We start from the raw sequence: 69,751 nt of genomic DNA, 5'->3' as shown, positions 1-69,751 counted from the left end.
GATTTGCAGAGGGTGAGTGTTGGCAGGCTAGCAGGGACTTCACCTTTCTTGGTCTTTCAGGATATAATATTTAACTTTTTGTGTTTGACAAACTGGTTCATGTTAAAGCCTGATTTCTTGTTAGTACCTTAGTGGGTAAGTGGGCCAGGGGTTGGGTGGATAACCCTCCAACCCCTTTGTGGAAGGCTGCAGTGTAAAAAAGCACATATTTTGGGGTGTGGTTAGATGGATTTTTGGAGGCAAATGAAGCAATGGTGGTGATGAGAAGTAGAGGGAAATCAATAGCCAGTCACAGAGAAAGAAAATTGACAAGAACATTAGAAGCCGGGCAACTTCCAAAACAACATGAATCACCGGGTGGCCAGAGCGCTAAGGCCAGGAGCGGGCCTAAGCCTATATAAGCAAACACTGCCACCTGCTGGCCATGGAGAATACAACCACTGAGGGATCATTTGCAAAACCACACGCTTGAAAAACATAGAACTGGGGTGAATGAAGAGGAAAAGAAGAAAATACTTAAGACATAGTGCTTTACCATGCACGTGTAAACTTGTGGTTTGTATACCAGAGCCATACAGCAGAGGCAATGGAATTAACAGGTAATTTTTGAGTGCGCATACATTTTTTTTTCTGTAGTGGTGATTATTTAAGACAGGGTCTGGTTACTTTGTCCAGGCTGGCCTTAAACTCCAGTTACAGAATGATTCTCACACCTCAGCTTCTGAGGGAAATTTGGGTCACAAACATGTGCCACCGCATCCAGCAAATACATCAACCTTGCTATTTTAGTCTTCTTTGCCGCTCCATCCCATAGTAGCTTTTAAATAATCACTCAGAAGCTTATATTAATTATAAATGCTTGGCTGATGGCTCGGGCTATTACTAGCTAACTCTTGCATTTAAATTAGCCCATATTTCGTATCTATGCTTTGCCACATGGTTCATGGCTTGTTACCTCATTTTCTACATGTCTTGCTTTCTCACAGCTGGCTGTCTGGCTTGCATCTGCCCCAACTCTACCCTTCTTCATCTCTGCCCTCAGTTTGATTGTACCACCTAACTTTATCTTGCCTCGCCATTGGCCAAAACTGCTTTATTATCAACCAATGAGAGACACACATTCACAGCATACAGAAGGACATCCCATTGCACCCTTCTGCTAGTGACTCTTTAATAGATTCTTCTCTGCCCCCTCCAGATCCTAAATTTTCAGGAAGGAAGGTAAGTCAGCCAGCCGTTTAGAGGGACCACACGGGCTCCCGAAGCCCAGCATTACCTGGGGAGGACAGGATGTAACACCTCAGGCTGAAAATCTTTTGTGGTACCCTCTTCTTGGAGGAGTTGAGTCCATGGGCCAGAAGAGGGGGTGGCCAATACCATGGTCTACACAGAGCAAATGAGAGAAGACTAAGAAAGCAGATCAGTGAGGCCTCATCAGTGGCTGACTTTAGGACCAGCTGCCAGCAGGATTGGGGGGAGGGAAGGAAGGAGGAATGGAGAAGAGAGGGAAAAGGGGGGCAGGGGGAAGAGAAAATGTGTGTATATTTGTGTGTGAGAGAGAGGGAGGGGAGGAGAGAGGGAAGGAGGAGAGGGGGAGGGAGGGAAGGATGGAGGGAGGAGGAGGGAGGGAGGGAAAACTTGAACTTCCCTGCCCAAGAGGATTTAGTTGTTCTCTGCTGTGTGGTCAGGTGTCTTCTGTATTCAGTGAAAGCAGGGCTGGGAAGTCATTCAGAAAGGCCTGTTTTTAACCAAATGGACTTGGTTCTTTCTTTTTCCTTTAACTTTGTTTTTAAATTAGCTTACAAAGTATCAGGTTTCCTCAAAGCTTTTTCATGAGCACTAAATTTTGATTGGTGCTCCCGCAGCCTGCTCTCTACTTCCCCGGCCCCCATCCTTGGCTATATTCTCCTCCACCAGCATTTCCCTCCCACTTCTATGTCACGTGTATATTATAATCCTCTGTTTTGTGCCTCTCGGGAGCCTCTTCCTGTTTTCCTGGCCTCTATGCCCACTCACTGTCATATACACTTATATAAACTTAGAAGCAAGGATCCTCTCATTAAAGAGAACGTGTGGTGTTGGTCTTTCTGGGCCCGTACTACCTCATTTAAGTATAAATTTTTCAGCTCTGTCCATTTTCCTTCAAACTCTATTATTTCATTTTTCTTTACAGTATAATAAAATTCCACTGTATATAGGTACCATATTTTCATTATCCAGTCACTAATTGATGGCCGTCTAGACTGTTTCCATTACAACAGAGCAGTAACAAATATGAAGGAGCAGGTATCTCTGTAGTAGGAAATAGAGTCCTTTAGGTACATGGCCAGAACTTGTACAACTAGATATTGTGGTTGATCTATTTATAGCTTCCAGAAAAATGTCTCCCTTGACTTCCACGGCAGCTTCCCTAGTTAACACTCCCACCAGCACCCCAGCCAGCACTGTCCTCAGCTGTCTTCCTGATCAAAGCAGTTTTGTGGACATTTCTCTGATAATTGAAATATTCATTGGCTATTTGTATTTTTATTTCTTCTTTTGAGAACTCCCTGTTCAGTTTATTAATCTATTTTAAAAATTGGGTTATGGGGTTAGGGATTTAGCTCAGTGGTAGAGCGCTTGCCTAGCAAGCGCAAGGCCCTGGGTTCGATCCTCAGCTCAAAAAAAAAATTGGGTTATGTGTCCTTTAATGGGCCAAGCAAGATGGCAGCTGAGTAAATCCTCAGGCAGTCTCTCTCCAGACACGCCAAGTAGAACATCTATTCACACATCAAACTAATTTCACAAGAGCTAAGGAAATCAGGAAAGGGAATGCCACATCTCCTTATAGTCTAACAAACTGAAAGACTTGCGGAAGAGAATAGGAAGAAAAATGTCTCCCCATCAGTCCCTTTGCAGCGGTTATGTTTCTGTTGCTCCATCAAATGGCATGGCCAAAGAAACTAAGAGAAGGAAGAGTTTAGTTGAGCTTATGGTTTGAGTCTGAAGAGTACATCATGGTGGGAACACATCGCAGCTAGCAGGCATGACAGCGGGAACAGGGAGCTGAGAGCTCACATCTTCAAACACAAGCATGAAGCAGGGAGAATGAACTGAAAATGCTTGAGGCTTTTCATTTCAAAGGCCGGCCCCAAGTGCCTAAGTGGCGTGCTTCCTCTGGAAAGGCTGCACCACTTAAACCTTAAACACAGCATGGACCAGGGGCTAAGTATCCAAACACTGAGGCCTATGTCGGACATTTCTCATTCAAACCCTTACAACTTACTCCCATCGCTAAGAAAACCCCAGAGAGAAACACTTCCCATTTAGAGAAAAGAGAAAATGAAGTCTAGGCCTTAGACTTGCCATCCAGGATTGGGCTCGTCACAGCAAAACTCTACTGGGAATAGTCCCAGGATGCCTGTCATTAGGTTAGTAGCTGAAAATTGAGCCACTGTAACTGTGTATGCAGGCAGTAGAGACTGCCCCCATTAACTAGGCTCCGCCAACCTCAGGCAGTAGAGTGTGGAGCAGACCCCCACCAGCTGAGGAACACGGTAGAGAATCTAAGACAGGATTTGTCTGAGAGTCCAGTCGCAAGCTCAATGTGAGACCAAGATGTAAGTTTAAAATGAAGGTTGCGTAGGTAGTCCAAAGTTCAGACAGCTTGTAAACAATCAGATGGAAATCTATGAACATGTAGGACAGGCCTGAGTTTAAACTCCATCAGTTCCATCCATAGAGTAGACTTGGGCACATGTCCTACACCTGAGAATATGTCCAAGCCCCTGTGGCTGATATACAGATGTGAACCGGCTTAGCACCAGCTTTTGTGGCCAGGGGACTGTCTCCACCACTCACCCTCAACTTTGGCCAGGACAGCTATTACCAGAACAGTACTCATATACAAGAATCTGCACTGCCCCAGGACTAATCCCAGAACCATCCTGTGTATGAAGTGGGACAGATTTGTGATTTGGCCTGCATCACTGCTACCTGTGATGGCCTTGCAGATCCTCACAACCCATGAAATTCAGGTACAATCCAGCTTAATACAAAGTACAAGCCAAGGTGACCCATGTTCTGCCTTCTCCAACAATATACCAAGTTTAGGCAACATGGTATTGTGCAGACTTCATTCACTGAGGAGTAGTAGCACCGAGTAATAAAGCATACAAGTCTTTGTCCTGGAACTGGCTCAGCTGCTGAAGCCAAACACCAAACATGGGCAGGTCTTACATCCCCCACCCACAGTTTGCCTAAGGGTAGAGCCTCCAGTGCAGTTCCTGTGCTAGGGGAAGCTATGCAGCCTGTGACCATTGGATTTCCATTCCATCACTTTGGGCTGGTTCCAGCAGTCCTGGGTTATGAGTCTATCTAAGTTTTGGCAACTCTTTGAAGCATAGCTCTTGTTCCTAACCCATTGTTGTATCAGCCTTGTTGGGCATTGGTCTCAGAGAGTGGCATGGCTTAGTGCCTTTGTGGCCACAGGAGCTCAGGGCTAGTCCATCCACAATGACTCTTAAAGTCTAACCACAAGCCAGTAACTGTAGACAAGGCTCCCGGACCATGGCTGTAAGGACAGACAACTCTCTCTAGGTACTCTACTGCATGTTTTTAATGGAAAATTTGGGGGAAGCTCAAATTTGCCTACAGTGCTGAAACAATGACAACACATACCATTAACAGATCTCTGCCAGGTCTGCATCTTGGCACTATAGAGTGCTAGGATAAAGCAAATGACTAAGACTCCTTGTAATTTATTGAAAGAGAAGCATACTTGATTCTTCAGAGCCAGATGATGTCATACACCAACAAGTATCATAAGATTTCAGAAAACCATGACCTCATATAGTATTCAAATAAGATGTCAGAAACCGATCAGGCAGTAATGAGTATGAGCGTAATCTCAGGGAATTTAAAACAGTTATTTTAAGGAAACTAACTCAATAAGCTTGAAGAAAACATAGAACTGTGTCAATATTGTAAAAAAAGAAACTTCAAAAGTAGAGGAACAATTTGAAAGTCGAATAGAAGGTATGGAATACTTTTAAGAAATATAAGTGCAGGTCATATATCCTTTTAAACACTGAAACTTCTTGAATCTTTGTACAATGTGTGGAAGAACCTTCCCACACGTGTCAAAGCAGCTAACTAGAGGTCCACATGGAGTTTAGAGGAAACAAACATTTTTGCCTCTCTCTTGCAATAGATTTTTGTTCTTAGGGACACTGAAGGGAGAGACTGGTGGTCTAGGTGGGTAGTGAATTATCTAGGGGCTTGTAAGCTGATACTAAAATACAGCCCCTTAACCAAACTGTGTTTCCACAGTGGGAGCTCTAGTAGACAGAAAAAACTAGCCCAACAGAGAAACTGCCTCATAAAATAGTAGTCCTGTAGTTTCAATCACAGTGAGTGTCTTTTTTAAATAATATTTTTATTTTATGTGCATTTTTAAATGTATTTTGCCTGCATGTACATCTGTAAAGGTGTCAGATCCCCTGGAACTGAAGTTACAGACAATGAGATCTGCCATGTAGGTATTGGTCCTCTGGAAGAGCAATCACTGCTCCCAACCGCTAAGCCATCTCTTACCTGACATGATAGCAGCTCCATTTTCAATGTTTAATTCTTGTTTGTGGTGTAGGCTGGGAGGACTATGATGGTTACTCTGACTACAGTGACTACTGTTACTCACAACAGCATCCCCATAGGTTTGAAAATAATTGTACAAGGGTATGCTAGATACTTCTAGTTACTAGAGAGGACAGCAGTTCTGCCACTCCATTTAAGAAAGTCCTCTTGGTAGGAGAAGGTAACAACAGAGTGTCCTTCTCAGTGCTGTGGTGATGGTAGTGGGGGGATGGTCTTGAAACATTGCTCTAAAATAGAAATCTTACTTCCTGTTTGTTTCTTGAGTGCTATCACTCCTAAAACGGACTCATTAACTGTAGACTTGAGGTAATTAAGATCAGAAGCAAACTGATAAGAAATTAAACCAGGATGCATAATGCAGATATATAAAGAGGATGGTATCACCAGGATTCTAGGAAGCAGGCTAATCAGGTTTCAATCAGAAACTCATCACTGGGAGAGAAAATTAATTCAGGACGGGAGGGAGGGAAGGAGGGAGGGAGGGAGGGAGGAAAAGCACACCAGAATTTTCAAATCTGTCTCCACAAATCTTTTCTTTGGAGGGCAGCAGCAAACCCTGAAATTCCTCCCCTGCACAAGGTGTTGCCTTGCTATAGTCACTGCTGAGAGTTTTCTCATCATCTGCTGCCAAGATGCTGTTGTACATGCCTCAAAGATGTTCCAAATGCTGCTCAAACCAACACTGCTGGGAACCTAACAATTCACATAGAAAACACAATGAGGTAATAAGTAAAGGCATTTCCCAGCAGGTGTGCCCAACCTCTTGACATAAAAGAACACTGTCATCTACAAAGTTCATGCTTGAGAGCCATGCAATTGATTGAAAAACACTGCAAAAAAAAAAACCCACCTCATAATGCTTTAAGGAAGTTGATGATTTTGTGTTGGGCCTCCTGCATGGGTATCTTTGCTATATGTGATGAGCAGACTGGACACACCTGTGGTCTAGAGCATGGCTTTGCAAAAACTTCACCACCTTAGCACAACAGGGTTTATTGAATACCAGGAAAGAAGGGGTTAAAAGTCTCTGGATGTGCACTTATATACCAAGTTTTGCTGCTATGAAGGATCTTTTCCTGAAAAAGAGAACTGCTGAGAATGTTATTCATTTAATTAAAACGTATAATTGGCATGTCTGAGTGCTTTTTCAGTTGCAAAGACATTCATAAAATATATATCCCCTTAATTTATAGTTAGATATGAAAAGTAAGATCTGGTATTCTATTGCACTACAGAGGGTTACATTGTATGGTGCATTACAAAATAGCTTGGGAAAAAAGATTATGAATGCTTTCCCCACAGGGAAAGGACAACTGTCTGAGGAGACAGAACTGCTTATTTCTGATATGAACATTACACAATGGATACATATATTAAAATGCCACACACCTCCCCATAAGTATGTATAAGATTTTGTCTCACTATGCATCCCTGGCTAGCCCAGGACTCACTATGTAGACCAGAGCTTGCCATTACCTCAAGTGCTGAGATTAAAAATGTGTCCCAACACATTCAGTGGTCTGTATAACTGTTGTTACTTAGAAAAAACTCATCTTCTGTAAGAGGGAGACAGAAATATGGTCATAGAGGAATATCTACTCCCATCACCTCATTCCTAGTCTTTTTATAAAAAATGGTATCTTTATTGAAAATAAATCTCTTTTCATACACCATATTCTGATCACAGATTCTTTTCCACAACTATCTCCCAGATGCTCCCCATCTCCCCAGCCTTCCAACTCCATTCCCTTTCTTTCTTTCTCTTTAGAAAAAAACAGGCAAATGAACAAAAACAGAATTTAAAAAAGAACATAAGAAACACACACACACACACACACACACACACACACACACACACACACAACCAGAACCTATAAAAACACAAACTTGGAAGCCATAATATGCAAGCAAAAAACAGTAAGACAAAAACAAAAAACAAAACAAAACAAAATACCCAAACAAAGCAATATAAGACAAAAAAATCTCAAAAAATGCCACTGAGCTTGTTTTGCATTGGTCATATAGAGAGCAGAGGTGGGGGTTACTGAGAGGGTGTGGCCACTCCTCCCTCACCCTGCTGCACTTGGAAGGCCTTACCCAGAACAGATGAGGGTTTCCCCTTAACTGCATATATGGAGCCCTGCTTTAGTCTCCTCCCAAACACATACACAATGTGTGAGTATAGCTAGAGATATATACACCTATACTCTAGTCCCTCTCCCAGGCCACAAGCTAAGTTGCCAGTTGGTAGGGAGCAGTTGCATACTCAGCTGGTGCTGGAGGTGGGGGTGCAAACTGTCAACAAACCCAGCTTGTTTTTCCAAGGGGCACAGCTGAATGTGCCAAGATGGTAGCTTCTTGGCATAGAGGACAGTCAGTCACCCTAGGCCCCAAAATTTAAAACAAAACAAAACAAAACAAAACCAAACAACCCTATATGATCCTTCTGGGAATGTAGCCAAAATAAATAAAATCAAGATGTTCAAAAGATAAGTGCACTTTTATGTTCATTATTTCCACCAGCCACAACAGGGACAGTGTCCAAATGAATAAAGAAAACATAGGGTATACGCGCAATGGAATATTAAACAACTTCTAAAGAAGGAAGCTGCTATTTCTATCAACACAAATAAATCTGGAGGACATTATATTAATCAAAATAAGCCAGACACAGAAGAACAAATACTTTGTATCTACATTTACATGAGGTATCTAAAATAATCAAATTCATAGACACAGATAGACAGTGGTCGTCAATGGCTAGGGGGCAAACCATTGTTGCTAGCTGGGTATGAAAGTTCAACTTTATACTGTGTAAATTCTAGAGATCTGCTACACGACAGTGCATAAATTTGCTAAAAGAGTATTATGAACTTTAAGAGGGTAGTTTTCATGTTGTGTTCTTCCGAAAAAGAAAAGTAATACAAATGAAACACAATGAAGCTTTTTGAGGTGTGACATCTTGCTTGTGGTGATAATATCATGAAAGTTTGCAAATGTCTAAACTCATGAAACTGTACACATTTAATATATGTGTTTTGTGCATCAATTATACTTCAATAAAGCTATTTTTCAAAAGAAAGACACCCCATAGCTAGATCTTTGCAAATTGAAAAGACACTTTCAGAAGCAAAGGAATTATTTAAAAACAACCCATAATCTAGCTCATGTTCTCCAAAGACCCCTATCGACATGTGGTTTTTTTCCAACCACAGAAGCAATTCATTTTGATTATATAAACATACAATGTTTAGATAATGTTCACAAAAAGCTAAAGTCATCTTCATATTTTATATTTATGGATCACCATAACACTCATGTTTATCTAGAATTTATGTATATATATGATACATAAATGTCATATATTTATCATATATATATATATATATATATATATATATATATATATATATATCTCACATTCGTCTTTGTGTCATATATAACAGCTGAGACAATTTAGCAGAATCTTAGTAGCAGTACCCAGCAGCATGGCTTCAATAAACTGAGCAAATTCTTGCACAAAAAGCAGTGTTTACATGGACAGCTGTTATATTGTAAGGCTCAGTCTTAGCATTCTTAAATTTTTCATGCTATGGCAGGAATTTCAATCTTACATTAAAAATATATAATCACAATAAATCATTTTCAAATTTGTCTTTCAAATGGGACTTAAATTTTAAAAGAAGTCATTTGAGGACTATAGAAGAAATAAAATACAAGAAAAATTGAAAAAAAATAATTTATTATATGAAGAAACATAAACAATATTTGAGCCAGTGACTCAGAAAAGCACTCCACAAAAGTTCAAATCCACAATTCATTAGCTGAGATGTACTGGCACATACAACCATACTAAATGTTGTAAGAGAGATCCCAAGGAAATGCTGTGTTGTGAAGACAATTAATGCTAATGCTTATTTCCCCATTTACTGCAATGAACAGATTACATTCACATTTAATTAATGCTTTGAACAAGCCATTCAAGTTGTACTGTACAATCATCAAAAGATTCTTTATGAAATATAACAAGACAATAAACTTCTTTCCCATCAGAAGCACTTTCTCAGATCCACTGGGTCTTTTTTTTTTTTCTGCCAAGTACTAAGGGCTTGGGACAATTTTTAAAATATTTATTGCATTTATTTATTTATTTATTTATTTATTTATTTATTTATTTATTGTGTGTGTGTGTGTGTGTGTGTGTGTGTGTGTGTGTGTGTGTGTGTAAGAGAGAGAGAGAGAGATTCTGTGTGTGTACAATATGGTGTGCTTGTGGAAATCGGACAACAACTTGTAAAAACTGTTTCTCTCCTTCCACCGTGTAGATCCCAAGGATGGAACTCAGGGTGTTGCATTTGGCGGCAAGCAACTTTCCCTGCTGAGCCATCTCACATGCCCTGAGCACTAAATTATGTAATCAATTGATGGTAAGAGAGGGTAATTGTAGAGAAGACCAAAGTACCTATATGTTCACTCATGACACCGATGTGGATGAAACTACTTATTTCATTTCAGACAGTAAATAACAAAACAAAACACAAACAATGGACTTGCATACTATAACAACTCTTTAAAAGGTATTTTGAAAATATTTTTAAAATATTTTTGTACCTATTACTTAATGAAATCTTTCCAACAGGTTTGTGAGGTAAGTTGGTCAAGTATATCATCTTAATTTGGTGAGTGAGGAAGCTGAGACATAGAGCAGTTAAGTAAGCTTGTGGGAAAATGCCTATATACCAAGAGACTGAAATAATATCTAATTTGCTAAAAAAGAAAAATAAATCTTTATAAAGTTTGAATTGGGCCTTCCGTGTCTGACAGTTTATCACTGTTTTGTTTGAGGTCATTCAAGATGTTTACCAACTGTCTAAAGTAAAGGGGCTTACAATATATTTGAAAATTAAGAGTTTAAAAATATTTTTAGTCATGTTTCCAAAGCAGGCTGGGAAAATACAAGTGTCCTTACCCTTGTCTAATTCTGACCCTGCCTAGTAAGTGACAAGCTGGTAGGTGACTCTAGTCTTAGTCCCAAGGCAGAACCTGAAACTAGAAAACAGTATCACTACCTCTACCCCCGTCACTGTGAATCTTCAAGGAAAGATGTCCTTCATTTGAAAGAGTGAAAGCATGCGGTGTCTGTAAAGAGAATGAAGGGGCCTGACAGAGGAAAGCATTTTGGAATGACACAGGAACAGACTGCCTACTCTATTATTCATTCTGAACACTTTAAATTATGAAATAACCAAAACTAGAGTGCTTTAACATCTTAGCTTTGGTTTACCTGTAGTTGGTATATATTTTCAAAGACATTTCCCCCTGTATTACAGTTTTGTATCTCTTAATATTTTAATATACAAAGTACAGAGAAATATCTATTGTATAAAGTATCATTTTGATGATGTATGCTAACTCTATCTAGTCCTATTAAAAACAGGAAAAGTGGTACATGGATCAACAGAGAACAGACAACCTTGAGTTTCATTTTTATATGTTAAAAGTAGTCAAAATAGATGTACTGCCTGTGGATTCTCATAAAATGAAACTATACATACTGACAAACCAGGAGAATTACAAATGAGGAAAAATACCTCATGAAAGTAAAATGGACATTGTACAGTTTAGGACCTTACTGCGTATGCATAATAAAATGGTATAAATATCAACAGTGTGAGTGGCATGTCACAGAACATTTACTGTTTCATGAATCTTCTGGTAGAATAAAATTTACTTACCGAATTAATTTTCATTTTTATGAAATTACTCATCAATTTGATACCAAAATGTGTTAAAAAGCAAAATATTACTAGTATAATAGCCAGATGAATGAGTTTTACTAATTTATGTGGCCAGAAAAGTAAATGTCTGCTCTATTTTATAGAAGCCATAAACAGAGGTGCTTTGAAAATTTCTTAAATTTTGCTACAACTCTCGTTTTAAATTGGTGTAAACTGTATGGTCATCTGTTCCTAGACATTTCGTTATCCAAATTTTAGTGTTAGAAATAATAGCACTGGTTACAGGTATTTTCATCAGACTAGTTTAGTTGCAGATTAAAGAGAAATTACACAGCAGATAAAAATGAAGATCTTATTAAAATGAACTCATAATTACATCAAGTCAAAATGCATTTCATGAAGAACATCTGTTCATCTCACTACTTTCTATAACTTAAAACGTTTCTAACTACGGGTGGTAATGAGGGAAACACTTATTTCTTCAAATCATGAAAACTAAGATGTCCTATATGCTTGAATTGGAGAAAAGATTTCTATAGGACTTTGGAGAAACAACAGCAAATGAACTGAGGTCAATTTTATTAAAACAAACAAACAAACAAACAAGAAACTTCCTGGCAGATGAGGAAGGAGGTGATAGGAAAGAAAACTATTAATTTTATTTTCTTCTTCCTTAAAATATTAATTTTAGCAAATTCTACTAGAAATTTCCCAGAATTATAGGACAGGACTGAGTTAGGAGGAGAATTGAGTCTACCTTCTAACCAATTCATATCTTCAGACATTTGGAGAAGTTAACAGTTTTATCTGTATAAACTCTCATCATTTTGATGTTCTAACAACTGTCCCAGTCCATCCTGATCCCTAATTTCTTCAACATATGGAATGAAACTCAGCTTTCCTAAATAACTGTGCCAACGGCTCCTAGGGAATAAAGTCCCCACATCTAGGCCCTTGAAACCAATGAAGATTGCCTGCCAGAGCGGCTACAGCTGGTTATATACAAAAAGTCTTAATGAGGTGAAAATGAAACACACTGATAAACTCAAATAGCTCTCCTTGTAAGCTATGATAAGACTGAGGTTGTAAAATCCCTAGTAACCTATTCCAACTATCACGGTGACCTTTGTATAGAGCTATATTCAGTAGTAGTAAAGCCACCAGGCTACTGCGACAACAGTGTAGAAAACAAGCATTTCTCTTCATTACATCCGATGAATATGACCAGCTCAACTGAAACTTCAGGAATACTGTGTCAATGAAATGGCCAGTAAGGCCTCTGCAAGAACATAACACAGTCAACTGTGAAACAAACTGTGGCCTAGTAGGCGTCCCTAGTGCTCTCCACAGCTGGCTCAAATCAAAGACCTCTATAAAAGGCAGCAGTTCACAAGGAGCTGACAGCTAATTTCCTGCCTTATTCCCTGTGCAGGGCTCATTACTTGTATGAAGAATAGTTATTAACCCAGCACACACTATCCCTTTCTCGTAAGAAGCCCCAGGTTCCATTAAGCAGAACACAGATCAACAGCACTCCACGTCTCAGTGGGCTCAGGACTTAACATACTGGTAGAAGGTGTTACATCTTGATTATGATCTTGGTCTTGATCTGTGTGTGACTTTAAGTCCGTGTCTGCCTTTGCTACTATCTCAGTGGATTTTCTTCTCACGCGGGACCAGCAGACACACCTGAGACATGATCTAAAGCTCTCAGAAACACTGGAAGAGAAGAGCTTTTTGCAAGGGTGGAAAAACTGATAGAACACGAGCATGAAAAGAATGCCTGTGCAGTATGCAATCAATAGCTGCAGAATCAACAGAGGCGCACACACATACATGTATATGTCAGTTTTGAAAAAATACCACAGGAGCAGGAGGACAGAGTTCTCGATGAATCTCATCATGTAGTAAATCAGCAGCCTGTACCAGTTCTGAGATTTGCTGATGAGGTCAGGACTGTCGATTTTGAGCTGTACAGCTGACCAGCAGAACATGTTGATACCAGCATAGAGTAAAGTGAAGAAACATAGTACGATGGTGGTACCCACCCTACTCAGGGCCTTCTCAATGTTCTCGGGGAATGGGGAACCACTGTACCAGAAAAGGATCCAAGGGTATAAGAAGAAGCTGAAGAAGTTGACAAGTATGACTGCCACCACCCAGATCTTCAGGACAGAGGTAAAGAGGACCAGGACGATGACCCGAGTGGCAATCTCAAAGCTTCTCCATAGGAAGATACAGATATAGGCCAGGGGTTTGACTTTGACCTCATACTCATCGTACTTGATTTTGATGGCTAAGATGTTGCAACGTAAGGCTCCATACACGATGGACAACAGGGATAAGGTCATGATGACGCCTGAAGAGAGAAGAGAAAGCACAGTCAAATGTCACCTCCACCAGGAATCCTATGGCCATGTTCTGCCATCTCCCACTCACAGGAATGAATTCCTCTGTATTACATATGCAGGCTAACTTACACCTGTTGATATCGGAGACTGCCTGAGGACTTGTTCCAGAATTACAGAAAGCTGCTGTACACACATTCCTATTGGGCTGAAGCACAAGGGAATTAAGATCCATGGGTGAACCCCTCAATAATTCAGGTCTAGCCCCAGTAAGAGCTAGTTTCCTCACCTTCTCTGTAGAATAAGTGTGAAGAATGTGTTCTATGCTATTTCCCATAGGCTTTCACTTGCAGTCACCTCCTGTGATTTTTGTCTCATCACCTTCCAAGCCTCAGTTTCCTCTCATGCTTGTACACATTCCCTTCAGATGCATGCCTCAACTCCTCAGGATTTGCTTCAGAGGTGACTCAGACTTCAACTCATTCCTGATGCCGATCTCGGTCAATGAGAATTTGAAGAGTCCTCTACGTAATGTGTTTTGTTTTGTCAGATGGTCTACCAGATTCTGCAGAGTCAAGACTCTGTCTAGCATTTCTTCTTCCCATCTTAAAAATACTATTTTTTAAATTTATATGTATGCTTGTTTGGTGGTTCCAACAGAGGCCAGAAGGAGGCATCAGATCCTTTGAAGCAGGACTTACAGGTACTCAAAAGCCACCTGATGAGGGCGATAGGATCTGAACTCTGGTCCTCTACTAGAGCAGTGAGTGTTTTTAACTGCTGAGCCCTACCTCCAGCCCCCGGTATATCTTCTTGATGTCCCTCAGCACATGCCACTAGTAGGCACACAAACAGAAGGCTCTGAATAATAAATTACACAAGATGTTTGCTCTACCATAGACTGCTGACTATAGGAGTGCAGTTGGTTTCATTCTTAAAATGCTGAAAAAGGGCCAAATCTTGCTTTGTACTAAGAGTCAACCTGCCTTGAACTGTAAAGTTTTAACATTCAGAGATATCTTAATTCTAGGTGTTTATTTCTCAAAATGGCTTATGGAAAATGGGTGGATCCAGTACTTATAAACAGTGGCAGTTTGAAGACACAGCATGTGGCCCATTTCAATGGAGCATCAGATAATGTTTCAGATTAGTATACCGTCAGCCTTGAGTTCTATTATCTAATAAATATACAACCACTTAGGGTTATGGTTGCAGAGTGCGGTTAAAACAGAATACACTTATTAAAGGATGCTACCACCTTCACCCATTAGCATGAAGAGGAATAGAAGAAGAGCTATGAATTAGGAACCGTGAGTCTGGCTCTTGGTTTACTTTTGCCATATCACTTACACTGGGAAAATTGCAGCCTCCCTGTCTTCAGTTTTCTTATCCACAAAATAGGAATCACGATACCTTTCATGTTCTTTTTTAAAAACTATCTTAAGCTGGGTGGTGGTGCACACACTTTTAATCCCAGCACTCGGGAGGCAGAGGCAGGCGGATCTCTGTGAGTTTGAGGCCATCCTGGTCTACAAAGGGAGTTCCAGGAAAGGCGCAAAACTACACAGAGAAACCCTGTCTCGAAAAACAAAAAAGTAAAAAGTAAAAAGTAAAAAACTGTCATAACATGTTTTTATTTATTTTACAGCAGTTTTAGGTTCATAGCAAAATTGAACAGAATGCACACACATGCCCAGTCTCAATCATTAGCTTTATCATCCAGCAGAGTATTGTATACAGCATAAACGATAAGGCTATATAGACACATCACTATCACTGAAAGTGCAGTTTACATTGGGCTTTACTCTTGTACATCCTACAGATTTGGGTAAATATATAATACATGTGCCAGACTGTCCTAAAAATCATCAGTTCTCTGTACAGCCATCCTTCCATCCTCGGAACTGATCTTTTTACTGTCTTCAGAGTTTTCATGTTTTCCAGAAAAATCATAGGATTGCAATCACACATTATGTGGGCCTTTCAGATTAGTTTCTTTCACTAAATTTTAGTTACATTTTTACACTATATAGATATCAAGTGAGCTTGACAGCTCACTTATTTTTACTGAAGAATGGTATTTCATGCTAGTTTATTCACTTATCAACTGAAGCATATTTTGATTGTTTCTAAGTCATTGCAATTATGAATACTGCTGCTACAAATACCCACACGCAGGCTTTTATGTGGACATTAACTTTTCAACTCCTTGGGAAGGAATACAAATGTAGTGATTGCTGAGTCACATGGTAAAAATATTTTGAATTTGTATGAGACTGCAAAACTATCTTCCATGGTAGGGATCTCATTTTGCATTTCCACCAACAAAGAATGAGGATGCATCTCTTTCTCTGCATCCAGCATTTGGGGTTGTCAATGTTATGGATTTTAACTAGTATACTTAAAGTGTACCATATAGTATCTTGGCACATAAAATTTTAATTGAAAGAAAACTGAAATTATCAATTCTTTTTTGTGATATTACACATACAAACCCATCACCAAACCTCAGACCCTTGAGATTCTCCCATACTATCTTCCAGCACTTATACCATTTTGTTCTTTACATTTAGGTTTGTTATCGATTTTGAGTTCATCTTTATAGATAGTGAAAGGTCTGTGTTTAGTCACATTTTGCAGCTATTCTATGGGGGATATGCAGTTATTCTAGCACTAATCATTGAAAACATTTTCCTGTTGTATAGTCTTTGCTCTTTGGTTGAAGATCAAATAATGTAGACTCTAAGGGGATCTATTTCTGGATAATATATTCTGTTCAATTGATCTATTTTTCTACTTTTTTGCCAATACTATACCACCTGAAGTACAACTATCTAAATGATACATAAAGGAAGGTAGTGAGATTTCTCAATAGGTAAGGATGCATACCCCTAAGCTTGACAATGCGAATTTAATTCCTGGGACCCACATATCTGAAGGAAAGAACCAACTTTGTCCAAGTTGTCCTCTAACCTACATCACAGCATGCATGTGAATATACACATGCACACAGAAATTAATTAATTAAAATGATACATGAGAAGCAATTTTTCTCCTTAAAGTTTGAGTCAATTGAAAAACTTACATATTTGATGAACCTAAAGACTCATATGCCTTGGTTTTTAATTTGCCCGAGGGAAGCTTAATTTTACTGAAAGTTATCAACTTTACTGACAGTTTTTGACACTGATTTTAGTTATTATTATCATTCCCTGAAAAGCTGGCATCTACTAATAACATCTAAAAACTATAAACATCATAATCATGTCGACTAGGAAGTAATTAGACTGAGCTGTTTTTCTTGAGAGGCTAATTCAGTGAACACTGTAATGCAGAATATTCATGTGGTAGTTTTTAAATGTGTGATTATAGATGTTCACATACTAAGGATCTAGTTTTGAAGCCTTTTCTTTTAGTACTTACATTTTTTCTGTGGTGGTGTTGTGTTCCCCAAAATATTGTGCACCCTAATAATCTTATCTGGAGTCAGAGAACAGAACAGCCACTAGATATAGAGGCTAGAAAATGGTGGCACTCCCGCCTTTAATCCTAGCGTTCCAGAGGCAGAAATCCCTCTGGATCTCTGTGAGTTCAAGGCCACATTGGAAACAGTCAGGCATGGTGACACTCGCCTTTAATCCCAGGAAGATAGCCTTTAATCCCAGGAAGTGATGTCAGAAATCAGAAAGGTATATAAGGTGTGAAAACCAGGAACTAGAGCTGGTTAAGCTTTTAGGCTTTTGAGCAGCAGTTCAGCTGAGACTCATTCAAATGAGGGCGGAGAGACTTCCAGTCTGAGGAAACTGGATCAGCTGAGGAATTGGTGAGGTGAGGAAGCTGTGGCTTGTTCTGCTTCTCTGATCTTCCAGCATTCACCCCAATACCTGGCCCCAGGTTTGTTTTTATTAATAAGACCTTCTAAGATTCATGCTACATTTTTCCACTACAAAAAATACTATATATGCAAAAAACTAATCATGTGTAGTTAGAATGTAAATAATACAATCATGCATATAGTTATTTATATTAAATTTTTGATATTTTAATCTGAAAATATGTGTTGCATTAAACAAAATAAGAATTCTAATAATTTCCAGAATCTACTCAACTTTTTTCTTGCAAGGTCAACTATTTCCAAATAATATCCTTTTCTCCACCAAGAGAATAAAGCAATCATTACCCAGTTGGTGCTAAGTAATCAAGCACAGAATTATGAAAATGCAAAGCAATTATCTTTCTATCATATACTTCAATCACACAACTCTAACTAGTAGATGCTTATTGTAAAATGTCATAGAAATTGGGCCAAGAAAGGTGATACCCTAAGGCAGTGGTTCTCAACCTTCCTAATGCTGCAACCCTTGAATACAATTCCTCATGATGTGGTGACACATAAAATTATTTTCATTGCTATTTTATAACAGTAAATTTTCTGCTGTTATGAATCATAATGTGAGTATCTGTGTTTTCCCATGCTCTTAGGCAAGCCCTGTCAAAGGGTCATTCAACTGCAAAGGGGTTGCAACCCACAGGTTGAGAACCACTGCCCTAAGGAAACAAAAAACTTACACAAAATGCTTGTGATAAATATTTCTGCCTCTAGAGGCAAGCTGTTACCTAGGAAATGAGTAGGATGATGCTCATGTAAATACAAACATATCAACAAAGAGAAAAGTACATGAGAGGTAGATGTTGTAGAATATTTGTGTACCCTGTGTTTTACTGTGATTGGTTGAGCTGAGTGACCAATAGCTAGGCAGGAGAGAATAGTCAGGATTTCCGGAGAGAGAGGGAAGAAGAAAGGCGAAGACACCAGGAAGACACGAAACAAGTCAGGACACACAGCACAGAGGAGACACATGATAGAAGTTAGGTTGTTAGAAGCAGGTGAATTTGAATTACAAGTGCTAGTTGGGGAAAAGCCTAAGCTAAGATTAAGCTTTTGTAATTAATAATAAATCTCCATGTCATTATTTGGGGGGTGGCAACCCAAAGCTAGTCCATCAAGAAGGCTTGCTACAGGCAGAAATAGTGGAACTCTGAACTTTGACAAAGAACCTTCTCCATCTCCCCAGTGAACCAGATCTTGCCTGGTACCCTTCAGCCATATATCGTCCTACATGTACAGAGACCAAGTCTTTAGGGACTCTCTGACATGGTTTCCTAAAGTTATCCTTTTATAGCCAACACAAAAGGGGGTTACTTGGCAATCCTGCTTATTTAAGTAGTTCTTTATCAAAGTCTAATATACTTGAATAATCCTAGACTCATCTTTTATCACAAGGCTAGACACAATTTTAGGTGAAGAGTGAACAGTCTTTCTTCCTCTTACCTAATTCTAGTGCATTAAACTTGTGCAAGAATTCAGCTAGCTCAGAGAAACTGTCACGAGGTACGAATTTGCTAACTTCTTAACACCAAAACCTTAACCTTTATGCAAAGAGATGCCCAGAATTCTGCTTGGAGAAGGAATTCTATTTGTAGGACCAGAGGATAGTTTCTATGTGGCTGTCAATTCATAGCAAAGGCTGCCCCTAAGATAGAGGGTGGTAGATGGTGGTTCTCTGTTATGTAATTGCCATCTGAAGACATCGAGTTTTCAGTAAAACCACTGAACTCTTGAAATAGTTGGGTCAAACAGACTTTAATAAAATTAATGAGCTGGGCATGTTGGTGTACAACAGGAATCCTAAGAGGCCCCAGGCAGGGTTGTAAAGTCAAGGCCATCATGAGGTACCTAACTAGACTCTCTCAAAATAATAATGGACCATGTTATGGGGGTGAGGCAAGAATGGAGAAAGCCGAAATGGATGTGGAGTGTAAAGGTAAGGGAAACTGGAGATAGCTGACACACACAGTAAGCTGCTAGAAATTCAAGTTTCAAGTAGACTCTGAGATTCATAGAATCTCACCTTTTGTTTTTGTCAATTCGGCAAACAAAGTGTCTCTTATCTAGATCTTGGATTGTTGCCTTACCACACTCCATGACAGGTTTTCTTCTCAAAATCTTTATTGTATCAAGTATCATTGTTCTCCTCCAAATTGTCAATTGCTCTCTCAATGCTGGCTCTTTTATCTGAGTATATGAATCTACTTGAGTCAGCTGTAGCTAAAAATTATCCTTCATTTTCAAAACTGTACAAAATTGTTTTGGGAGACTTATGTGATAATAAGGAATGGAAGGGAATAATAGTGGGAAAGAAAAATAAAAAGGAATGGGAACAGAGATAGGCAGATGAAAGAAGAAAGGATATCCCCTCCTGACCCTGTATTTTCTTTTGCCTGCTACTATATATACTTTAGACACTTTTCAGGAAATCCTCTTGAGTTGTTTCTAACCAAAACACTCACTTCCTAACCCTCCACTCCCTGCTGTCTGAATCACAGCTTTGTCTCCCTTCAAGATGTGTCTTTGCTGTTCACTATCATCTTCAATTCTGCCTATAGCTTTAGGCACCTTGTTTTCTACTTCTCTCTCACTATCATGGCAGCCCATACTCAACGCCTTCATGAGCACGTTTCCATTTTTACTCAGGAAAGTTTTGTTTTCTCCTCTTATGTCTGTCATATTTCTCTTGTTAGATATTCTGTAGGTGCCCCCAAAAGCAAAATACGCCCCCCTCCAAACACAGAGCAACACATTTATTTTCCCAACAATCTCTTACGTACCACCACCACACATCACCCTGTTCATATATCTGTGGGTTAGTTGGGACTCTTCTACCTTCCTCTCTCATTATATTCAAATTAATCTCTAAGTTCTTGCTATTCCAAATAGCTATGAACCAACAGCGTTGGCATGGAGAGTTTGTTAGAAGTGTCCCAACTCATGTCACTGAATTAGAACTTGTTTTCACAGCACTTTCCAAGTGATTTGTAGGGACATTCACATTAAGGTGTCTGGCTCTCAGATTTTCTTCTCTCCTTTTCTCATTCTGTCATGGGTGGCCATCATATGACTCTTGCCACGTGCCCCTATATTTCTATACCACTAGCCATCTACCTCTCTACCTGCCTAACTAAACCTTATATGTCCTTTTGGGAAAGGGCAGTGTCTCATGTAGTCCCAGCTAGCTTTGAATGTGTTATATAGCCAATGATGACCACAAATTGCTGATCCTTCTGTCTCTACTTCCCTAACGCTGGGACGACAGGAGTATGCTACTATAAATAGTTTTTCTCATTTATTCTTTAAGGTTCAGTTGCTATTATTTCATCAATGATGCCTTCTTCAGCCATCACTCAGTTACACATGTTCAGTTGTGCTAAATGCTTCTAAGATTTTTCCCAAGCTCAAATCACTGCTTATGTAATGAGCTTTCACAGTCACCTTTATCTCATTACCTGACTTTCCTATGAGAATACATCTCCTCAATGGAGCTACTCTTTCATACAGACTTTTATCACCAACACCCAGAACAGTGGCTGGCACAAAAAGGCAACCAATCTATGTAAACATAATAAAAGAATAACTAATTGCATGTAGTACAAGTCATCTCTTTTCACTACTGATGGAAACCTTCAGCTTCAACACTCCCAAAGAAATAGTTGAAGCAAACAAGAACTCTCAAACCCCTTTACCATATGGTATTTCATGGGATTATGGGCTGCTTATGTGAATCTGTCTGGCTTCATGCATTTTCCTAAGTTAAAAAGCTGCTCCTTTCCCCAACATTTCCAGAGAATTAGAATCCAAATTGGAAATGATATTTGAGGTATAAGCCAACAATCTAGAGATGTTATTTGAAGTAAATGAAAGGCCTGCTAAACAGGAATATATAGAAACAAGGTAGTCTTTTCTGACCTCAAGAGTAATTAAGGAAGTAAGTAAGTGTTGCCTTAGCATATGGGGCCCAACCAAGGGATAAAAGAAGTCTGAATCATCCTGGTAGTGTTACAGTTTCCTGGCCAATTAACCGATTACTGTTCTTGCTGAATCCCACCACTTTCGTGTTATGGTTAGCTTTGAATACTTAGTCTAGAGTTCAGTGTTATTCTAATTTAATTCCCAGCCTGACCCTGAAAGCTCTGAGCAAACTGAAGAAGCCATGGTTGAAAACAAGAGGAATCATCATCAGGCTGTCCCTAATGCTTTGGCTGGCTCTTGGAAACCTATTGCTCATACTATTGCCCTGCCCAGCCTTAATATAAGGGGAGGAGCTTAGTCCTACCTCAACTTGCTATGCCATGCTTTGCTGACACCCATGGGAGGCCTGCCCCTTTCTGAATAGAAACAGAGGAGGAGTGGATTGGGGGGCGGGGCAGGAGGGAGGTGGGGGAGAGGATGGGAGGAGTGGAGGGAACGGAAACTGCAGTCAGGATGTAAAATAAATAAATACAAATTTAATTAATTAAAAGAGGGACCACCATCACCATAAGCTTGTACAAATCTTTCTCTAATCCTCTCATCATGAACCAACCCTCTATCAGCTTTAAGCAACAACCAGTCTACTTTCTGTCTCTATGGATTTCCTTAATCTCAAATTTCATATTAGTGCAATAATATAATGAAAGACTTTTTTTCACTTACTGGTTTTAAGGTTCATCTATGTTGTAGCATGTATCAACACTTCATTCCTTTATATGGCCAAGCAACATGTGGGTTGTTTCCAGTTCTCAGCTACTGTAAGTAGTGCTGCTATGAAAATCATGTACAAGTCTCTGTGTACACACATTTATCCCTATGACTGAATAGACGTGATTGGATGGTATAGTAATTTTATATGTAATCTTTTACAGAACTGCCAGCCTGATTTCCAAAGCAGTTACAGCATTTTACATCACAAGCAGAGTATAAAGATTCTAATTTACTTATATCCTCACAAGCATTATTTATTATCCAACTTTTGACTTTAACCACTCTAAAGAACGTGAAGATTTTTTCCTTGGGTTTTTTTATTTCCATTTTCCAGATGACTTAAGGGTATTTTTATGTGCTAAGTGGCCAAATGTATTTCTTCTTTTATTGCTATTGTTTCTGAACTGTGGATCAAATTCATAAATTTTATCTTGTAAAGGTGTTCCCTCAAACTCAGCAGTCATATCTGTGCAGACTTATATGCTATAGAATAAAACATTTATTTATTTTATTTATACATATTTACATGTATAAAAATACAAATAGATTTATACACACCTGTGAACAAACACTTAAAATGAAAGGGAGAAAAATAGCAAAACCAGAAAGGATTTCCATGATGGCAAAAAGGCAGATTCAATTTTTTGTTCCAATATTCCTGCCAAGAACAACTGACAACTGACCCATTATGTGTACAAAGGCATTAGAAACTGACCAAAGTACTGAAAATTTCTGGGGCTGAAGAATAAAGGGTAAAGGTCCCTAAGGAAAATTTTGAAGCTGTTTGTTCCCCATAAAATATTTACTCAAATAAAAGTAGATACTAAGAGATTAAAAACTGGAATGAAACTTTTAGAAGTCTCTCAAACCTGTTGGGTATGTGAGTAAATATTAACATTCAGCCTCAAAATGGCCTTGGTACATATCACAAGGTTTCTGGCAGCAACACAAAGACACTAGGTTTAAATGTGACTGAAAAATAGACTGAGCCCTCACAAAGACTAAAATACAGATTTCAGTTGATTGAGGTTGTAATCCACCCAGGCTGATTTGCTAGTTCAAGGCCATAACATGAACAAAGCAAATTAACTTATCCAGAGCTTCAAACCATCTCTTCTCCTGCATATACATATTTGAAATAAATTAAATCTAACATAGTATGTAAACAACAAAGTAAAAAATATTTACATACAAGTATCAGTGGATTATAAAAACAAACCTAGAAGAAATACAGCTTTAGAATTATTTAACATAGCATAAAAACTGTAATTAATATGCTTGCGAAATTGTATGGTAAGATATTATTTTATCAGACTAACTTAAAAATGCAAATGAAAATTCAAGAACTGAATAATACAATTAAAGTCAAGGAATTGACAGGCTAGCAATATGACTTAATTGATAAAGGCACTTGCTACCCAGCCTGACAATAAATTCAATCCCCGGAACCCATGTGGTGGGAAGAAAGAGAAGACTTCCACACATGCACTACAGCACACACACACACTGCATAAATAAGAAATGTAATAAAAAGCAAGCAATAAATGGGTAGATTTAAAAGCAGATTTATTTATTTATATATAATTTATATTATATATATTATATATTATATATAAATATATTTAAAAGCAGTCATAAATATACTTTATACTAATTACAAGGAAAGTTAGAGGTAAGCACTCAAATGAATGAAAATCCATTGACCATGTAAATAGAGAAAGAAGAAAGGAAGGGAAAGAGAGAGGGCAGGGAGTAAGAGAAAAGAAGAAGGTAAGGAGGAGGAGAAAGTGGGAGGAAGGGAGGGAGGGCAATATTTGAAGCAATAAAAACTGAAAATTTCCTAAGTTGCTAAAATACCAAATCACACTCAGGAAATATTATAGGATAAAACAAAAAATAAAAATATGCATATTATGTTAAAATGGCTGAACATCAAAGCTAAAGAGAAAGTTTGAAAAGCCATCAAAAATAAAGCAAATAATCATGGCCCATCTCAACAGAAATGAAAATGGAAACCAGAAAAGAAAGGAGTGATAACATCCAAGTGCCGAGCAAATAACTTCTGACACAGACATCCATATCCAAAGATGAAGGTAAGAGAAAGTTACCTGGCAGCCCCACTAGCCAGCCAGCAGGCAAGGCACCTGCTAGCAGCTCTCTCCTCCACCACTCCACTTTGACTCTGTAATCTACAAGTCCCACTCCGCCTCCCAACACCAACCATCCACCACTGCATCAACTGCTCCTGGAGACACAGACATTGCCTGTACCAAAAGCAGGAATAGTAGCCCCTGAAGGCACAGACACTACCTGCACGGATTGGAGGAAGAGCCGCCCTTGGAGCCACAGACATTGCCTGCACCCATTGGAGGAAGAGATGGGTAGCCCCCAGTGCAAGAATACACTTGGGGTGAGGTTCTACAACAGCAAGACCTGAACAGCCCAATGCAGATGAAGCAGAAGGAAACAACCTTAAAAATATCTTTATGAAGATGCTAGAGGCCCTTAAAGTGAAAATCAAAAATTCCCTTAAAGAAATCAAGAGAAAGACAAAAAATTGGAAGAAATTAATAAGTTCTTTAAAAAAAGGCAAGAGAGCCAAGGAAAAAAAAAAGGTCAAGAAAACAGTTCAAGACTTGAAAAATGAAATTGAGGCAATAAAGAACACAAACCAAGGTAATTATGGAAATGGAAAACCTAGGTAAAAAGGAATACAGAATACAAGAGGAGGAAGAGAGATTCTCTGGCATAGATACAATACAGTAAATAGATTCATTGGTCAAAGAAATCATTAAAGCCAAGAAAGTCATAACACAAAACATGCAAGAAATTTGGGACACCATGAAAAGACCAAAGAATAATAGGGATATAAGAAGGAGAAGAATACCAGCTCAAAGGCACAGAAAACATATTGAACAAAATCATAGAAGAAAACTTTTCCAAACTAAAGAAGGACATGCCGATGAAGACACAAGAAGCTTGCAGAACACCAATTATACTGGACCCCCCAAAAAACATCCTCTCATCACATAATCATCAGAACACTAAACACACAGAATAAAGAAAGATTATTAAGAGCTGCGAAAGAAAAGACCAAGTAACACACAAAGGCAGACCCATCAGAATAACACCTGACTTCTCAATAGAGACACTGAAAGCCAGAAGGTAATGCAGACACTAAGAGATCATGGATGCCAGCCTAGCTTCTACACCTAGGAAAACTTTCAATCACCATAGATGGAGAAAGCAAGATGTTTCAGGACAAAACCAGATTTAAACAATACCTATCCACAAACCCAGCCCAACAGAAAGCACTAGAAAGAAAACTCCAACCCAAGGAAGTTAGCTGCAAACACAAAAACACAGGCAATAGATATTCCCACACCAGCAAATTCCAAAGATGAGAAACACACACATACTACCACTACCAACAAAAAAACCAAGAAAATAACAGGAATTAACAAACACTGGTTATTAATATCCCTTAATATCAATGGACTCAATTTGCCAATAGAAAGACACAGGCTAACAGAATGGATATGAAAACAGGGGTTGACCTGCTGCATACAAGAAACACACTTCAACTTCAAAGACAGACATTACCTCAGGTTGTAAAGGGTTGAGAAAAAATTTTCCAATAGAGTGGACCTAAGAAGCAAGCTGGGGTAGCTATCCTAATATCTAATAAAATACACTTCAAACAAAAATTAATCAAAAGAGATAGAAAAGGATATTTTATATTCATCACAGGAAAAGTACACCAAGATGAAGTTTCAATTCTGAACATTCATGCCCCAAACACAAGGGCACCCACATATGTAAAAGAAACTTTACTGAAGCATAAATCACACATCAAAACCCACACACTAGTAGTGGGAGACTTCAACACCACTCTCACCAATGGACAGGTCTGCCAGACAGAAACTTAACAGAGAAATAAGGGAACTAACAGATGTTATAACTCAAATGGACTTAACAGAAATCTATAGAACATTTCACCCAAACACAAAACAATATACCTTCAGCACCTCACAGAACATTCTCAAAAATCGACTATATACTTGGTCACAAAGCAAGTCTCAACAAGATAGAAAAAAATGGAATAAACTCCTGTGTCTTATCAGATCACCATGGCTTAAAGTTACATTTCAACAACAACAAAATTTACAGAAAACCTACAGTCTCGTGGAAACTGAACAAAGCCCAAATGAATCACCAATGGGTCAAGGAAGAAATAAAGAAAGAAATTAAAGATTTCCTAGAATTCAATGAAAATGAAAGTACAACATACCCAAACTTATGGGACACTATGAAAGCAATGCTGAGGAAAATTCATAGCACTAAATGCCCACATAAAGAAGTTGAAGAAATCTCACACTAGCAATTTAACTGCACACCTTAAAGCTCTAGAACAAATGAAGCAAACTCACCTGGAAGGAATAGATGCCAGGAAATAATCAAATTGAGGGCTGAAATCAATAAAATAGAAACAAAGAGAACAGTACAAAGAATCAATGAAACAAAGAATAGGTTCTTTAAGAAAATTAACAAGCTAGACAAACCCTTATCTACACTAACCAAAAGGCAGAGAGAGAGAGAGAGAGAGAGAGAGAAAGAGAGAGAGAGAGAGAGAAAGGGAGAGAGCATCCAAATTAGCAAAATCAGAAATGAAAAGGGAGACATAACAAAATCTAACACCCCTTCATGATAAAGGTCTTGGAGCAATCAGGAATACAGGGAACATACCTAAACATAATAAAGGCAATCTACAGCAAGCCAACAGCCAACATCAAATTAAATGGAGAGAAACTCAAAGCAATACCACTAAAATCAGGAACAAGGCAAGGCTGTCCCCTCTCCCCCTACTTATTCAATATAGTACTTGAAGTTCTAGCCAGAGCTATAAGACAACATAAGGAGATTAAGGGGATACAAATTGGAAAGGAAGAAGTCAAGCTTTCCCTATTTGCAGATGACATGTTAGTATACATGAGTGACCCCAAAAATTCAACCAAGGAACTGATACAGCTAATAAAAACCTTCAGCAACATAGCAGGATACAAGATCAACTCAAAAAAGTCAGTAGCCCTCTTATATACAATAGACAAACAGGCTGAGAAGGAAATCAGAGATACATCACCCTTTACAATGGCCACAAATGACATAAAATACCTTGGGGTTACTCTAACTAAGCATGTGAAGGAACTATATGACAAGAACTTTAAGTCCCTGAAAAAAGAAATTGAAGAAGATGTCAGAAAATGGAAAGACCTCCCATGCTCATGGATAGGCAGGATTAACATAGTAAAAATGGCGATCTTACCAAAAGCAATCTACAGATTCAATGCAATCCCCATCAAAATCCCAACACAATTCTTCACAGATCTCGAAAGAACAATACTCAACATATGGAAAAACAAACAAACAAACAAAAAACAGGAAAGCTAAAACAATCCTTTGCAATAAAGCAAACTCTGGAGGCATCACCATCCCTGACCTCAAGCTCTACTATAGAGCTATAGTAATAAAAACAGCTTGGTACTGATATAAAAACTGACATGTGGACCAATAGAATCGAATTGAAGACCCTGACATTAACCCACACACCTATGAACACCTGGTTTTTGACAAAGACTCCAAAACTTTACATTGGAAAAAAGAAAGCATCTTCAACAAATGGTGCTGGCATAACTGGATGTCAATGTGTAGAAGGCTGCAAATAGATCCATATCTGTCACCATGCACAAAACTCAAGTCCAAGCGGATCAAAGACTTGAACACAAATTCAGTTACACTGAATCTGACAAAAGAGAAAGTAAGAACTAGTCTTGAATGCATTGACACAGGAGATTACTTCCTAAATATAACACCAGTTGCACAGACACTGAGAGCAACAATTAATAAATGGGACCTCCTGAAACTGAGAAGCTTCTGTAAGGCAAAGGACACAGTAAATAAGACAAAAACAACAGCCTACAGAATGGGAAAAGATTTTTACCAACCCCACATCTGACAGAGGGCTGATCTCCAAAACATATAAAGAACTCAAGAAACTAGACATCAAAATGCCAAATAATCCAATTAAAAAATGGGGTACAGAGTTAAACAGAGAATTCTCAAGAGAAGAATCTCAAATGGCCAAAAGATTTTTAAGGAATTAGTCAACATCCTGAGTCATCAGGGAAATGCAAATCAAAATGACTCTGAGACACCATCTTACACCTGTCAGAATGGCTAAGATGAAAAACCCTGATGACAGTTTATGTTGGAGAGGATGTGGAGCAAAGGGAACACTCCTCCACTGCTGGTGAGAGGGCAATCTTATACAGCCACTCTGGAAATCAGTATGGTGGTATCTCAGAAAACTGAGAATCAACCTACCTCAAGACCCAACAATACCACAATGGCTTATACTCAAAAAATGCTCAACCACAACACAAGGACTCAACTATGTTCATAGTAGCATTATTCATAATAGCCAGAAACTGGAAGCAACATAGATGACCCTTGATGGAAGAATGCATAAAGAAAATGTGGTACATTTAAACAATGCAGTATTATACAGCTGTAAAAAACAATGATATCAGGAAATTTGCAGGCAAATGGATGGAACTAGAAATAAAGCATCCTGAGTGAGGTAACTCAGACCCAGAAAGACAAACATAGTAAGTACTCACTCATAAGTGGATACTAGATGTAAAGCAAAGTATAACCAGACCACAATCCACAGCTCCAGAGAAGCTAGGTAACAAGGAGGACCTTAAGAGGGATACATGGATCACCCTGGGAAGGGGAAAGAGACGAGATCTTCTGGGTGCACAGAGCATAGGGAGAGGTGTTAAGGGGATGGGGATGGGGAATGAGAACATGAGGGAATGGGATAGGTGTGTTGGGGGAGGGATGGAGTGGGAGAGCAATGAAAGAGATATCTCAAGAGAGGAAGCCATTATGGGGTTAGGGAGAAACCTGATGCTGAGGAAATTCCCAGGAATCCACAAGGATGACTCCAGCTAAGACTCCAGGCAATAGTGGAGAGGGTGCCTGAACTGGCCTTCCCCTGTAATCAGATTAATGTTTACCCTAATTGTCATCATAGAGCCTTCATCCAGTAACTGACGGAATCAGATGCAGAAACCCACAGCCAAGCAGCAGGCCAAGTTCCAGGAGTCCATTCCAAGAGAGGGAAGGGGGATTGTGCAACAAGGGGGGGTCAAGATCATAATGGGGAAACCCACAAAGACAGCTGACCCAAACTTGTGGGGGCACACAGACACTAGACCAACAGCTAGGAAACCTAAATGGGACTTAAATAGGACCTTTGCATGTGGGTGACAGTTTTGTAGCTTGGTCTGTTTATGGTACCCCTGGCAAAGGTACCCGGATCTATCCCTGGTGCATGAGCTGGCTTTTTGAAGCCCATTCACTATGGTGGGATGACTTGTTCAGCCTTGATGTGAGGGTGGAGTTGGGGGGGGCGCTTGGTCCTGCCTCAACTGAATATGCCAGGCCTTGTTGACACCCCATGGGAGGCCTTACCCTTTCTGAGGAGTGGATGGGGTGGGTTGAGGGAGGTGGGGATAGTGGGAGAAGGGAAGGGAGGGGGAACTATGCTTGGTATGTAAAATGAATTAAAAAAATAAATTTAAAATAACAAAGAAAAGCACTCCAAAGGATGTGTCTAAGGACTGTGTTCTAGAGCAGGCACATCTGATATCATTAATCCATTCAACAGGTGCCTCTACAGCTTTTAATATATTTTTCTTACAAAACTGAAGAAAGTATCTACCATACATTTTACAAGATACTTTCTCCAATGAAGTAGATCAAACTGAGAGAGTCTAGCTCGTGTTTATTTTGCTGGAGACATTAAGCCAGACTCTTAATCAGACCACATCAAGGATGGTCAAGATATTGTTAGCACGAATTTGTAAATTTACTTTAATAACTGGCAATGTTTTTATGTTTTTATTATGTGTGCCTAAATTATAAAAACAATAAAGTCATCCATCTTTCAATAAAAAAGAGAAAGATGCCTTATTAGAAAACAGAATCAAGGAGAGGGAATGTGTCACCAGCAGTTCTGTTATAAAGGAGATGCTCATAGATAATGATCTCAGAGGACACAATGGAGATGCAAGACTGTATAAGCAGAACCACAAGGCTAAGTCCAACCCAATTTTAAAACATTAGTTTCTTTATTTTTGAGATAATATGATTACATCCTTCTCCTTTTCCATTTTTCCCTCCAAACATTCCCACATATGCTTCATGGATCTCAAATTCATAGTGTCTTTTTTCATTACTAGCTACTGCATGTGTATGTATATATACATATATGTTCCTAAATACAACCTGCTCATTCTCTATTACGTTATTCATATGAATGTTTTTGGAGCTGACCAGCTGGTATTATTAGAACCAATTGGTGTGCTCTCCCTAGGGAAGAATATTTCTCCCTCTCTCAGAATGCTTTAATTAACAATAGTTCTTTGTGTTTATTTTTTATGTGTATGTGTGAATGCCTAGTGCCTGCAGGTCAGAAGAGGGCATTGGATCCCTTTGAACATATGGTTGTGAATTGTTATGTGAGTGCTGAGACCCAAATTTGGGTCTTCTGCAAAAGCATCAAATCACTAAAATGTCTCATCAGCTATAAAATCCAAAATTAAAAAGGTGTAAATGTGGTACATATATACAATGGAGTACTATTCAGCAGTAAAAAAAACAATGACCATCATGAGGTTTGCAGGCAAATGGATGGAACTAGAAAATATCATCCTGAGTGAGGTAATCCAGACTCTGAAAGACAAACATGGTATGTTCTCACTTTTAAGTGGATACTACATGTAAAACAAAGGATAACCAAACTACAACCCACAGATCCAGAGAAGCTAGCTAACAAGGAGGACCCAAAGAGGGACACATGGATCACCCTGGGGAAATAGATGAGATCTCCATGAGTAAACTGGGGATGGGGGAGGGGCAATAGAGGGTAGGGGATGAGGAATGAGAACATAAGGAAACCATGATGGTTGAGCTGGAACAGGGATGGAGTGGGAGAGCAAGAAAAGAGATACCACGATAGAGGGAGACATCATGGAGATAGGGAGAAATCAGGAGCTAGGGAAAATCCCAGTAATCCACAAGGATGAACCCAGCTTTGACTACTAGCAATAGTGGAGAGGGTGCTGAACTGGCCTACTCTGGCAATCAGATTGGTGAATACCCTAACTGCTATCATAGAGCCTTTCTCCAGTAACCCATGGAAGCAGATGCAGAGATCCACAGCCAAACACCAGGCAGAGCTACAGGAGTCCAGTTGAAAAGAGGGAACAGAGATTATATGAACAAATGAGGCCAAGATCATGATGGGAAAATCTACAGAGACAACTGAACCAAGCTCGTAGGAACTCACTAACTTTAGACTGACATTTGTGGAGCCTCCATGGGCCTGGACTAGGCCCTCCTGTGGGAGCCCACAACTGACTCAGTTTCCCAGTTTGAATCTGAAGGCTATTCCAAGTCAATAGAGTTCAGGCTTGCTTGCTCCGGGGCTGTGAGAAAGTCCTGATTAGCCCACAGAGTCTCCTTGAAGGGCTGTGAGAAAATCCTGATTAGCCCACAAGAAGGAACACACTATCTAGCTAGATGCAGGCTGCTGATGCCAGCCAGAGGTACATCAAGATAGAAAAAGAAACCACCTGCTCCTTGACACAAGGCAGGATAGACAGTGGTAGAATGCCTGTGCTGTGCATTGTTCTACCTCTGTCCTTCAAAACTGTATGTAAGCTGGCTGTGAAATAAACTCAGGGCTGTCTGGCATTGACCAGCAGACCTTTCGACTCTGTTCTGTCTTCTTCATTGTCTCTTCAATCTGCATGCCTCTACCCAGCTACCCAGCTGACTGTTGGCAGGCTCCTACACCCTCTGCATAAGGGAGACAGTTGTGTACCTTGATCTGCTTAAGGAGCCCCCTGGCAGTAGGGTCAAGATCTGTCCCTGGTACATGAGTGGGTTTTTTGGAGCTCACTACCTATAGTGGGACACCTTGCACAGCCTTGGTTCAGGGGAAGGGGCTTGGTCCTGCCTCAACTGAATGTACCAGGCTCTGCTGGCTCCCCATTGGAGGCCTTACCTACTTGTAGGAGGGAATGGGGGATGGGTTGGAGGGAGGCTGTAGGGGCAGGAGGGAAGAGGGGGATCTGTGTATGTAAAATGAATAAAAAAAATTCTTAATGATAAAAAAGGTATATAAGACTTAAGTTACTACACACACATAGCCATCACAATGGCAACTAAATATGTGAAAATAAAATCAAATTCATTAGTCATTAGGAAACAAAAATTCAAACTGTCAGACTACTACACAGTCACTAAATTATACAAAGAAAAATAAAATCATGACATTTGCAGAAAAAGGGATGGGACCTGTCATCATTATGTTAAGCAAAGTAATGCAGACTCCGAAAGACAAATACTACATGATAGCCCTGATATGTGTATGTAACAATAAATGCTTATTAAATTGAAATTTTAAAGATAAAAAAGTATTATTTCATTGCCATTATGAAGTTGCTGCAGAGGTATTTTCTAAGGCCTCTACCCTGGTGGCTGTCAAACAGGAAATCAACACAGTAGCAAGGTCTATTTACATATTCCGCAGCTTGTCTTGTTTTACAGCTGTAACCAGTACCAGTAGTCACTCCAGCTGTCAAAATCTTCAAGTGTTAGCGACAAAGACATTACTTTTACCATTTCTTGTTCTTGATCATAAGTACTTTTAGCAGATGCTTACTCAGAATTGAGGACTTTTCCTGAAATACAAACTTATATTGTATTGAGTTGTCAGACTGCCAGAACAAATAGTTTGGCCCATCAGTTTACAACCCGCATGATGTCAGCATAGCTGTGTACTCTATATTCCCTGGAAATCTTGAATCATTTTACTCTTTTCCTCCCCAGACATACTTCAATTTCTTGCCTAAGGACTTTCATAAGACTGCCACTGGGTAATCTTTTTTGTGCTCAAAAGCATTGTGCTTATTTCATGCCGAAGGCCTATTGTGAGAATTTTACAGGCACTAATCACTTAATTCTGTCAATACTATAGTATAAATATAAAGAAGATAGTGTTATTATCCTCATACGCTGATGTTCAATAATCACCCTGGTAATGCTCAGCTCAGGGAACGGTACTGGTATTGAAACCTGAACATTCTTGTTCTAGGAGCTTGATCTCAATCAGTAGGCTTTTCTACTTAAATAAAGCTAACTGGGTCTATTTCCCAGCTCCTCCTTGTTCATCTCTCTCATCAATGAGAGACAAGAAAGAGTCTGTTATCCTTACAACTGCTCAGCACTGGAACTGGAGAATCTTTCCTTGACTCTTGTCAAGTTGATCACACTTCCTCTTTCCCACTGAGCCCACGTTTTTCACCTGTTTTCTCCTCTATGAGTATTTTGAAATTATACTGTCTGTGCCAGAAAATGGATAAGCCTTACTTCACTGGTTTCTAGGAATCACCTCCCAGGACACAAGCAATGCCCAGAAAGAGGGAGGGCAGGGGCACACTCCTCTATCTGCCCTACCAACTTGTCTCCCTCCTTCCTTATCATCCTGTCTCAGGCAGAGAGAAGCATCAGTGAGTTGAGCTGGCCAAGAAAACTCTTTGACTTTGATAGTCAGATGAAGGAAGTCCCTGCACTCCTGTGTGGGGCCTCTAATATGCTGTCTCACAGCCATCCAGAATGCAATGCGGAGGTCCTCCACTCAGCTGCATAGCCACAGCTATGTCGAAGCATGGCAAACCCTCCTAAATACTATGAACACTAGACCGCTCTGGCTAAAATGAGCTACTTTCTCTCTTTGCTAACAAGACAGACACATTCTACCCTCTATTAATCATCTCAGTGCCAATATTTCTCAGTAAACCTCCCCATCTCTTTATCCTTCTTTGTTTTCAAATGCATTATTCTGTGCTCACTATGGTAAAAAAAAAAAAAGTTTTTCAGTAACTGAAAATTTCAATAACAGCCTTCAATGAGTTCCTATTTCATCATTCTACCAATACTCTTATTTTTAGATTAAAAAGACATATGCTAAATTGATATACCTGACAAACTAAAATTGGACAAAGGCAAAATCTTATATTATTCCCTGGTGTCTGGCATATAGTGTATTAAAAAATCTTTGAATGGCTATAATGAAGTACCTGACATAATCAACTGCAAAAGATAAAATGTTTATTTTGGAGCCTCTGACAGGATTTGTGTGGTGAAAGAGGTTTGTTTTTGTTTGTTTGTTTTTTTTACATGCTATTCTGGAGGGATAAAAGGCCATTAGAGAGAAAAGACTATAGGAGCCTGAGGGGTGGAGGACACCAAGAGAATACAGCCCACAGAATCAACTAAGCAGGGCTCTTAGGGGCTCCCAGAGATTGAATCAACAGTATGAAAGTCTGCATGGTCTGCACTAGGCCCTCTGCATACATGCTGTGGTTGTTTAGCTTTGGCTTTTTGTTGAACTCCTAACAGGGAGAGTGGGGATTTCTCTGACTCTTTTGCCTGCTCTTGGGACCCTTTTTCTCCTACTGGGTTGCCTCATCCAGCCTTGATATGAGGATTTATGTTTAGTCTTATTGAATCTTGCTTTGCCATGTTCAGTTGATATCCCTGGGAGGCCTGCACTTTTCTGAAGGGAAATGGAGGAGCAGTGAGTCTTGGGGAGAGGGAAGGTGTAGAGGAGGACTAGGAGGAAGGGAGGGAGAGGAAGCTGTGGTTGGGATGTATTGTATGGGAGAAGAATAAAGAGTAAGAAGGGGGGATCCCATCATGGCAGATAAACATGTCAGCAGCAGGCATGGGTGGCCAGAGCAGGAAGCTGAGTAATCACATTTTCAAATAAAGCACAAAAGAGAAAGCTTACTGGAAGTAGAGTAATGCTGTATAATCTCAAAGCCTGCCCCCAGTGATAGTGTTACCAACTGAAAACCAACATAACAGAATTTTCCCAAGGGCCTGCCCTGAGAAGATTCCTCCCAGAGTCCTGGGGAAGACACTACATCCAGCAAGGGGTTATCTGAGCAAAAAGAATCTACATATACCATGCTCTTTCGTCTATTTATTTCTCTATAACAAACTTCTATCTACACAGCTTCAGCTCCGTCCTCACATTCAGCTACTCTCTGTACCTACTTTTCCTGTCTTCTCACAGTCCTAACTAAGCTCCTATGCTTTTGAATTCATCTTCGTCTCTGTTTCTTAAGTGGATATAGAGTGCCAGTTGCTTCAAGCTAATGCTGTCTTGACTACCCTACTGTGAAGGATTATATACTTAAGTTGCTTTTGTCAGTGTTTTACGAAACCAAGACAATTTTCTAAACTTCTAAGGAGATAGATTAGAAAAACAATCATTAACACTTTTGCTTTAAAAGAACCTGATGCCAAGGAAGTCACACAAATCAAGGAGAAATGACAGTGTTACAGTCACAGAGAAGAACAGAAATCATGAAACTGTGTCCTATCTCAATATGACTCAAGAGCTAAAATGTGATAAAGGTCAAGACTTAGAGAATCAGCACATATAGTACTCTACATTCATAAATCAATTACAGTGATAAATACTGAAATCACTACAAGGAAGATTCACAAGGTACTCCCCCTCACAGAAATTTTATTTCTAAAAAGAAAAAAAGAGACATATCTAAAGTAAACATGTCATGTAAAACTTTGGTTAATCAGGCAAAGAAGTAGGTAGTTATTAATTTATTTTCTGATCCTATTTAATAAGATATATTACCAAAATTTTGAATTAAAGTCCAAAATGGTACCTATAATTAGTAAATGTATGGACATTATAAACATTAGTGTATCATTATCAGCAAGGCCTCCAGTAAACAAAACAGAAACAAAGAGAAAACTGGGCATTGTAGCTTATGATTGTTATCCCAGAATTCTGGAAAGCAGAGGCAGGAGGATTGCTGGGAGTTCTGGGCAAGCCTTGGCTACAAAGTGAGACCCTATCGCCAAAAAATTCCAAAAAGAAAATAAAATGAAAGAACAAAAACAGACAAATAGATCACCTTTCATAGTAACTTTATGGACAATTTAAGAAACTGGAAAGGTGCTAATGTAAGGACATGGGTTCACAACTAGTTAAGCAATGTTTTTCTGGCTAAGATGTTTCTAGAAGTTGCAAAGCTTTTGACATTGGTCCTTAGTAATATCAAAGTTGTCAACTTTTGGATGAAGACAGACTGATGATAGCTGGGACAAAGCTTAAAAGTTATTAAAAAAAAAAAACCTTAAAGACCTAAGAATGTCATGATTCAGACTTTTATTTTAACAATATATTACCTTAAGTGTGAATCCAAGAAAAGGAAATATAATAAGAATATCTAGTCTTTCCTTTAAACATTTAAAATTATACTACAAAGGAGTACAGATATATTGGAAGGCAGTAAGTGACTCAAAAAGTGAAAACAGAACTACTACAGGATCTAGCAATCCTACTACTGGCTTTATACACAAAGGAAGTAGGAGTAGATGCTAAGTGTTATCTGCCCGTCCTTGCTTAAGGCAGCACTATTCACAAGAGCCCAAACAGGGAATCAACACGTCTGCACGTCTGCTAACTGATGAATATATATGTGTGCATGTGTGTGTGTGTGTGTGTGTGTGTGTGTGTGTGTGTATGTATATATATACACATATATATTACATAAAAATGAATTCTATTTGGCTATAAAGAGGATTAAATCCTGTCATTTGTGACAACAGATGAAACTGTAAGTAGTTATATCAAATAACAACACCCTGACAGGGAAAGAAAGGTAACAGATGATCTCATTCATATGTAGCATCTAAAAACACTGACCTCACAGAACTTGAGACAAGAGTGGCGGCTACAATAGGCTGTGGAGAATAATGGGAAGGTGGCAGTGAGGGTGAGCTGGGAACTAACTTGCCAAAGGATGAACAATAAGTTATAATCATAGAGGAGTAGGAATTTCTGGCATGCTGTTGCACAGGATGGTAACTATAGATACTGATAATATGTACTTCCTAAAATAAGAGATTATTTTGAATGTTTTCACAATAAAGAAATAACAAATAAATTTGAGTAAATACGCTGACTCTGTTCTAAATATTATACACTGTATACATATATTGAACCATCACATGGTATCCCATATATTCATAATTTTTATGTATCAGTTAAAACTAAATTAAATAATTTAAATTATATATACATGTGTGCTATTTTCCAGGTATAAAGATTGGAAGTCTTGGATGTAGAAGAACTTACTATACCATCTTTCAGTATAAATCAACTATGCAATTCAGCTTCTCCAAAATTCACATTTGGGCACCTAAGCAAAATCATAGGGATATGATCAAAGCCAAAATAAGACATATCTCCACTACTTTCCAATTGTGACAAAATAAGTTCAATTGTGAATACTACATTTTATGAAAAAAGTAACATGTATATTTTTATCTCATATGAAGAAGTTCTTAAAATTATTTTCAAGGTTTATTTATTTTAAGTGTATGAGTGCTTTGCCTACATGTATATATTTATGTGCATTATATATGTGCCTGGCACCAGGAGAAGTCAGAAGAGGGGATTTAATCACCTGGAACTGGAGTCACAGATGGTTGTAAGACAAGATGGGTCTGCTCAGAACCAAACCTAGGTCCTCTGCAAGAGTAGCAAGTGTTCTCAACCACTCTAGACCCTCATATGAAGAAGCTTGGATAGTTAAGATGACAAGTATGCCATTAGAGATATGGCTAAAGGCTATAAAGAATGAGATGGAAAAGGAGACAGGCTAGTTGTTTGTGAGTATATAAAGATAAGTCGTGAAAAGGGAGAGAAGATGTAGTGTTGCTTTTGTAGGAAAAACTACCAGGCTAATGATTAGAGAAAGCTGGTTTCTATTCATTTAAAGTGAAAATGTTCTACTCAATAGTGCTAACTCGGCAGGTGTGTTATCATGGAAGGTGTTTACTCTTGTCTCTCAATTGCTTCTCAATTGTGCTCTGTGGAAACAAAACATATACCAACTGACATAAATCAGCTTGGTTTTATGCCTAGACCAAAGAGACTTTGCAGGTTTCTATCCTTGGACTCTTTCAGAGCCTTGCCATCACCACAGTAGCCTACTTCGGAAGTAGAGACCACACAGAAGAGGGTATTTTCAGACACAGCCATGATAAATCAGTCATCCCCAACTAACAAGCTGACTATATTCCTGACGATGCTTAGCCAAGATTGACCTAGCCTAGCTTAGACTCGATTGTGATGGTTCATTTTATATGTCAATGCTAAGGGATTCCCAGATAGCTGGTAAAAACACTATTTCTGGGTGTGTCTGTGAGAGTGTTTTTCCAAGTGATTAGCATTTTAATCATTAGACTAAAGGAGGTCCACCCTTGCCTATGTGGATAGGGATCATCCAATTTCTTGAGAGCTTAGATAGAACAAAAATGATCACCGAGGACATCCTTGAATTTACTTTGTAACCTTCTCCTTCATTCAGCCTCACAAATACTGGGGATTACAGATAGCATGTACCACCATACCAGCTCTTCTTTCTTATTTGAACTGAGATCATGTGACTCCTTAAAAAGTATGGCAAACATAATTCCTGATTTCTAGGGTACATATTAGAACAGAAAACTTATTAGATGTGGTGAAACAAGACTATAATCCTAGAATTCAGAAAGCAGAAGCAGGGAGACTAGGAGGTGGAATCCAGCCTGACCTATAGAGAGAGCTCTAGCCTGCCAGCCTGGGCACCGTGAAGAGATCCTGACTTAAAGAACTTCCAACTTACGTCTCTTGAAAATCGGAATCTTAAGACCTAGATGCCATACTTTGAGAAGGATTGCAATGTTCTGGGTTTGCACCAGCACCGGGATTAAGGGGAGTAGCAGAGCAGAAGGAAGGTAGGGGAAGGCAGGGAAGGAGAAAGGAGAAAGAGAATAAATTATGAGAATGAACCATTCAGTTAAGGAAAAGTCTACATGGAAAGGAATCATAGCTTCCACTTCTCGGCCACAGCTAAGCAACCAATGTGAAAGAACACCAAATTGCCAGGCCCTAGTTAAGCTGGCTCAGTCGACCCCATGTTTAGCAAAGAAGAGCTGAGCCTGGTGAGACTATGAACAGATTGCAAACAACCATGTGCAAAAGAAAGGAGTATTATTATTTTTGATCACTATATTTTGTGGTATTTTTTAAATTTTACTTTAATGTGTATGGGTGTTTTGCCTGAACATATGTGCACTATGTCTGTGTATTACATGTACACATGGGTACAGTGCCTGTAGAGACAAAAGAGGGCATCTGATCCCCCTGGGAAGGGAGTTACAGATAGGTAGGTGTAACTGCCTGTGGCTGCAGGAAATTGAACCTGGGTCCTCTATAAGAACAGCCAGTGTTCTTATCCGCTGAGCCATCTCTCTGGCCCCTGTGGCATTTGTTAAATTCTTTCTATTTTTTTGAGATTATAATATAATTACATCATTTCCCTCTTCCCTATTCTGCCTCCAAACCCTCACATAAACCCCTCATTGCCTTTTTCAAGTTCAAGGCCTCCTTTGCAATTACTTGGTTTTACATACATATACAGTGTTTTATTAGTACAGAACTATATAATAGATACACAGTCATCTTGAAATCAACAAGGGAGACTCCAATAACAAGTCAAAAGAGAGAGATGAAAATGTAAAGCTCTGGATCCTTAGTGACACTGTTATGCTGAACAATTAGTTAAATATGGGAACACTGCTTCAGTACTTATTATGTGAAGATACACATTTATATTTTAAGCCTTTAATTGAATATGTAGTCATTTGAAATTTCTTAAATGATAGCTCCAGTTTTCTTCATCTATAAAGTTAAGATTAATGTAACTACACTGCTTAACTCGTAGAAATTCCATTTACAATATCAATTGGTTTTCTCTTTTCACCATTTGTTGGCTGAATAAACTTCTCTGTCAGGACTGGGCATGTCCAAGTGAATATGACAAAGACCATCAGCCAAATCCAGTAGCTCATGTGGGTTCACCGATGTAGCAGGAATCTTAAAAGGTTTTATTAATGAAAATAAACCTGGAGTAATGTATTGGTGTGAATGCTGGAAGATCAGAGAAGCAGAACAAGCCACAGCCACCTCACCTCACCAGTTCCTCAGCTGATTCTGTTTCCTCAGACTGGAAGCCTCTGTGTCCTCATCCGAATGAATTCGTGCCACGTTGGGCGCCAACCCTCCCCACCTCCCTCTAAAAACCTTACACTTAGTATAAAGGCATAATATATACACATATATAAAAGGAAACGATAACCCATACTCTCACTATGTCAGCATTTCAATGTAGTCCATTTTAGAAATTTTGAAGATCTTTGTGTATGTATGCACAAGTGAGGAAGCATGTAAAAACCTGGGATTGACAATGTAACTGAAAGTTATAATATTGGCTCACATAAAGGACTACATACAAACATAAAAGGCTAGCCTTCAACTCATTCTCCTAATTTGTCTCTAAAAAGGTAGGAAATTGAGCTATTGTATTTAAATTAATTCCTAAAATGCAGTTGGTTCTGGAAACAAGCAATATAATAAAGTTGTGTTCCCTTCCTCCAGAGGCTATGAAATGTGTTTGACTAACATATTATCTCTAGTGTGACCTGATCAAATAGATGAATTTGTTAAGTCACCAAAGTTCAAAAAAAACCCTTGTATTATAAAGTTAGACCTATGTATCCTAGTTTATTCATCTTTCAACAAATATAGTAGAAATGACACAGTAAGAGTAAGTTATTAATGATTTCCAATCAACACCTCTAAAATCACTAATTCGAGTACCCTCTACTAGCCAGCCTCTACCTATCCAATGCACTTGTGAAAAAACAACTACAACTGTGTTCTTGTTCAATCTTACCAAACTCTCCAAAAAAATAAATCTTTCATTGCTTCCCATCCAGCTTAGTGCAAAACTTCATTCTCTTTCCATAGCCTAAAGCACTCATTCTTTCACCACATACATCTTACAGAATTTATTCTGGGATGAAATTAGTTGCCTTTTCACAGTTACACATACCATGGCTCAAAGTATCATCTCTATTCAGAGACTATTCTCCAATAGCATAGCTGGAGACAAAAAAGTTCATTTGGAAGGTAGGCCAAGAAAACAGAATGAAGGAGTTGGGAAAGACGAAGGAGGGAAAGCCACAAGACCAACAGAGTCATCAGTAAGCTGGTCACTGCTCTACTTACTGCATGGTATTCATGCCTACTGGGAATCCACAGAGGCTCATCTAGACTGGATCCCAGTCATCCATGTGAAGGATCCAGTCTGAAGTTGTGTCCATTAACTGCCACTTCTCTTAGTTTTGAACTGATCCAATGGATATTATCTTTCACACAGTGCCCAGCAGTACCTAAGCTATCTTCTCTGGCACAGGCAAAAGCCCTAAGAAGGAAAAGAAAACACTGTAATGTATGCTAGGGCATGTGCTCACAGTGGGGTATTGGCATGTGCACAGAAACTTTTACCACAGCTGCAAGGACATGTGGCTCAAAATACCCAAGAATCTGCCTCGTTCCCATTTTATCTCTCCACTTTATATATCTATTCCCAGCTCTATACAGAATGTTCATAATCCCTATGGTGCATTTGCTCTTAGATGTCTCACAAACACTCATAATGTGAGAGAACATGAAGCACATTTATAGATGTAAAGTCTGTGACAGCATTCGCTGATGGCATTAAAACATGCCTTTCTGAGCTGTGTTGTGCTTTTGTCAAAGAATGGGGCTCCAATGGCCCTGGACAAGCTCTGAAACTCAACTATCTGAATGTCTTACTAGATTGGAACATCTCATCATCAATTATACTGCCTCAGTCCAAAAGAAGAGATGATATCCATAGTTATTGCTGCATCGCTGAATTCTGGGGCAATGCAACTCCTATGGCTGTCTCAGGCCCTAATGTTTGTCAAGTCACTGATATAAATCAAGAATGCAATCTATACTGAAGTGTCAATAGTTTTCTCTTCAAAAATATAATAAAATAATTTTTCTCTAATTATATATTTAGTTCAGTATTTCTGGTCAACATTCCTGTACTGAATCCTGTATATATGTCATTACCCTCATGAATAAATAAATAGCATATTTATGAGTGACATGATTTTATCCTTTCTGAGAATTGTCTTTTAAACACTTTGCAACATAGGAAAAGATGACCATAGAACCATATAAAAGGCAGATCTTGTTGACAAGTACACATTATGCACAGTAAAAGCCTGCCCAGTAATTTTCTTCTTGACTCATGGATGAATCCAGAATGTCAATAGGATACACTTATTTACAAATTTTTAAATGTCTTTATGTGAATTTTATGTTTCTATTGGTTTGGTATTGTTAGAAAGGATGGCTTTTTTTTTTTTTTTTGACAGGCTCTTACATAACCCAGGCTAGCCTCAAAAACTTACTATGTAGCTATGGACAATCAAATCCTTGGTCCTCCTGCCTCCACCTCCTAAGTGTTGGGATTACAGGTATATACCACCATGTCAATTGAATGATTTCTATGACTGGTAGAAAGAGTAGAAGATTTGAGTTTAGGATCTGGGCATTTTTCTAGTTGTAGCCATAGTTTACAGAAAATCTACTCATTAGATGATAGCCAACAAATAATTTGGTCTTCCAGTCATTTTATTCATTAATGGATCAGTTAACACATTAAATTTCAATCTATTACAAGTTTCATGGCATTCAAGAGAACAACTATTTGAGAGCTTGACTAGGAATTTTCTGATTTTTAAAATCTTTAATAAATAGGTCTAGATTTAGGAGTTTAATGTAAGTAAGTATGTCTTTTCTGAATTTCCAATGCTACGCATAATAATACAAACATACATATTAAGTTTCTCAGAAATGTTTTCCTAAAATATACATGTTCATGATCAAATGAGCAGAAATGACTCATACCAAATATTTAAGGTTATCAAAAGCTTCAATTTATGTTGAGAGAAAATTAATCATTGTTCTCTTGAATTACTGTAAGATATGGTAGTGGGTTATTTTGATCAGTATTTCTGGGGTTTTTAGAAAACTAAAGATCTGATAGTCAGTGTGTTTTTTTAAAGATAATTGCAAAGTAAGATATAATACTGGGAATGGACTGCTAAACATAACACCCACACTACAGAGTGGTTCTATCTTTGGGTCTCACACTACAGAGAGGTTCTATCTTTGGGTCTGTAAATGAATACGATCATTTCTGCCACATTATGAAAGTGGATAAGGGAAGTAAGTGGTGTAGGGATGCATTAGGTGTGCCCACGAGACCTACTAAGTCTGATGAAAAGGACAGAAATTAATACTTTTCCACCACTGTTCTTTTTTTTTCAGCAACCGCAATAAGCAGAAGTTATAATGTGTGGATGAAATTCTTCTAGGAATCTCAAAATAATAAGGTTTATTTTTTGAGACAGTGTCTCATACTATAGCTCAGGCTGACCTGAAATTGTGTCTTCCAGACTGTCTTTGTTGAACTCATGGCAATCCTTCTGCTTCAGCTTTCCAAGTGTTAGGAATCTTTTTAAGGGCAAAAAGATAATGTTTCTGCCCTAAAGTACAGTGATTTGCTGTTCTAGAATATAATAAGAGAAAAATGGTGAATGACAAATTTGAGCATTATAGAAAACTGTAAAAGGTCTAGAAAAAAGAAATCTAAAAAAGGAACACAAAGAGGTACTAAAATTTTGCCAAATATTTTTGTGTGTATGTAATCCAATGAATTAAGAATTATTTTACAGTGCCACAGGTTAACTTACCAGCACCTAAACCCCTAAGGTAATTTCCCCCTCCCCAGCAACAGTTAACTGCCAGCATCACCTCAGAGGGAGGAGATTTCATGAAGCTGTTTTCCACAGCTGTATTGCTTAGCTTCTGGATCTTTCTTTCATCTTGCTCAACTGCCTGCTAACTGCCTATAAGCCCTCAGGGATGGGAGGGGCCTCTTGCCCCTTCCATGATGAAATTTTGATGGCCTAATCTTGCACAGGTCTTATATAGGTAATAACAGTTGCTAAGAGTTCAAGCTGCAATGCAACCTTTATCACATGTATTAATAAGACTGTCAAAAGGAACCCATGGCTTCTTTATCAAAGCAAACCTAAAAACTGGTTTTCTCCCCTGAAAATGACAGTTGGGGGGGACTAATCTGCTCTTACATGAATTGCTAAAACATTATCTATATCGGTTTTCTATGACTATTGTAACAAATTACCTTGTTTTAGTAGTTTAACACAGAACACGTTTATTTTCTTATACTTTGGGAAATAAATAACTATACTCCCACCCTGGGAGAATCTATTTCCTGGGCTTTTCCAGATTCTACAGCTACACTCTTTGGCTTCTGCCCTTTTCCTTCATCATCAAGGCCGGAAGTGTTACATCTTGCTTCTGTAGTCCTCAAACTGGATTCTTTCTTTCTTCATAACCTTAAAGTCCTACCTGAGTGTCATAACAAACTTGGGCAGTCAGTCTCATTATCCATAAACTTCTCTTTTCCATATAAAGTGTCATTTACAAATTCCAGAGGTCAGAACCGGAATATTTCTGGAGGAGACATTATTCAGTCTAACATATGTTTTGTATAATCTTGGCCAAACAGCAAAGGTTGAATATCTGATCACAGTGAGGGTTTTCCTCCTAACATGACCATGCCCTTAACTATTCATTTTAAAACCAAAAAAAGGTGCAAGGCCTACATTTATAAATATGCTCAGGTCTTTTTTATACTTCTCTAAGTATTTTCACTTTAATTAATAGGTAGCCAAGGTACAACTCACACCTCCTAGCAATTGTTTAATTTTGCCTTCCAAAGTCAAACCCAAAACAAAAAATGCAGTAAAATAAAAAATCCATGTTATCTTTCATGACTAAACTTGTCTTTAAGATTTCCAAAGAAACATTGGAAACAAAAGATTTGTTCTTTCAACTTATAAGAGTGATGCTAGAAAAATTAGCTTTAAACCAGGCATTGGTGGCGCACGCCTTTAATCCCAGCACTGGGAAGGCAGAGGCAGGCAGATCTATGTGAGTTCGAGGCCAGCCTGGTCTACAGAGTGAGATCCAGGACAGGCTCCAAAGCTACACAGAGAAACCCTGTCTCGAAGAAAACAAAAACAAAAACAAAAACAAATAGCTTTATTTTCAATGTCAGGATTGACAAGTCACAGCCAAAAACATCAAAGCAAAAGAGTTGCTTAGCCTTGTCTATGTTAACTTGAGTAGGGAAAATAGTGTTAATGTAAGTATAGTTAGGACTGCTTATGTACAGGTTCTCCATCTACAATTCAACCAAATGAAGATCAAAAATGGTAGAAAAAGTCATCTTACTGAAGAAGTATAATTCTTTGTCATCCTTCCCTAAACGATCTAGAATAAAAACTATTTATATTCCATTTCCATTGTGTTTTTATAAATGACTTAGAGCTGGCATGAATTATAGGCAAGAGCAAAGTGTGGTAGTGTGTGCCTATAGTAGCTCAGATAGTTAGGAAGCTGAAACAGTAGGATCACCTGAACTCACAAATAGGAGATTAGTTTAGGCAATGTAGCAAAGCCCTGTTCAAATAAAATAAATTGAGACAAAATATAGGGGAATATAGGTGTATACTATAAGTAAATATAACACCACTATATGTAATGGACTTGAGCATGAATTGGATCTTCATATCTACAAGGGTCATCCGGGAACCAATATCAGACACTGGAGAGCAGAAGTATTAAAGTTCTCAGTTATATGGGAAATTTCTAGAGCCCCACTTCTAATTATCATGATTCAGTTGGTGAGTTCCCTCATGATATTAGGCAATAAAATTATAGTGTTAGCAGTTGTTATTTCAGTAAATTTTAAAAAAATAACAACTTTGCATCTTCCTTTTTAAATTTTTGTTAACTATCTTATAAGAGTAATTTTTGAATGAGGATGCACTTTTCTATGTAGCTTTATTAAAAATATACACACCTAGAAATTAGTATATCTGTCTTTGAAAATATGCTTAGTCATTACAATTAGAACTTTTCTTGGCCAAAATAATCCTTTTACATTAGTTTTATTATTTTATTGTGCATAACATTTTTCTATTACTATTATATACAGTTATATATTTATTATGCACTCTCACCTGATTGTCTACTTGTGAAAATTATTAGAAGTCACCAGTGAACCCCAGAGACTTATGTTTTAGTCATCTCTGGCTAATTTTTGATCTATCATGAACATGGAGAATGGAGAAGAGGAGGATCTGGGGGATCAAGAAAAATAAGATATATTTGAAAATGTCATAATGAAACTTAATACTTGCAAGTTAATTAAAAAATTTAAAAAATAAATTGACATTTTATGAGGCTTAAAAAAAGGAAGAAAGTATGCTTCCTAGCTCTCCATGGGATGATGAATGTGTGTGGTAGAAATCTTGGGAGTGGGGTTTCAGTACATACAAATATTATAGGAGATTATGTGGCAAGAAGCTGTCTTGGAGTTTTGCAAGTACATCTTCCAGAGCCATAAGCACAATTCTGGCACTTCATTCTGTTAATATTCCTGTAAATACATCAAAGCCAAGCCATGTTTTTCTAGTTCTAAGCCAGGCAAAGAGAACCAGCAGAAGGAGCAAAGAAGAGAGCAGGGCCTGCCCAGTGTACCCATATCCCTGTGCCTCTGTCCTCTGCATATTACTTTCCTATCCCATCCTTTGGACAGTACAGGGTGGTAGTCACAGCTAGTAGCCCCAATGCCCGAGAGGCACCTGAGCACCGGGCACAACTAGCTGCCTTCGGAAAAGTAGCCTGAGCATGTGGGGACAGGAAAGGACACAGATGCAGCTATTTATAAGAAACTAAAGAGGGGGGATTCTTATCTTCCAAGCTACACATAAAGAAGTCACTGGCCAGAGAAAACAGGGAACATCTAAGATCACATTGAAAGAAATCGATGCGCTGATTCTGTTGTGAAAGCTGACTAGACCGCCTCTGAGAAGTTCTGTCTAAAAGGCCAGCAGCAGCCTCTCAGGACCTGATGAACAGTGGAAACTTCCAATGTGAACACTCACAAGCAGGGGCATAGATTGTTGGCATACTTGATTTGGGTCCCAGTGCTAAGCGCCAGCAACACTTAAAAGTATTAATAAGAATTCCATGCACTTTCGGTGAAACATCAGAGGCAGAATTTATGCGCAATACATAAAAACTCTTAAACACAGGCTCAGCCTCTGATGCTACTGCACTGCTCTATGACATAGACCCTGACAACCCAGAGCCTCCTTCAGAGAATGACATTGGCAACCATGTTCACAACTGAAGAAGTTTATAAGTTCATTAATGTTCTGCCTGAATTTCATGTTGATCAGATAGCAACATTTATATTCTATTGTTAGTCTATCAGTATGCCCAAAACTGGTGGCACATGACTTTAATCCCAGAACTTGGGAGACAGAAGCAGGCCAATCTCTGTGAGTTCAAGGCTAGCCTGCTCTACAGAGTGAGTTCCAGGACAGCCAGGAGTATGTAGGGAGACCCTATCCCAAGGGGAAAAAATAGAGAAAGAAAAAGAAAAGAATATAGAAGCATATGTACATGTATTCCACCCAACATCTTAGTACTGTATCTACTCTTCCGTGTATAAATCCTTTTAGAGTAAGGCAAAAAATTTAAAAAATCTAAAAGAAAACACAGACTACATTTCCTATTTTGTATATTTTCTTCTGGTTTCACCATCACTGTTAGTGCTCTGTGACGCTTGAAGCTCATGGCAACAGTGTGCCACACTCCACGGTCTCCCCTATCCCACTGCCATCGTCTTCTGACCTGAGATCTTACTTCCGAAGAAGCCTTTCCGACCACAGTCCGTGTCTTCATCCACCCCTCCCCAGCTAGCAGTATTGCACTGAGAATCCAATATGCCTGGGAGGCTGATGCCAAATCCCCGAGGTTCCAAAGCCTTTCCATGCCCACAACCTCCCAGGACAGCGTCTCTGCCCTCTACCACAGCCAAATCCTCCCACCAGGGCCACCCGTATTCCCACCTCACAAGGAACCCTTTCTCTCCTGACCACCCCTCCCACCAAGACCACTGCCCACACAGTTCCCATTAGAAATTTCCCCTGGAAATCAAATCCCCCATACTGACCGCACCTCCAAACCCACCACCACCCTCCTGGGTGTTTCTCTATCTCAAAATGACAAACCAAAAGGAGTCAGAACCATTGGTTTCAGTTTAGATGCTTTAATAGCAAGTCTGATTAGCACCCCAGCTAGTAGACCCAGTGACTGGTTGAGGCTGAAGGGGTAGTGGACTCTCCAGCCTCTGAGACCCAGGTATCATCAGTCCTCCTCGGTTTCTGGTATCTCATCGTCCACAGATTTGTTGTTCTCTTCGAAGAGTTGGTGGAGCTGCTCATTGTTCTGTACCACTTGATAGACGTGGTCTGGGCTGATGCGCTTCTTGCCGTTCACGTGGGCTTCCTCACCAGCCAACTCGAGGATGTTAGAGGTCAGGTACTCCAGTACACCAGCTAGGAACACAGGTGTAGATGAGCTCAGGCGCCGGGAGTAGTTCCCCTCTCGCAGGAAGCGGTCTACCCGGCTAACAGGAAATTGAAGTTTGGCTCTTGTGGAACGGGAAATGTTCCGCCTTCGCCTTTTCCCGGCCATGGTGCTTGTTAGATGGGATTGGTTCAGCTCCACCTCTCTTCTGGCCTTAGGTCTCTCAAAATAACCAACCCTCTTAACTACCCATATATTTATCCTTGCTCATCAGCAGAGGTCTTTGTTACAACATAGACTTTATGATCTCACTAGTGTCCACTGAGCTCTGATGTTCAGTGCAGAAATGCCCATATTAGGAAACGGCTCACCTTTTCATATGTGTGTTGTGTATACACATGTGCGCATGTTGCGCATGTGTGTGTGTGTGTGTGTGTGTGTGTGTGTGTGTGTGTGTGTGTGTGTGTGTGTCTTGAAGTTGATGTCTGGAATCATCCTTGTTCACTCTTCTATCTCATTTACTGAGACAAGATCTCTCAATCTAAGCTAGAACTCACCAATACAGAGAGTCTTACTAGCCACCTTGCTTGAGAGATCCTATCTTACTTTTAGCCTTTCACGGATGGAATTACAGGCAAGCCTGCAAGCCCACCTGGTTACATCCCCTTTTTATGGGAACTCTGTTTATATTCTGAAAAGATCTATGTGTCAGTGGAAAACTTCTTCCCATGGGATGCAACTCCAGGTTATGCCTCAGACTCTAGTTTTGCCTCAATTTACATAGTCACCTCAATGTTCCTAATCAGTATTCCTGTTTCTATTTTTTACTCTTCTTTGAACTGCTTGTCACATCTGCCACTCCATTTAACATCTGCCAGATATTTGCATGTTAAGTATTTAACAGGTGTTTATATCTCTTTGAGGATTTTGATTTTTACCATTTTAGATACTCTTACTACCCATATTGGAACATATCCACACATACACTTAACTGATTCACTTTATACTAGACACCACAGCCATTTCAAGTTCAACGACAGAAATGTACTCCCATGCCTTTCTGCACTTCATGAGAATCCTATACATTAATAGAACATTTTTATTTTTACCATATATTAACTGTATAAATTAACAGGTTTGCAACTTGGCCCCAGTTTCCTGCCAATTGGTGGGCCCTGTGGGAAGGATCCCCTTTTCCCAAGACTGCAGGCAGACCCTGCCTGCAGTCTCCACACCCTACCCCCACACCCATTAGCCCAAGACCCCAGCCACTTCCTGAGACTCAGAGACCAGCCCCAACTCCCATCTGGACCAGAGAGACCCTCCAGTGGACACTACAACCTCAACGCCTCACCCCCACACCCATCTGCTGGAGACCCCAGCCACTTCTGGAGACTTAGAGACCAGTGTCCAGTATTCCATCCCGCCCCAGAACTCCCATCTGGACCAGAGAGCCCCCAGCTCCCATCTGCCCCGGAACTCCCATTTGAACCAGAGTATAGTGATATTTTATTTGTATTAAAATGTGATTTTATTTATATGTTAATAAAGTTGCCTTGAGGTCAGAGCAAGCCAGAGCAGAAACTGGGTGGTAGTGGTGCACGCCTTTAATCCCAGCACTTGGGAGGCAGAGCTAGGTAGATCTCCGTGTGTTCAAGGACACAGCCAGCATGGCAGACCCACGCCTTTAATCTCAATAGCAACCATAGAAGACCTGGAGGTCTGTACAAACAGGCAGTGATGAGGAGGTCATGTGGCTGGGTTTACAACCAATGAGAAAACAGAACAGAAATTCTATAAAAAAGATAGGACACAGAGAGGTAGCTCTCTTGCGGAGAGGAAGAACAGCAGAAGCAGTGAAGGGTAAGGTTTTCCGCTCTTGCTCTGACCTCGTGGTTTTTAACTCTGCAATTGGTTCTGTGTTTCTTATTTAACAAGCCAGTTACATCTACATTTGGTGCCCAACGTGGCAAGAATTCATTAAAAAACCGCTTGCCTTGGCAGTGGGTCTGGCTTCCCACCTGGGCGGCCCGGCTCCCTAGCTCCAGAGCTCTGGCCTAGCTCCGGCCTAACCCGGGCCTAGCTCAGCTTAGGACTCAGGCCCAACCTGCCTTAGCTACAAGCGGTTACCACCTCAGCTGGAGTTACTTGCTTAAAAAGCCAGTGCTACGAACAACTCAGGCCTGCAGGAGCTACCACAACTGTAGATAGGCTGCTTTTGGCTGAAACACCAGCACACGTGGACGGTAGGAGCTTAAGGAAGCCAGAGCCCAGGCTCTACTCGGCTCAAACGGGAACATTGAAGTGGTTGGATTCAAGCTTTTAGCCAGAAAGTGGCTACACTTTCTTGCTCGCTCTCTCTCTCTCTCTCTCTCTCTCTCTCTCTGGATTCCCACCTCGGACGCTAGGTAGCTGTCTTAAAATTCCCTCGGATTTCTACTGTTCTATGCAGAATTGGTAAGTCATTTATATCAGATATTTTAAAGGAAACTATTTAAAAGAGATTTTTTTCCACATTTAAAAAAAATGGGTTTTATGTGTACATTGGAAGAAAATTGGGCTTTGTTTGAAATTTTAGGCAGTATGGTAATGGAACAACTATATGAGAAGATTAATGTTGATCGAATTATGTACATTATTATTCTTCTTATCCTTATTTTACCATTTAAAAAGATAGTCAATTTAAATGCCAGGATAAAAATTTTAGAAAAACCTGTTAAACCTGTTAAAATGAATTATAGAGAAATTCAGATTCAGACAGAAGAAATTAACAGTGAAGTTGTTTCAGGATTGGATTATAAGGTTACAGAAAGAAGGCCTGTTTTCACACAATCACCCTTAATTTATCCGGTAACCATACAACAGCAACCTGGTCAAGTGAATACAAAAAACATTTGGACTCCAGTTGAAATGTTAGACTTACAAAGGTTTAAGGAAGCAATATCTATCTTAATGGCATGCAGTTTCCATATGTAAAGCAAATGTTAAACTCCTGGTCAACTTATAATAGGATTATACCACAAGACTGGCGGGAGCTGGCACAGGCGGTTCTGGAACCCGGACAGCAGCTCCAGTGGCAAATGTGGTTCAAAGAGGAAGCTAAAAACATAGCAAAACAATGTAGGGGTAGAGGTATACAGATCTTCCAGGATCAGCTTATTGGAGAAGGCCAATATGCTGCAGTACAAACACAATGTTTATATGATATGCAAACTCTAATTCTATGTCGAATGGCAGCCTTGAATGCATGGGACAGAGTTGAGGAACCAGGGAAGAAAACTGAGTCATTTACAAAGGTTATACAGGGCCCAAAAGAATCTTTCACAGATTTCTTACAAAGACTGACTTCAGCAGTAAAGAGAATGGTCCCAAATTCAGAAGCTAGCCAGATAATAATTGAATCTTTGGCTTTTGAGAATGCAAATGAAGCATGCAAGAGAATAATCAGGCCGTTAAAGGCGAGATCTGCACCCTTGGAAGATTGGATTAGAGACACGGTTAATGTTGAGGCTCATGATCATGATAATATGTGGGTAGGAGAAGCAATTTCAAGAGGTTTGAGGAATGTCAGATGTTTTGGATGTGGAAAGCAAGGACATTTGAAAAGGGACTGTAAACAGGGCACTTCTAGAAACAATGTTTCTTCAAGGAACAATGGCAACAGAATGCCCCTTCCTTCAGGAGTATGTAGAAGGTGTGGTAAGGGAAGACACTGGACCAATGAATGTAGATCAACAAGGGACAGACAAGTTAATACTTTGCTTCAGTCTTTGGGAAACTCCCAGAGGGGCCTCAGGCAGGCCCCTACAGTGAATCCAGTTCAGACCTTTCCTGCAATCGTAGAGGAGACCCCTACTCAGAGCAGTTAAATGACCAAATGCCTATTGGAATAAACCAGGCTACTCAGAGTAATGGAACAACTGAGACAGAGAGAACAGAAAATTCAGGAGACACCATAAAGAAAATTTTTTGGCAAACCTCTATAAATGAACAAAGACCAAAATTAACAATAAAAATAAATGGTGTTTTGTTGTCTGGTCTGGTAGACACAGGTGCTGATGTTACCATAATTGCACCAGAATTTTGGCATCCATCTTGGCCTCTTCAGGAGGTAAATGTTCAACTGTTAGGAATTGGAACATTATCTCAAGTGAAACAGAGTGCAAGATGGCTCGAATGTATAGGCCCAGAAGGACAGAGAGGCAGATTAAAACCATATGTGGCTAACATAGCCATGAACCTGTGGGGTCGAGACCTGTTACAACAATGGAATACTCAGATTAACATCCCTCCAACCTCAGAAATAAATAATAAACTAGCACATGTTTCTGAGAGAAATCTTAGAAGGTATTATTCTAATGAGTGGTCACCAGCCATCCATATTATACAAGAACAGGGCACAAAAACTGATGATCTTCCAAAGACACCAACAGTTCTACCTTTAAAATGGTTAACAGACAAGCCTGTATGGGTTCATCAATGGCCTTTAACAACAGAGAAACTCCAGGCTTTAGAAGAGCTGGTAGAAGGACAGTTAAATGCTCACCATATTGAAGAATCTACTAGCCCATGGAATTCTCCTGTATTTGTTATTAAAAAAGAAATCTGGTAAATGGAGAATGGTAACAGACCTTAGAGCAATTAACAAAGTAATTCAGCCAATGGGCTCTCTACAATCTGGAATTCCTTTGCCTACTCTGTTACCTAAAGGATGGCCTCTCATAGTTATCGATTTAAAAGACTGTTTCTTTTCAATACCCCTACAAGAAAAAGACAGAGAAAAATTTGCTTTCACGGTGACTACAATAATTCTCAACTAGTTAGAAGATTTCATTGGAGAGTCCTCCCACAGGGAATGTTGAATAGTCCAACCCTGTGCCAATATTTTGTACAACAGCCCTTGGAAGTGATACGTAAAAAATGTCCTAAATCTATAATTTATCATTATATGGATGATATTTTACTAGCTGACTCAAGTGCAGATACTTTAGAAAGAATGTTTGAAGAAGTAAAGAAAATATTGCCTTGCTGGGGATTACAAATTGCTCCTGAAAAGATACAAAGAGGAGATTCTATTAATTATTTAGGATATAAAATAGAGCTACAAAAAATTAGACCTCAAAAGGTACAAATTAGGAGAGATCGCCTACAGACTCTTAATGACTTTCAAAGATTATTTGGGGACATTTCTCATCTACGAACTATTGTTGGGGTAAAAAATGATGAACTGAATAATTTGTTCAAAACCTTAGAAGATGACAAGGACTTAAATAGTCCAAGGGAATTATCACCTGAAGATGAGAAAGAATTGGCCTTGGTAGAAAAAAAAAGTACACGAAGGACATGTAGGTCGTATTGATCCAAAGCTGGATTGCATTTGGGTTATTTTACCTTCTAGGCATTCTCCTACAGGAATATTAATGCAGAGAGAAGATATTATATTGGAATGGATATTTTTACCAAATAAACCAAATAAAAAATTAAAAACTTATGTGGAAAAAATCTCTGACTTAATTTTGAAAGTAGCTTTTAGGTATTATGAGGCCTGATGCCCCAGTATGGTCTCAAATTCTTATAGAGACATGGGTGATCTTGACCTTCTGATACTCCTGCCTCTACCTCCCAAATGCTGAATTATAGGCAAGTGTCACCATACCTAGTTTATTCTGTGCTAGTACAGGAGATCAAACCCAGAGCTTCAGGCATGTTAGGCAAGCGGTCTAGCAACTAAGCCACATTCAAGACTCCCACCCCTTTTTGAGGCAGGCTGGCACCAAGGTATCTTAGATGCATCTTTCTGTCCCAAGTTTTGTAGTATAAATGTGCACCACCACATTTGGCCTGTGTGGTTCTGGGGACTGAACCCAGGGCTTCATGTATGCTAAGTAAACTGTACCCAACTGAGCTACAACAAATTCCTAGCCCCCTTTGTGTTTCTTCTGTTCTTTTGTCTTTCTCTTTCTATGGTACTGAGAACTGAACTGAAGGCCCTGTGCATGCTAGGTAAGCACTCTTCCGCTGACCCACATCCCTAGTCCCTACCTTCTGACATCCATTGAAAACAGACTTATCTCCCGTCACACACCCATTTCAATATTCCTTCTTATAATCCAGGTTTGATCTTCAATCTATCTTTTGAGGTAGTTTTAACATTTTCTTTTTCTCTAACAATCTACATAGAATCTTTATATTATTTATATTTCATTTGGTGAAAATTCTAAATCTTAAATAAGAAACATACCACAGAATCCTGTTCCTTGTCCAGAGAGCTTCTATGACTACAACTGTGGCAGGGGCCTTAGCATCTCCTTTGCTTCTCCTTCATAGCTACTTAATCATCAGTCAATCCTTTCCCATATCTTTAATACTATTCCAAGAATCCATTCTGACTCTTCTATTCCAACACATTATCACTGTCATCTCAGAAACTGTAGCAACCCACTTACTTACTTATTCCTTCCCTTACTATCTTCCAATTCATTTCCCAGAGTACTCATTTTCTAATACTAAATCTGCTTATGACACTGTATTGCTTAAAACTCATCAGTGGCTTCCCACTGCATGTGGATTAACACTTTAAACTCTAAGATGCTCTATATTCTTTTTCCTTCATCTAGCTTCTCTGCCTCATTGGCCATTTTTAAGTATAAATCTATGTTCTGAAAACTTTGACTCATTTCCAAGCTTGGTTAGAATCCACACAGTCTCTCTAACTTTAACTTTGCATACTTTATCAGAAGTAAAATAAATACATGATTAATCATTTATTTCATGTCTGTCATTTTCTTCCAAGGTGACAGGAGCTGTCTACTTCATTAACACTTTATCCACAGAGACAAACATGGAGACTAGAACACAGAACATACTCAATAATCCTCATTGCAACCATGAATGAAACCACACAAATCTACTCTTAGTGCATGGTTCCTCTAGTAGACTGTAGGTATGATTTCCCTCTTCAGGAAGATGAAAAGAACATCATCTACCTCACAGGACACCATGAGAAACAAATGCTATGAGGTTCATCATAGTACCTGGCATAAAATAAGTGTTCATGGAACAATCTTTATTACAGCCAATTGTACCTCCTATAGTATAATAGAGAAGAGTACTCTCAAATGCTAAGCTGTCTGGACCTTTTCAGAGCAGTATAATCTTAGAATTCTAACCTGGGTTTAAGACCAACATATCCTCCAAGATGACAGTAACTTGATGAAGCTTCTGCTGAAAAATGACTAAACTGAGGAAGTCAAAGGATGGCTACCTGACCAAGATGAAAGCTCATAGGGACAGGGTCTGTTATTTGTTAACTATACAAAAACTTTCTAATAGTACATAATATTATTTATATAAAATAGGCACAATAGACAAATCCATAGAAACTGCAAGAAGATTCATGGTTGGTAAGGGCTAGAAAGCAAGAAAAATAGTGACTGATAATGTGTAGGTTTTGTCTAGGTTCTAAATTTTAGACACTAAAATGATAGGTAACAGTTATCTTGGCACAGCACTGTAAATATACTAAAACTATTGAATTTGTTCTACAAATTAGACTGCATTAAAAAAAAAAAAGAAACCACCAGTTATCATGTAGCTGGCTCCATGATTCCTAAGACCAGGTCAGAAAAGATGACACAGTTTCACACTTGGAAGCAGTACCAGGCTGTAAGGAAGCCCAGACTCTCCCCACATGGAAAAGAGGTGAGACTCGAAGAACATGTCAGTAAATGAGTCTTCAATGAATTCTAGCTCTCACATATTTGAGCCACCTCAGCTGGTTCACACTAGAGCACAGGTGAACTTTTCCTTGAACTTTGGCCCTGGCCAAAATACAAATTCATAAGCCCCCCCCCCCCAAAAAAAAGTGTTATCATTTTAATTCCTTGGAATTTTAGGTTAGCAAACAGAACATAGATTCAGAACAAATGAACACATAGATGGATTTCACCTGAATAAAAAATGTTTTGCTTCTTAATTTGAACCTCCAAGGTAAGCAGAAATTTTTTAAAAAGCAGGCATACATACCTCTTCCAGTAGTGATGCTCTGCTGTAAGACGGTAATATACAGCTGTAGGGTCAGTTGTGGGGCAGAGCCTAGGAAAGCCTGGATCACTGATGCCCGACTGAAGGCAGAACGGTGGGTAAACATCTTGCCTTCTGCCTGGCCCACCTCCTTCTCAACCTCCTCGGAGAGGCCATCTTTTGGCATCTGCCGTTTCTTAGTGATGCTCACATAAGGCTCTTCATTCTGGTTGGACTGACAGTAGAGGCAAAAGACTTCAAAACACCTAGAAACAAATGAATGAGTCATAGAAAGGAGTGCCTGGCAGAACCCTGTCCTTTCCCAGTCATCCTGTTTTCTCTTAGGCTGATTCTCAAACCCTCACCCAGTTATTCTAAATCTCTCCAAATCAGTCGCTCTCAGGATCGGTTCGTTCTAAGGAGGCAGTCTTCTACAAGCTCTCCAGTAGACCATTGGGAATCGAGTGAGAATCAAGCAAAGGTGACATTGAAAGCTACCAAGGAAAAGAAAACAAGACAATGGGAAGTAGTTCACACTCTAGAGCCACAGAAAAATGTTTAGTCTTTCCTCTTGTTCACTAAGAAACACACAATATATAAGCTATCTCTGCAGCTATAGATAAAGCTCTTATATTCTGAACTTTTCCCCTCAATAATAAAATAGACAAGATACCTACTTTGTCATCCTGCTGTCAAAGAGGACTAAAGGGTATAAGGCTCTGTGTGTGTGTGTGTGTGTGTGTGTGTGTGTGTGTGTGTGTGTGTGTGTTCATGTTCCACATAAAAATTGATGTCACAAAGCACTCTAGTTAAAAAAAAAAAAAGAACATGCAGGCTCACTCCTATCTCTACACTCTCTAGACTCTAGCGTCTAAAGGCTGGGGTAGAATGATTGCCAAGCATTCAAGGCCAGCTTGGGCTACACAGTGAGTTACAGATGAGCCTGGGCTACAATAAGGCTGAGAGGTGATAGAGGAAAGAGGAAGGGAGGGAGGGAGAGAGAGAAGGAGGGAACATGAAGATGAATAAAGTTGGGTACGTGTACAGCACAGAGTTGCTGGTCATTTAGAATTTCATTGGAAGACCACAACAAATTACCTATTCCTTTATCCTAATAAGCCCATATAGGCCATGGCTAAATTCAAACACGCCCAGGGGTTGGCAAATGTCTTATTTAAGTATTCCCAAGCCCACTCTGGGGACACATACTTAACTAGTGACTCAAATTTTTCCTTCTAGGTAATATTATAGATAGATACATGGGTGCCTATGATTTGCTTTGAAGCATACATACATACACACAGAGAGAGCCACATACATAGATGGGGAGAAATGGAAAGAGAGAGACTGAGACTGATTTGATGGATAGAGAGATGGAAAGATACATGAAACAAAATGTTGTAGTTGGAAGTTTTCCTGTGTCCCGCCCAGTCCACATCCACTCAGACCCCAATAAACACACAGAAGCTTATATTAATTACGAACTAGATGGCCATTGGCTCAGGCTTATTACTGACTAGCTCTTACATATAAATTAACCCATAATTCTTATCTATGTTTAGCCGCGTGGCTTGGTACCTTTTCTCAGTTCTGCCTTCACATCTTGCTTCTTCTGTGTCTGGCTGGTGACTCCTGACTCAGTCTTCCTGTTCCCAGAATTCTCCTCCTCTGCTTGTCCCACCTATACTTCCTGCCTGGCTACTGACCAAGCAGCATTTTATTTTCAACCAATTAGAGCAACACATATTTACAGCATACAGAATGACATCCCATAACAAAATGTTAATTATATAATCTAGGTTGCAGACACTTGGGTGTTAAAGTCAATAAGATTTTTCTCTGCGTGTCTGAAAACTTACATAATGAAGTGCTAGGAAAAACAGATTTTCCCTTGGGTTTAAAGATTGACTTTTATGCCCTAAAACATGCCCTTTCATGACAATTGTACAATGCTGCTAGATTTTATGGCTTCACTGGGGTTATTGAATGTTGTTAACTTAATAGTATCACCTGGAGGTATCGATGACAACATAAGTACATTTATAATTCAAAAGAGGAAAAATAAAGCCTTTCTGATGCAGTAAGTGGGCAGATTTCATGATCATTACCTTTGTTCACTTGTTTCAGGGGAAAGAAGGTGTGTGGTTTGTGTGTCAGAGGAAGTCTGTCTACTATCTTGTAATCCATAGTCAATCAAAGATGCTTTAATATTTTTCATCAAGACATGGCAGTGTAGTCTAGTTTTTTTGGAAGAAAATGATAATACTTAAGTTTAGTTCATGAATTCAAGCCCAACGCCTCCAAAATTTAAACCTTTGACTGATGAATGAACACCCATCAAAAGTGGCAAGTTGAAGATGACCGAATAAAGTGGCTATGGTATTTATTTATTCTCAAAGAGGTAATGACAGCAGATGTACTTTACTAAGACAGCTTGAAGACTCCCACCCCATTCATTCAGAGGTGTTCACTGTCTAGACAGAATGATGGGACAGAGATAGAAGAAGTATAAGAATAAGTATAATATGCAACAAAACAATATTTATGTTGTACTTTTGGTTCACATGATAGTTTCTAACACAGCAGTTCACAAAGAAACCTTACTGAAAGGATTGAAATCAGCGTTATTTCTAATAGCAAATTAATGCGATTATTTTAGAGGTCCTCAAAATGAAGATAATTAAATCTATCAAAGCACATGCACTCAATTAAATATTATGCAGTTCTCAAAACTGATAGTTTAGGAAAACGTCTAACATACATAGCATAATACTCGTGGGCTGGTGAGATGACTTAGTGGATAAACCTGAGCACTTGAGTTGAATCCCTGGATCCCTCAAGTGGTGAAAGTAGAGAGCTGACTCGCCCAAATTGTCCTCTGACCTCCACACATGCGCACAAACACAGATACACAAATACACAATCATATTTTTAAAAATTTTAAATTAATCCTGGACTTGGGATACAGTCTGCTTAGCATGTAGTAGGCCCTGGATTCAATCCCCCACACATTTAATTTATTACAATTAAAATACATTTATCATATTTAATAAAATATTTTATCGTATTTGATAAGGGAAACAAACTATACAAACTTACACATACACATAAACAGTGGAATGACAGAATTGAATGATATTGACTCAAAAGTGACAATTGTTAAATAGAAGTTGTGTAAACAAGTTGTTAAACAACTCATACCTTGGTCAGACTTGATGGGGATAAATAAATTTTGAAATTAGCAAACTGTTGAAATTTTCCCTGACAGTTTACAATCATAACCCCATACTAGCAAGGATATAAAACAAAAGCATTAAGAATTATTCTCTTTAGGCAGTCGAATTAAAGGTTTCATTTTCTTCACTGTGCAAATATACTTTCTGTTTCTCTGTTATTTTAACAAATATTCTTTCCTTGTGATATGAAAGTCAAACTTAGAACGTTTAAAGACCAAACTAAACAAAAGGTAGAGCATGCTAAAAGCTACTCTATGAAATGAATGAATGAAATAAGGGTTTGTAGAAAACTGCAGTTCCATTGATGCCTGAAGGGAATTTTTGAATGAAACTTCAGAGATTAGCCATGTAAACGAAAAATGTTTCCAGGAAAAAAAACTAATGGCACAGATAGCTCCAATGGTGGAGCCTCTCACAATCCACGGCTTTTTCTAAGTGATAGATATTGTCTTTTTTTCCCCTTTGAGACAGAGTCTCTCTATGTAGTCCTGACTGGCCTGGAACTCACTCTGTAGACCAGGCTGGCTTCCAACTCACAGAGATCCCCCTGCCTCTGGCTCCCGAGTGCTGGGATTAAAGTCATGCACCATCACACCTGGCATATCTTAACAATGCTTCAAACATTGTATCTTATAAATTTGTGACCTGTCCCAAGACCTCTTACTACTACTAAGTAGAAAACTAAGAAACAAACTACTGCTGCTTTCTTAAAATTGCCAAGAGTTGTGTATTTTTTCCAATTTTGTTTAGAGTTTGTTTTAATTGTTGTTTCTCTGCATGAGCTACTTGAATAAAATCACCCAAGGTAAGGGCTAAGGATGTAGCTCAGTGGTAGAGGACCAACATCCTTCATAAAAATTACTCAAGGTAGTTCTTCAGCATCACATATTCCATGGCTCAGGAATCTTTGTGTAATGTAAGTATTTTAGGCTCAAGAGGCCAAAAGGGTCTCTGCTCAGCTCTACCTCTGCAGACAAACAGTCTATAAAGGAATGGCTACATGAAAGAGTGACTATAGCTGTGTTTCAATAAAACTTTACTTATTTATTTCTAATACAGAAACAGGGGGTGATTTGGCCAGCAGAGCATACTATGCAGACCCCATAATGATCTCTGCTGTAGATACTTAGTAATTTGATTGACCTTTTTTCACTTAGTCCCATTTTCAAGCGTAATTCATTTGTCAATCATAACAGCAGTTTGTTCCCTAGGTAAAACTAGGCATGTTGATGGCAACACAAATACCTTGAAGTACCAAGGACTCTAATGAAAATACTTTTTCCAAAGAAATATTACGATCTCCTATCAGCTATATTAAATTCATGTGAGACACGTGTCTGAGAAGCTGTATCAGAGAGCTATGCTGGTTAAATAGAAAATATTGTGAAACCTTTGACAAGCCACTTGCTTAATCTCCCAAGTCTCAGCAGTTAGCTCACAGGGTTTACTATAGATGGAATTAAACAATATATGTGTTTTGCAAAGGAAAGAAATGCTTTTCAAATGTGGAGTGTTATTATTTTAAACTACTTGTTAAGTTCCCTATAGACACATACTACTATGAATCACTTTGCAATGTTCTATAACAATTTTAGACCATTTTAACCTATATCTTATAAATCTAGATTTTTTTCACCTCTCATTTTGTTTGTTAAATGTGCTAGTAATAAAGATAGGGGATTTCTTGAAGTTACTCATCTATATTTACTCCTCAGTTAATTTATGAAAGTTACCATAACTGTGAGAACAGTAGAAACAGGAGGTAAAAGACAGTCTCCCTTCTGTTTGTTCAGAATATCTAGTATAGCTGAAAGTAAGATTTTCCTTCAAATTGGAAAAGGGGGTGATTCAAGACACTATCCATAGTTCATATTAGAAAGCACCATAGAAACTATAGCTATATAAATATAGCTATATATATATAGCTTATATTTAAATATAAGACTAAAATTATAATAAATAAATGATATAAAGAGTTCTACCAATGCCTCCCTGAGGAAAAGGGGGCAGAAGTGAGATGGCAGTTTGAGTCCATACTCATTAGTGTAAGCTATTGCAGACCGCAGACCGCCATTTTTCCCATACTGAGGAGCTGCCATATGGATTCAAGCATACTAAACCAAGTACTACTCAGAGTAAACTACTGTATGTCACCTTAATTAGGTCATCATATCATATGAACTCAAAAATAGTGTCTACCTAAAAATGGTAGTTTGCCTACCCTAACTTGAATAGAAGAAAACTCTCCCCTAAACAAAGCTAAAATATTACTAAAAACCATTGCTAAAGGGTAAAAGGGAGAAATTATTGTGATTGCCTTGTTTAGGGGAATAATTTGATCTTTCTGAAAAGCTGATGATTTAAGGGTTCAAATTAGAACCAATCATTAGGAAGAAATCCCACTAATTTTTTTAAGTCCTGTCAACCAAAATCAAGAAATTTCCCTTTCATTTGGAAGCTAAGGGTCTTGAAACTACATTTTGTGTATCTCAGTTCAAAGATTCCAGTACTTCCTTGACAGAAATCAGCTATGTCAGAATATGAAGCTCCTTTCCTCAATAAAGTTTAAAAAAATTACTGTGATAACTGAAGAAAACCAAAAATTCATAATAAAGGAGAAATTTGTTATACGTTCATGGTGAGGAGGAAAAAACTAAACTCACAGTCTGCCACTCGGTACTATTGTTCTTAACATCTTAGTAGATTTCCTTGGGCTCTAGTTTATAGTTGCCATGCTGTTTTTATATGGAATATTCTATTCGCTTTGTCTTAAGAAACACTTCAAAATGACAGCAATGATAGAGGATTCTTACTTGCCTGATTGCTTGGGTTGTTTGTTTGTTTTTTGATTTTGTTCACAAATGATCAAACATTTAAAACTTTAAAGATGGAACTGCTGATAAAATGTACATACTCTACTTTCTTTTCCAGAACACAGAGAATACAATGAGCCTAATTGCATTTTGGAAGGAAGCCTTGGGAACGTGTTCTGGAGCCTCATTTGCCCCATGTATAAAATGGAGACAGGGATTGGGGGAGCCTACAGCAATGGTGGAGCATTGGTTTAGTATGCCTAAGGCCCTAGGTTCAACCTCCAGCACCAAAATAATAAATATACAAACAAATGCTGTGAGCACAGTTGCATGTACTTCATGGCAAGGAGTCAGTCAGCTAAGGCCTGTAGGTATGACCCACACCACTTAGCACAAGTAACGTTTGAGAATTCTCAGTTCCCCAAGTCACTCCATCCAAATAGGAGTTTCTTCCCCACAGATGACATTAAATTATGAGTGCCTTGTCTAAAGTCAAATCTCACTTAGTCTCTTGAGCAGGGGCACTAGCAGGGCCATGGCGCTGGCTTAAGGACATAGGTTCTCTACTAGCTAATTGATTGCAATGCTTTCTAAGTACCCCACACACCTATTTTTCTGATTCCTCCCTGACTGTCAGGACATCAGTAGCAGTTTCTTACTATTACCAGCATATGTTTCTTGTCCTTTCTAGGATTCCCTGGCTCTTGAAGAATGGGAAACCTCTTTACCAAGTTTGCCATAACTGTGTTAAACTCTAAGTCACTACAGTAAGCTAAAAGGTTGTTTAAAATGGCATGCAAAATTTTAAATTGTGAATATTTTTAAAATCTGAACATAAACGTTTACTTTTGTGTTTCATCTGGTAAGATAAAAGATATGAAAACGATATATTTAAATTTCCTTCAAGTTCTGAGATTAAAATAAAGTCTGTTTCATTACTGTGTATTTCTTCTTGCTTTGTGTTCATAAAGATTAATTCTTAGGGCTAAGGATATACTTCAATGGTAAAGCTTTTGCCTAGCCAGTACCAGGCCCTGGATTCCATCCACAGCACCACAAACTGCAACAATAACTTTTTCTCCCAGAAATGACAGTAGTAGTTTTTCTTAACACAAAGCAAGTTCCTGTCTTCAAGGCACATTGTGTCCCAGATTTCATGGCTATATTAAAAACTGGGCAGAATCAGAAGATATCTCTGGTACTTACGTGTGTTTTCACTCTAGACCAATGTTCATCACCCCAAGAGTGCATGAATTTCTAGACTTCTGTATATGAATTAAATAAATTTTAACAAAGTGCTTAGAATAGTGCCCGGTGTGCAGTTAAGTGCCATGTGTTTGATAAACTAAATTAAATGATCCATAAAAGCTCTGACTTTAACCGTGCTTAGAGTAACTTCCAAAGGTTTGTTCTATGACCACACATGCCAAACCCTCGGAAGGCCACTTGACTACAGAGAAAGCAATGTATGTTTATGAGACCAAAAAAGGCAAAGACTGCTGCTCTTTTTGGTCCAATGGAAGCAAACATTAGCAATTCCATATGATGGCTCCCGAAATCCAGGGCATCTCAGTTTTAGTGCCACTCTGGGACCCTTCCACATGCTGGAGACTGGCTTGGGAAAGCAGAGCGGGTCAGCCCTGGTTCTGGCCACCTGTCCCCTGCAAGAAGGCCTCTCCCTCAGCTGGGGCAGTAGAGGGGGGACGGCCAGGAGCTGCGGCCTAAGGGTTGGTTCTGGGTTCTGCACGCACCTGTACAGGGGCCCGAGCTGCAGCAGGTGCATCAGCAGCACCAGTGGGCGATCACGGCTGAGGTCGCGGTGGACGAAGAGGAGCGTGAACTGCACCAGAGCACAGGGCATCAGGGAGAAGAGCAATGTCAGCGCCTGCCACATGCGATCCCCGTCCGAGCGGTAGGTGCTGCTCAGGTAGAGCGCTGCTATGGTCTCGGCCACGAACAGGAACAGGGACGCTAACACTGAGGCCGGGAATTTCATCTCCGCGCTTCAGACTCGCCCAGCGGGTGGCGGCGGCGGCGGTGGCGGCGGCGGCGGTGGCAGCGGTGACGATTCCCTGAGCGGATCCCAGCATGCCCGGACCCGATCCGCTTGCGAGCAGCGCAGCCCGCCGAGGGCACGATGGCCCGGCCAAATGGGCCGCGCACGCTGTAGCCCGGCCTGGGGGCAAGCCACAGCGGGGAGGGAGTGGGGTGGGGCGGGCAGTGTGGCCCCGCTCGGACACGCCCACGAGCACCGTGCGCAGCCGCCAGCGCGCGCCTCTCAGCTCGCCGCACCGCCTCCGTGAAAACTGTTCCGGGCGGGCCGCGAACCAGGAGCATTCTGACAGCTGGTGCCCAACCAGCAGGAGGTCGCCAACCAAGCTGGCTCTCTGAGTCCTAGAGTTGGTTGTTCTGGGCTGTCTCCAGTGGCTTGGATTAAAACCAGCAGAAACCAGAATTGGGGGTAGGGCAGTCTGAATTCCTGATCCACTGTCTAGTTTCTGGGCCGAAGAAACACCCGGTCAAAAGTTCAGATTTTCCTGCCATTCCAAAATAGTCAGAGCCACTGAGATGCTTTTCAGAGGAGAGCAAGTGTCTTGTCATGCACTCGACATACTGGGAAATACGGTTAACTTTTCAATGCAACCCTTGAGCGTGTCCTTTGTCTTTCTAGTACAGAATTGGAAGGAGCATCAAAGGAGTTGTGGGAGCCAAAGTTTTCCTTTCCAAATCAAACTGCCTACAGAATATATTGCTGTATAGCTGTGACTAACTCATGACAGGTCAAAGACCAGAGCCTAATAAGGAAGCAGTTTCTACCCTGACACATACCTCTGTTGGTATGCCAACACTGACACAATTCTTTTTCACTCAACTGTTTATTTTAAAAAATAATAATACAATATATTTTGAACATATTCTTCTACTACTTGACTCCCCCATCCTCCCTACCCACTCAACTTCATGCTCTCTGTCACAAAAAAAACAAAACAAACACAAAAAAACACCTAAAATGAAAATCAAACAGTAAGATAAAAAATATCAAAACTAACAAGTGCAAAAAAAGAAAAAGAAAAAAGACAAACAAACAAACACGCAGTCTGTTTTGAGTTGGCCAAAACTTATCAATTGCAAATACCTTCTTGGTTAGAGATTGGAATTTGTGTCTACTTCCTTTTCTCAGGGCTACAGTTTGATCTGGTGTTAACCTGTGCAGGTTCTGTGTATACTCAAACTTTTGACAACCTTCTGTGCATCAGGATGGACTCCCTGCTCCCCAACACACACACACACACACACACACACACACACACACACACACTCTCTCTCTCTCTCTCTCTCTCTCTCTCTCTCTCTCTCTCTCTCTCTTTCCTTCACACCTTCTAAGATCATTTTCCATGAAGAAGTTTTTGTGATTTTAATTTTCAGGCATCTTGGGCATTTTTCTATTTTGGAAAATGATGTAAATACAAACAAAATGTGAAGATTCATAAGCTCTCAACAAGAATGAAGATAGAGGAAGAGGACAAGTTGAGCTGTTTGACTTGGTTGTTGAAGTGACATGGGAAAATCTATTTATAAGGGTTGAGGGGAGAATTCAGCCAAGGCCTGAGATGTACCAGGCCCTTTCTCCAAAAGGATTACGAATGCCTATTTATAGAACCCAGCAGGCCACCATGTCCTGAATCCAGATACACACACAGTCACAAACAGAATCACCAGAGCATTTGTGTAATATTTTATTTGACACCATAGTTAGCTTTAAAGGGAAATTAACGAGTAGCTAAGAGTGATTAATTAGAACACAATAATGATTTCGCATCAGATTTTAAGGCAAAGGATTATCACGGGTCTTACATTATTAAGTGGACCATGTTGTGGAGCAGGGGGGCAATAAGCCAGCAACACCATTTTAAACACAATAAAGTCCAGTTGGTGGCAGATTATTTTCTACAGTACAAAACTAATACAGAAAACACCTCGGAAATATCACAGTGTTTTGGATATTATAAGAGCGGTTAAAAACAGTAAGGTGCATCACTAAGTTTCGGAGTCAGTCTTGCTTCTGAAGAGATTTCATTACACCATGCAGTGGACTGTGAGTGAACCCCCTCTGTGAAGCTGAAACAAATTCCTTCCTGCTCTAGGAACAACAGGTAACAAAAGCTAACATCGGGTGAACATTTGTAAGTTGATCTTTCCAAATTATAGTTGGTCATTTCATCCGTGAGAACAGAAACATTTACAGCTTCATTTCCCTGCGCTACATTTAAGTACATTTTCATGAAAAATCAGTGTCATATATTACATTCTACTTATACTCACTGTGATTTTTTTTAAAAATATGTGTACACAGTAATAGACTTATAGAAAGTGATGTTTGGGTAGAATAATATGTAATATGCTGGAATACTTGATAATTTTGTTTTATTATAAAATATTATAGTATAACATTTTTTACTATAGTAAAATGATTAGCAAAATGTCCTGCACTAAGATTAGAACTGCTACTGACATATCTTTCAAACACCTCAAAGTACCCCTAAGGAAATATAATAATTAGCAAGAAGTCAAAGAACTTGATTTTGGCAAAAAGGCATTTTTACAAAGCCTCTCAATTGGTGTGCAAGTATTTCAAAATTCTTCTTATATACAATAGATAACTGGTATTGAATTTAATGTTAATAAAAATTAAAAGGATTTTAAAGAACTAATAACTGATTCCTATCATTTGGTTAATTTTTATACTTTTGTTTTACTTGTGGAAAAATACAGAAAAGAGCACAACTTTGTTAGTAATACTAATTTACTGAGTCATCACAATTCAATAGTACATTAAACTGTGGTTGCTTGTTTACCCTTAGGTCCAATTAGGAATAAGCTGTTAGACTATAATGATGAGTTACTATTTGGGGTATTGCCCCAAAAGATTAAGGAATTGCACTGGTTTGCTGCTTATGAAATGTACCATTAGGAAGATGAACTTTTTTTAACCCAATGATGATACAATCATATTTTTATAAATATGGCGAACTGTGCAAAATGAAAACCCTCTTGGTGAAGTATCTATTCACTCTAGTATGTGATGCTTGACCAGTCCCTAGTTATATATGGCTTTTCAACATGTTTCACGGATTCTACAAAATCCATCTTTAAAAGTCTGTTAGTTTGGTACCACTACATCCAAGAGATTAAAATTCAGTCCTGTCTTCCAAGAGCTCCCCAAGCAGTTTCAAGTTGGGATAGACTGGACTGTCCTTCACCAGATTCTGAGACCAAACTATTACACTTAGAATGTTCCACCCAATTCCTGGAACATCTATATAATACAAACGATACTGAATTTTCAAGAGCAAAAGGAGTCCACTGCTGCTACAATCTTCAGAAGACACCTCTAATATTAAAATACTAAAGTCCTAAAAGACAGAGACAAGACTGATTATTTGAATCAATCTGCTTATTTTACTATATCCACATATAAGTATTACTACATTCAACTTGAACCAAATTCAGTGACACAACTTATTTTACTGGTAATTGCCACTTACACACAGATATTAAAACATCGGGGGACTGTATCAGACATCCCACTAAAATGTGTTGTAATAAGATCATAAGATTGTTGTAATAAGATCAGTAGAGAAGTATAGAGTTTATGTCTTCTTTAAATGGATTGCTAAGTCACAACTACTTCATACATAATACAAGATTAAATATTGAGGAACACATCACACACAAAAAATATATGAAGAAAATTTCAGCAGAACTGCATTATTCTATATTTATGAATTGTTTAGACATGCACACAGGTGTTTCTCCCCATGCCAATTCTTTTCGAGAGCCTGTCATTTCTGAAAGCATAAGAAGAGGGAATGTATTAGGGCACTTCAGAAAGATCTAGGTCTTTATGTAAGACCCTCAAGTCATCAGCTAGTTCCATTTTAGTAAGTGGTTAGTCTGTAATGAAAGAGCTATGTTGCCTTTGAGGTGAATCTGAATACAAAGATAAGTCTGTTCATGTGCACCATACAATTCACCAGCCTTCCTTCCACCCCAATGCGGAACAAAAATACAGATTTGGTTTTCTGTTTAAATAACTTTTCCAAGTTAATTCAGAAGTGAATAACAGATACATCAAAAGGAAATGAAGATGCAGGAAACCCTGCAGATGAGAGACTTCATCATTTGGGAGGGGAACTGGATGGAAAGGACAAGGTTCAATATTTAAAGAGATGAAAACGAATATTCTTTTAAATCTGAACAGCATCACCCATGAGGTCCCAATTCATCAACACTCTCGATTTATAAAATAAGGGGAGTGTACCTCCAGTCAAAGACTTATGACCATGGGCAAAGTCAGTGTAGGAACTACTTTGGTTTTTATCTTTTATGACACTAAAAACATATGACCAGTCCTATTTATGGAGTGGAAGCCATATCATTCTGATTGCACAGGCACGCTTGTGGCAGCTTGTCCTGGCTGTACTTTTCATCGGACTACAGAATAGCCCCAATTCTGGCTGCTAGTGACCTTGAGGTCAGTCCGTCTATCGAAAGTGGAGTTAAGTCTCATTGGGCCCCATGCTCTTAGCTAAGAACAGATGTGGACAGAGATATGGAGGAAGTCTGCCTTCCCAGGAGAAAAGAGGTCATGTGTGTGATTAAACAGACACAGAAAAAAAAAAATCCATTATCAGAATGAGATATTTAGAGACAGATGATGACACATGCTGAATTGAAGGTGGTTTAGGATTAGAGAGACTCCAGACAGCAAAAAACAAAACAAAACAAAAGTTGGTAAGACTATAC

The 69,751-nt window shown here is 39.1% G+C and overlaps 2 protein-coding genes across 3 annotated transcripts in view; both read right to left on the bottom strand.

Annotated features, from left to right (window-relative positions):
- Nucleotides 1-12,014: 12,014 nt before the first annotated feature.
- On the bottom strand, nt 12,015-65,184 carry Xk (X-linked Kx blood group). 2 transcript variants are annotated; one of them, XM_036175412.1, is made up of 3 exons: nt 64,696-65,169; nt 56,899-57,161; nt 12,015-13,731 (listed from the first exon to the last, which is right to left on the bottom strand). In XM_036175412.1, exons 1-3 carry the CDS (start codon nt 64,938-64,940, stop codon nt 12,881-12,883), a joined length of 1,359 nt encoding a protein of 452 aa, XP_036031305.1. In that variant the 5' UTR covers nt 64,941-65,169; the 3' UTR covers nt 12,015-12,880. The 2 variants fall into 2 exon arrangements, with proteins under 2 accessions (XP_036031305.1, XP_036031306.1); XM_036175413.1 differs by lacking the exon at nt 12,015-13,731 and adding an exon at nt 48,672-48,902 and having other exon boundaries at nt 64,696-65,184.
- Nucleotides 65,185-66,666: 1,482 nt separating this feature from the next.
- Nucleotides 66,667-69,751, bottom strand: part of Lancl3 (LanC like 3) — a 107,303-nt gene continuing 104,218 nt past the window's right edge. The window contains exon 5 of the mRNA XM_036174906.1: nt 66,667-69,751. This exon is cut by the window's right edge and continues 4,584 nt beyond it. The gene's annotated coding sequence lies outside the window, so the exon portion shown is untranslated.

This window comes from Onychomys torridus, chromosome X (genome assembly GCF_903995425.1).
Source record: "Onychomys torridus chromosome X, mOncTor1.1, whole genome shotgun sequence".
Lineage (NCBI taxonomy): Eukaryota > Metazoa > Chordata > Mammalia > Rodentia > Cricetidae > Onychomys > Onychomys torridus.
Note: the sequence above shows the minus strand (reverse complement) of the source record. Positions and strands in the feature narration are given on the sequence as shown.

Excerpts from the sequence above, each read along its gene's own strand:
- Xk (XM_036175412.1), bottom strand. The coding sequence starts at position 64,940 with ATGAAATTCCCGGCCTCAGTGTTAGCGTCCCTGTTCCTGTTCGTGGCC. Across the intron at positions 57,162-64,695 it reads CAGCTCGGGCCCCTGTACAG|GTGTTTTGAAGTCTTTTGCC; the intron begins GTGCGTGCAGAA and ends ATTTGTTTCTAG. Across the intron at positions 13,732-56,898 it reads GAGCATCACTACTGGAAGAG|GCGTCATCATGACCTTATCC; the intron begins GTATGTATGCCT and ends TTCTCTCTTCAG.